The following is a 71,078-nucleotide window of genomic DNA, read 5'->3' on the forward strand; positions in this document are numbered from 1 at the left end:
TGCACGATTCTAGCCATTCTCCTTCGTCAGCAAGCTGTTTTCGCCCACAGAACTGCTGCTGACTGGATGTTTTTGGTTGTCGCTCCAGTCTCTGTGAACCCTAGATCAGGGTTCCACAACTAGCAGCCCACCTACCTAATTTGGCCCACAGGTGATTTAATTTGCCCTCCAAGTTTTCTGAAATCAAAAGCATGTTTTTAAAAAATATATTATTTAATTATTAGACGTTAAAATACTGTAAAAACATCAGCAAATCTGCCAAGGGAATTTAATTTTGAAAATCTGTTCCAAAGTATTCCCACGCTTAATAGAGTGATATGCGATCGTTTACAAATGGAATTAAGGTTTGAAATTATTATGTTTTTGCAAAATATGATATCTGTTTGTCACGCCCTGACCTTAGAGAGACGTTTTATTTCTTCTATTTTGGTTAGGTCAGGGTGTGATGTGGGGTGGGCATTCTATGTTGTGTATTTCTTTGTTTTGGCCGAGTATGGTTCCTAATCAGAGGCAGCTGTCTATCGTTGTCTCTGATTGAGAATCATACTTAGGCAGCCTTTTCCCACCTGTGTTTGTGGGTAGTTGTTTTCTGTTTTGTTATCTGTACCTGACAGAACTGTGCACTTTTGTTTTTCCGTATGTTATTTTGTTTGAGTGTTAGTTTCAGAATAAAATCATGAACACTTACCACGCTGCGCTTTGGTCCACTCCTTCTGACGAAACCCGTTACACTGTTTGGGATTCTTGCAGTCAATTTGCAGTCTACAATTTGCAGTCTTGTTTGAAATTATGTTATGGTCCTTTGACCATCCACTCATGGAAAAAAAATGAGCCCGCAGCTGAATCTATACTGAACAAAAATATAATCTATGGATTTCACATGACTGGGAATACAGATATGCATCTGTTGGTCAAAGATAATAATGGTCCTCACATTTGCATTCAAATTGCGATTGATTCAATTGAATTGTGTTAGTTGTCCACAGCTTATGCCTGCCCATACCATAACCTCACCGCCACCATGGGACACTCTGTTCACAATGTTGACATCAGCAAAACGCTTGCCCACACAACGCCATACACGTGGTCTGCGGTTGTGAGTCCCGTTGGACGTACTGCTAAATTCTCTAAAGAAACATTGGAAGCAGCTTATGGTAGAGAAATAAGCATTCAATTCTCTGGCAACAGCTTTGGGAAACATTCCTGCAGTCAGCATGGCAATTTCAAGCTTCCTCAAAAACGTGAGACATCTGTGGCATTGTGTTGTTTGACAAAACAGTGCATTTTAGAGTGGCCTTGTATTGTCCCAAGCACAAGGTGCACCTGTGTAATGATCATGCTGTTTAATCAGCTTCTTGATATGCCACACCTGTCAGGTGGATGGATTATCTTGGCAAAGGAGAAATGCTCACTAACAGGGATGTAAACAAATTTGTGCACAACATTTGAGAGAAAGAAGCTTTTTGTGCAAATGGAAATTTACTGGGATACTTTATTTCAGCTCATGAAACATAGGACAAACAATTTACATTTTGCGTTTATATTTTTTTCAGTGTAGGTTACCTCTTATGCATCTGGTAATTGCTTGTTGTAATGTAAACAGAAACGTCCATCAGATTGTGAACAATTAGCTCTTTCATTGTTTTTGCAAGCAATTCAATCAGTACATGCCAGTCCACAGTCTTACTGTAATAATTTAAATGAGTAAGTACAGAAAATGTCAAAGTAATCACAGAAAAAGAGTTAGATATTTGAGTAAATTTACAGTATCTGTCAAAATGTTGGGAAATCTACTCATTCAAGAGTTTATTTCTTCTATTTTCTACATTGTAGAATAATAGTGAAGACATCAAAACTATGAAATATCAGATATGGAATCATGTAGTAACCATAAAAGTGTTAACCTCTCTGGGGTATGTGGGACGATTTCGTCCCACCTACGTAACAGCTACTGGAATTCCAGTGGCGCGATTTTTGAATCGTTAGAAATACTATAACTTCAATTTCTCAAACATATGACTATTTCACAGCTATTTAAAGACAAGAATCTCGTTAATCTAACCCCACTGTCCGATTTCAAAAAGGCTTTACAACGAAAGCAAAACATTAGATTATGTCAGCAGAGTGCCCAGCCAGAAAAAATCTGACACCCATTTTTCAAGCTAGCATATCATGTCACATAAACCCAAACCACAGCTAAATGCAGCACTAACCTTTGATGATCTTCATCAGATGACACACCTAGGACATTGTGTTATACAATACATGCATGTCTGTTCAATCAAGTTCATATTTATATCAAAAACCAGCTTTTTACATTAGCATGTGACGTTCAGAAAAAGCATAACCACCGCAAACTTCCGGGGAATTTACTAACAGTTTGCTAAATTACTCACGATAAACGTTCACAAAAAGCATAACAATTATTTTAAGAATTATAGATACATTACCCCTCTATGCACTCGATATGTCCGATTTTAAAATAGCTTTTCGGATGAAGCACATTTTGCAATAATCTAAGTACATAGCCCGGCATTACAGGGCTAGCTATTTAGACACCCGGCAAGATTAGCCTTCATCAAAATCACATTTCCTATAAGAAAAATGTTCTTACCTTGCTTGTTCTTCATCAGAATACACTGCCAGGACTTCTACTTCAATAACAAATGTTGGTTTGGTCCCAAATAATCCATCGTTATATCCAAACAGCGACGTTTTGTTCGTGAGTTCTAGAATGCTTTTTCACGGTCCCGCGCATGGCGCGTTGGCTTGTCAAAAATGTCTAAATATTCCATTACCGTACTTCGAAGCATGTCAACCGCTGTTTAAAACCAATTTTTATGCCATTCAAATCGTAGATTAGTGATAATATTCCGACCGGGAGTATGCATTGAGCCTAAACAGCCGAATAAAATTTCTCCTCAGAAGCGACTCATGCACGCGCATCATTCAAAGGTCCTCGGAGCATCCACTTACAAAAGGCGATAATATGTTTCAACCTGAGGCTCCCTCGTAAACCTTCAGGGTTTTCGCGGGCTCTGAGAGCCTATTGGAGCCCTGGGAATTGTCACGTTACAGCTAAGATCCTTACTTTTCAATAAAAAGATGCAAGACGCACGACTCCTTGTCAGACAGGGTACTTCCTGCTTGAAACCTTGTCAGGTTTTTGCCTGCCATAGGAGTTCTGTTATACTCACAGACACCATTCAAACAGTTTTAGAAAATTCAGAATGTTTTCTATCCAAACCTGAACAATAATATGCATATTCTAGCTTCTGAGTTGGTGTAGGAGGCAGTTAAAAATGGGAACATATTTTTTCCAAAATTCTCAATACTGCCCCCTATACCAAACAGGTTAAACAAATCAAAATATATGTGTATTCTTCAAAGTAATCACCATTTTCCTTGACGACAGCTGTGCACACTCTTGGTATTCTCTCAGCCAGCTTCATGAGATAGTCACGTGGAATGCATTTCAATTATACAGGTGTGCCAAGTTAAACGTTTTTAACTTGTGGAATTTCTTTCCTTCTTAATGCAATCAGTTGTGTTGTGACAAGGTAGGGGTGGTATACAGAGGATAGCCCTATTTGATAAAAGACATAGTCCATATTATGGCAAGAACAGCTCAAATAAGCAAAGAGAAACTACAGTCCATCATTACTTTAAGACATGAAGTTCAGTCAATCTGGAAAATTTCAAGAATTTTGAAAGTTTCTTCAAGTGCAGTCGCAAAAACCATTAAGCACTAATGATGAAACTGGCTCTCATGAGGATCGCCACAGGAATGGAAGACCTCTGCTGCAGAGGATAAGTTCATTAGAGTTAACTGCACCTCAGATTGCCGCCCAAATAAATGCTTCACAGAGTTCAAGTAACAGACACATCTCAACATCAACTGTTCAGAGGAGACTGTATGAACCAGGTATTCATGGTCAAATTGCTGAAAAAGAAACCACTACTAAAAGACACCAATATGAAGAAGAAACTTGCTTGGGCCAAGAAACACAAGCAATGGACATTAGACCGGTGGAAATCTGTTTTTTGGTCTGATGAGTCCAAGTTTGAGATTTTTGCTTCCAACCGCTGTGTCTTTGTGAGACGCAGAGTAGGTGAACGGATGATCTCCGCATGTTTGGTTCCCACTGTGAAGCATGGAGGAGGAGGTGTGATGGTGTGGGGGTGCTTTTCTGTCTGTGATTTATTTAGAATTCATGGCACACTTAACCAGCATGGCTACCACAGCATTCTGCAGCGATATGCCATCCCATTTACTTTGTGCTTAGTGGGACTATCATTTGTTTTTCAACATGACAATGACCCAAAACACACCTCCAGGCTGTGTAAGGGTTATTTGACCAAGGAGAGTGATGGAGTACTGCATCAGATGATCTTGCCTCCACAATCACCCGACTTCAACCCAGTTGAGATGGTTTAGGATAAGTTGGACCGCAGAGAGAAGGAAAAGCAGCCAACAAGTGCTCAGCATATATGGAAACTTCTTCAAGACTGTTGGAAAAGCATTCCTCATGAAGCTGGTTGAGAGAATGCCAAGAGTGTGCAAAGCTGTCATCAAGGCAAAGGGTGGCTACTTTGAAGAATCTAAAATCTAAAATATATTTTGATTTGTTTAACACTTCTTTGGTTACTACATGATTCCATGTTACTTCATAGTTTTGATGTCTTCACTATTATTATACAATGTAGAAAATATAAAAATAAAGAAAAACCCTTTAATAATGAGCAGCTGTGTCCAAACTTTTGACTGGTAGTGTATATGTTTCCACAATTGAGCTGACCATATTTACTGTAGATAAACCAAAAACTATTAGGCTGTGAAAAGGGAAACCCTGATATCAATCTATGTCATTGTAAATAAGATTTTATGAACCACATTTCTGTCTCCAGTTCTTTCAACTCATACAACGTGATAATGACAGTGTTATAATCATGCATGTTATACAGTATATAATGTGTTATTTTTTTCTTCATTTTCTTTTTCTTCTCCATTTCACTCATTACATCATGTACTTTGAAAGGAAAATATTATTCAATGAATCATTTGAAAATAGCAGGCATTCAATCAAACAATTGCTACTGAAATACACTACCAGTCAAACGTTTGGACACACCTGCTCAGGGTTTTTCTTTATTTTTACTATTATCTCAAATCAAATCAAATTGTATTGGTCACATACACATTGTTAGCAGATGTTAATGCGAGTGTAACGAAATGATTGTGCTTCTAGTTCCGACAGTGCAGTAATATCTAACAAGTAATCTAACCAAAAATGTCACAACTACCTTATACACACAAATGTAAAGGGATGGCATAAGAATATGTAAATATAAACATATTGATGAGCGATGTCCGTGCGACATAGGCACGATGCTATAGATGGTATAAAATACAGTATATACATATGAGATGAGTACTGTAGGATATGTAAACTTTATATAAAGTGACATTATTTAAAGTGACTAGTGATACATTTATTAAATCCATTTATTAAAGGGGCCAATGATTTGAGTCTGTATGTATGCAGCAGCCTCTCTATGTTAGTGATGGCTGTTTAAAACCTGTTTGGGCTAGGGGGCAGTATTTTCACAGCCGGGTGAAAAACGTACCCAAATTAAACGGCCTCCTACTCAGACTCAGAATGTAGGATATGCATGTTATTAGTAGATTTGGATAGAAAACACTCTGAAGTTTCTAAAACTGTTTGAATGATGTCTGTGAGTATAACAGAAGTCATATGGCAGGCAAAAACATGAGAAAAATCCGAACAGGAAGTTTGACCTCAGATGGCTGTAGTCATTTCAAATTATGTTCTATCTAAACTACAGTGTCTGTGATGTCATATTGCACTTCCTAAGGCTTCCACTAGATGTCAACAGTCATTAAAACCTCGTTTGAGGCTTCCAGAATGCAATTTGATTGAATAAGACCCGGAACAGTATGTGGTCAACCTGGGGTCATTGCCTTACCTCGTGCGCCCTCACGAAGGATTAGCCATTTTTCTTTTTCTTTTGTAATGAATCTGCTATTGTCCGGTTGGAATATTATCGCAATTCTACGATTATAACACGCTAAAGATTGATTGTGAACATAGTTTGACATGTTACTACAAATGCTGAGGGAACTTTATAACTTTTCGTCGACGGTGGAAAGATGCATTTTGGAATGGGGATCTGGATGCGCCATCAAAACAGATTTATTTCGACATAAATTATGGACTTTATCGAACAAATGAACATTTCTTGTGGAAGTGGGAGACCTTCCGAGTGCATTCAGCTGAAGATCAGCAAAGGTAAGATAATATTTTTAACATATTTCAGCGTTTTGGGGATGCCGTGGCTAACTGAATAGCATGGTGCGCAGTACTCAGAATATTGAACAATGTGCTTTCTCCGTAAAGTTATTTTGAAATCTGACAAAGCGTTTGCATAAAGGAATAGTTAATCTATACTTCTTTAATTAATTGTTATATATTTGTCAACGTTTATAATGAGTATTTCTGTAAATTATGGTGCCTAATCACCGGATATTTTGGGGTGAATACATTTTCTGAACGTCACGCGCCATTGTAAAATGTTTTTTTTGGATATAAATATGAACTTGATGGAACAAAAAAATGCATGTATTGTCTAACATAATGTCCTAGGAGTGTCATCTGATGAAGATCGTCAAAGGTTAGTGCATAATTTTAGCTGGTTTTGTGCTTTTGGATGGCTACCCTTGCATTGAAAATGGCTGTCCTTGCTAAGAAAATGGCTGTGTTGTTGTTTTTTGCTGTGGTTGTATCCTAACATAATCTAATGTTTTGCTTTCGCTGTAAAGCCTTTTTGAAATCGGACAACGTGGTTGGATTCAGGAGAGGTTTATCTTTCAAATGGTGTAAAATAGTCGTATGTTTGAGAAATTTCAATTATTTGATTTTTTATGATTTGAATATCGCGCCCTGCTGTTCCATTGGCTGTTGGCTAAGGGTTCCGCTGGCGGAACAGGGTTTCGCTAGCGGAACGTCTGTCCACAACAGGTTTTAACAGTCTGATGGCCTTGAGATAGAAGATGTTTTTCCAGTCTCTCGGTCCCAGCTTTGATGCACCTGTACTGACCTCGCCTTCTGGATGATAGTGGGGTGAACAGGCAATGGCTCGGGTGGTTGATGTCCTTGATGATCTTTTTGGCCTTCCTGTGACATCAGGTGCTGTAGGTGTCCTGGAGGGCGGGTAGTTTGCCACCCTCTGGAGAGCCTTGCGGTTGCGGGCGGAGAAGTCACCGTACCAGGCAGTGATACAGCCCAATAGGATGCTTTCAATTGTGCATCTGTAAAAGTTTATGAGGGTTTTAGGTGCCAAGCCAAATTTCTTTAGCCTCCTAAGGTTGAAGAGGCGCTGTTGCGGCTTCTCCACCACACTGTCTGTGTAGGTGGTCCATTTCAGTTTGTCAGTGATGCGTACGCCAAGAAACCTGAAGCTTTTTACCTTCTCCACTGCTGTCCGTCGATGTGGATAGGGGGTGCACCTTCTGCTGTTTCCTAAAGTCCACGATTATCTCCTTTGTTTTGTTGACGTTGAGTGAGTGGTTGTTTTCCTGGCACCACACTTCCAGAGCCCTCATCTCACCGCTCATGCTGTAAAACAGTCCAGTTCAAAATGAATGGCACAAATCCATATATGGCAATAGTCAATTTGCATATAGGCCTACTGCAGCCCTGATTGGTTATGGCGCGCCGGTCCATGCAGAGTATGGGCCTGAGTCGTGCCTGTCAATGCAATAGAATCTCCAATGAGTTCTGCCTACAACAAAATCCCTTGCTTTGTTCGTTTTGCATACTAAGTCTTGCATAGTTTGTTTTATTTTGATATGTTGCATTGAATTTTGATAGTATTGCATTGATTTGATTACAATTCCCACAGTAAAGGGATATGTTGATGGTGTTAACTAACGGGGAAAATTCTAGAACTTCGTGCTTCTCTGCTTAGCTTGATATTTCTTCTGTGGAACAGTCCCTGGGGAGCTGCACATGCATAGCTTAAAGGGGACATTGGGAGGGATTACCTCCACGTGTCCAATAAGAAACCCTTGTTTTCGTTTTCTGTTGCAAAACGCTTCGCTGCAGTCAGGTACATGCCATACACCTGCTACAATGTAAAACGTTTTGCTACGGTGTGTACTAATGAATACAACCCAGCTCCTTATGGTTGTTAGGTCTAGTAATTGATTATCACATCTCCCTCCTGATCACATGTTCTACTCCTCCAGTACAGTCAGAGAAAGCTATTCTAACTCTGACTTGTACTAGACTAGGGAGTAGAGGTCGACATGTTCAATTTGGTTTAAATAATGCAAAAACAAAGTGTTGGAGAAGAAAGTAAAAGTGCAATATGTGCCATGTAAAAAAGCTAACGTTTAAGTTCCTTGCTCAGAACATGAGAACATATGAAAGCTGGTGGTTCCTTTTAACATGAGTCTTAAATATTCCCAGGTAAGAAGTTTTAGGTTGTAGTTATTATAGGAATTATAGGACTATTTCTCTCTATACCATTTGTATTTCTTATACCTTTGACTATTGGATGTTCTTATAGGCACTTTAGTATTGCCAGTGTAACAGTATAGCTTCCGTCCCTCTCCTCGCTCCTACCTGGGCTCAAACCAGGAACACATCAACAACAGCCACTCTCGAAGCAGCGTTACCCATGCAGAGCAAGGGAAACAACTACTCCAAGTCTCAGAGCGAGTGACGTTTGAAACGCTATTAGCGCGCACCCGGCTAACTAGCTAGCCATTTCACATCGGTTACACCAGCCTAATCTTGGGAGTTGGCAGGCTTGAAGTCATAAACAGCGCAATGCATTGCGAAGGGCTGCTAGCAAAACGCATGAAAATGCTTTTTTGAATGAATGCTTACGAGCCTGCTGCTTCGTCCGAAGACAAGGCTTACGGCCTTGTCTTCGGACAGTAAGTTGGTGGTTGTAGACATCCCTCTAGTGGTGTGGGGGCTGTGCTTTGGCAAAGTGGGTGGGGTTATATCCTTCCTGTTTGGCCCTGTCCGGGGGTATCATCGGATGGGGCCACAGTGTCTTCTGATCCCTCCTGTCTCAGCCTCCAGTATTTATGCTGCAGTAGTTTATGTGCCGGGGGGCTAGGGTCAGTCTGTTACATCTGGAGTATTCTCTTGTCTTATCCGGTGTCCTGTGTGAATTTAAATATGCTCTCTCTAATTCTCTCTTTCTTTCTTTCTCTCGGAGGACCTGAGCCCTAGGACCATGCCTCGGGACTACCTGGCATGATGACTCCTTGCTGTCCCCAGTCCACCTGGCCATGCTGCTGCTCCAGTTTCAACTGTTCTGCCTGCGGCTACGGAACCCTGACCTGATCACCGGACGTGCTTGTTGCACCCTCGACAACTACAATGATTATTATTATTTGACCATGCTGGTCATTTATGAACATTTTAACATCTTGACCATGTTCTGTTATAATATCCACCCGGCACAGCCAGAAGAGGACTGGCCACCCCTCTTAGCCTGGTTCCTCTCTAGGTTTCTTCCTAGGTTTTTGGCCTTTCTAGGGAGTTTTTCCTAGGGAGTTTTTCCTAGCCACCGTGCTTCTCTCACATGCATTGCTTGCTGTTTGGGGTTTTAGGCTGGGTTTCTGTACAGCACTTTGAGATTTCAGCTGATATACGAAGGGCTATATAAATAAATTTGATTTGATTTGATTTTGATTTTGCTGCTGCCTACCATCGCTCAGTCAGACTGCTCTATCAAATCATAGACTTAATTATAATATAATAAACACACAGAAATACGAGCCTTAGGTCATTAATATGGTCGAATCCAGAAACTATCATCTCAAAAACAAAACGTTTTTCCTGTCAGTGAAATACGGAACTGTTCCGTATTTTATCTAACGGGTCTAAATATTCCTGTTACATTGCACAACCTTCAATGTTATGTCATAATTACGTAAAATTTTGGCAAATTAGTTCGCAACGAGCCAGGCAGCCCAAATTGTTGCATATACCCTGACTCTGCGTGCAATGAACGGAAGAGAAGTGACACAATTTCACCTGGTTAATATTGCCTGCTAACCTAGATTTCTTTTAGCTAAATATGCAGGTTTAAAAATATATACTTCTGTGTATTGATTTTAAGAAAGGCATTGATGTTTATGGTTAGGTACAGTCGTGCAACGATTGTGTTTTTTCGCAAATGCGCTTTTGTTAAATCATCCCCCGTTTGGCGAAGTTGGCTGTCTTTGTTAGGAAGAAATAGTCTTCACACAGTTCGCAACTAGCCAGGCAGCCCAAACTGCTGCATATACCCTGACTCTGTTGCAGAGGTGACACATTTTCCCTAGTTAAAATAAATTCATGTTAGCAGGCAATATTAACTAAATATGCAGGTTTAAAAATATATACTTGTGTATTGATTTTAAGAAATACTTTTTTTGCGAATGCGCACCGTATCGATTATATGCAACGCAGGACAGGCTAGATAAACTAGTAATATCATCAACCATGTGTAGTTAACTAGTGATTATGATTGATTGATTGTTTTTTATAAGATAAGATTAATGCTAGCTAGCAACTTACCTTGGCTTCTTACTGCATTCGCGTAACAGGCAGGCTCCTCATGGAGTGCAATGTAAAGCAGGTGGTTAGAGCGTTGGACTAGTTAACCCTAAGGTTGCAAGATTGAATCCCCAAGCTGACAAGGTAAAAATCTGTCGTTCTGCCCCTGAACAAGGCAGTTAACCCACCGTTCCTAGGCCGTCATTGAAAATAAGAATGTGTTCTTAACTGACTTGCCTAGTTTATTTAAAAAATAAAGAAATAAAAAATAATATATATTTTTTAAAAAAAATAATCGGTGGCCAAAAATACCGATTTCCGATTGTTATGAAAACTTGAAATCGGCCCCAATTAATCGGCCATTCCGATTAATCGGTCGACTTCTACTAGGGAGTATACTAGGCTAGTCAGTATACACACAGTAATGAGGAGATGGAAAGCCCTGGGGTAAATCTCAATTGTATTTCCTTGATTCCTCCATTTTGAGAAGGAGGCAAGGAAAGATGACGCGAGGAGTCAAGGAATTACAATTGAGATGCACTCCTTGCATGCATTCAGTCTGAAAGAAGAAGGCATGTCCTCCTTGACGTCGTCGCCCTCTGGTGGCGTTGGTGTTTACTGTCAGTCTCACAGCTCACCACTAGTCTCTCAGCATCATCCCTTTTCGTTGGGAGAAAGCTATGATTCTCCTAGGTCAGACTAGCCTTCGAGGCATTGGCTGTGTCTGAAAAGACAACAAATTCACTATATTGGGTACTACTCTTGACCAGAGCCATATGGGCCCTGGTCAAAAGTAATGCACTATATATGGGAATAGGGTGCCATTTGGGACGCAGGGTTTGACTCACATTTAATATACTCAAATGTTTTCATTCAATTAACTGAATGCAACGTACACTGATAGCATCAGTCGGATACTTCACAATCATCCTCATCATATGCTTCTCAGCAACACATTCCTCTTCAGTGTGTTTAGCTCTAAGCCTGGCTTCCCTAATGCCTTGTTACTGTAAGTCCCTCATTACTGGGTCTATTAGCCAGAGAAGAGCTCTTTAAGAGCCTCCCTTCTTCTCTGGGGCGAGGGAGAAATACACAGGAAGCTGAACTAATGTCTACATCTCAGATCTAGAGGGACCTAGACCAGTGGAGGCTGCTGAGGGAAGGACGGCTCATAATAATGGCTGGAACAGAGCAAATGGAATGGCATCAAACAAATAGAAACCAACAGAAATCAATGGGGGCCTAGTTACTCATATCTAGAGGTAGAGGGAGCGAAACAACCAAACTGAGATGAGATAGAAGTGGTGGTTAGGAGGATGTCCTGGATGCAGTGGTAGGTGTGGTACATGCCCAAGTCATCTCTCTCTCATCTAGATGTCACTGGGATATAAATAGCAATATAAAAATAATACATGTTATTCTTACCTACTTGTTTTATCTCGCATTTTCTTATTTCTTCCCGTTACCTTTTCGGAGCCGGGACGTGCACTTTTACACAGCGCATGCCACTTCATCTAGCTAGCGAAAATGATTTTCTCACAAATCCCACGCCCCATACCACATTTGGTAGTATGTCATGAATTCAAGCCTTCACCCTCATGCCCCCATTGGCGATGTTCTGGAATGTTCCCTTGCATTTAAAGAGTAGGTTATTGTCGCACTCCCGTGCTTAGACGTTGCATGCATCAACCAATGGTTGTGTGCACGTCATAGACTTACGGATTGCTATAACGTACAGTGCATTCAGACTTTTTACACATTTTGTTAAGTTACAGCCTTATTCTAAAATTGATTAAATTGTTATTTTCCCTCAATCTACACTCAACACCCCATAATGACAAAGTAAAAACAGTTTTATTAAAAACATTTTTTTTTATGTATTACTAATAAAAAACAGAAATATCACATTTACATAAGTATTCAGACCCTTTACTCAGTACTTTGTTGAAGCACCTTTGGCAGTGATTACAGCCTCGAGTCTTCTTGGGTATACATGTTTTTGGGGAGTTTCTCACATTCTTCTCTGCAGATCTTCCCCAACTCCGTCACCTTGAATGGGGTGCATCACTGCACAGCTATTTTCAGGTCTCTTCAGAGATGTTCGATCGGTTCAAGTCTGGGCTCTGGCTGTGTGCTTAGGGTCGTTGTCCTGTTGGAAGGTGACCTTCGTCCCAGTCTGAGGTCCTTAGCGCTCTGGAGCAGGTTTTCATCAAGGATCTCTCTGTACTTTGCTCCTTTCATCTTTCGCTTGATCATGACTAGTCTCCCAGTCCCTGCCGCTGAAAAATATCCCCACAGCATCATGCTGCCACCACCATACTTCACCGTAGAGATGGTGCCAGGTTTCCTCTAGATGTGACACTTGGCATTCAGGCCAACAAGTTCAATCTTGGTTTCATCAGACCAGAGAATCTTGTTTCTCATGGCCTGAGAGTCCTTTAGGTGCCTTTTGGCAAACTCCAAGCGGGCTGTCATATGCCTTTTACTGAGGAGTGGCTTCTGTCTGGCCACTCTACCACAAAGGCCTGATTAGTGAAGTACTGCAGAGATGGTTGTCCTTCTGGAAGGTTCTCCCATCTCCACAGAGAAACTCTGGAGCTCTGTCAGAGTGACCATCAGGTTCTTGGTCACCTCCCTGACCAAGGCTCTTCTCCCCTGATTGTTCAGTTTAAATACAAATACAAATAGAACCGACAATGATTCCTTGTTCTACATGTCGGCGAGGCATGTTAACACATACTGCATATCTAAACGTTCCAAAACTTTGTGTTCTGGTTCAGCCCCCAGTGGCAGACATAGGTTGCATTCCTGTGCCTACACCACCTGGGGTCCAGCAAAATGAAGGCAGTTATACCATTTTAAAAACATAACTATACGTTCACAACAGATTTCACAACATATTAAGTGTGGGCTGTGCCCTCAGGCCACTACTCTACTACTGTACCACATATCCATGTATGAAATGTATGCATTCACTACTGTAAGTAAGAGCGTCTGCTAAATGACGTAAATGTATATATCCACAACACAAAATCAATGTGTACGTGTGTCTAGTGCGTATGTTATTGTGTGTGCATGCATGTGTCTGTGTTTATTCATGGCAACGTTCAACAACTGAACATGGCCTAAATGTGTGGAGAAGTGGTGGAAGCTCACCGAGGGAATGTTTTGACGGGGACGCATCTTCCGAAGGAACAAACACTTTGTTGCCTCCCATCAGAGAGCATGCCTCCTATAGATCTGACTGCACCAACGCAAAGGTCATTTCCATCTTGATACACTGTTCTTTAAAAACATTAATAAATAACAAATTATACAAAACGTTTTAGCTGTTAATAGGCTGTATTGATACAATACCGGTCATTCTGATTAATTCTGTATGGACTGTTGCAATACTGGAGTCTGACCAGTTGGTGACGTCTTGTGTTTGTCTTGCTCTTGGGACATGGTGTGATATCCATACACAACTACCAAATACTGTCTGGGAGAGGACTAGCTAGCTAATGGATTTCGATTGGTTAATAACAACATAATATGGAACATCGGTTGGAAGGCTGCAGTTAAATACATGAACATATTAATGCAATCAGAAATGTGGATTAATCAGGGAATGTTAGGAAATATAGGACAATGGGATCTCACCTAATGGAATGAACCAGTTTGATCATATGAAGCGAGTTGTTTGGAAAGCTACGACGAATCGAATGGACTGTCTTTCCAGAAAGAAATGCACGCGAGTTTAATGAACACATTGTACGAATAAGAGGGCACTGGACATATTATTACATTACAGAGGGATAACTGGCCTCGGTCGCTGCGTCTCAGATTCTAGCTTGCGAATGCACTTGAGTGGCAGGCTAATTATTTAGCTTCAGCTGGACCCCTGTCGCGTCAGCGTCGACCGACGAGAACGCGTTGTGTCCGGTCACAGAGCGTACGTGATGTCGCGGATGGCATTCGGCCTCTATCAGAATTAACTAGCTAGTTGGTAACCAGCCATCATTCGCTTATCAAAAAACAAGTTTTCTCTACACAAGTGAGTGCTGCAGTAATAACCGTCATTTTGTTGGCAACAGCAAGTGTTTCATTTACATCAAAACAATATTTGTTTATAGAGCTTGAAATGATGGTAAGCCAGCCTTATGGTTATGGCTAACTAGTTAGCAAACTAGCTAACTTGATGTAAGGCGCTAACTTGTTAGCTAGTCAGCTAGCAAACATCACTGCATGTTATCCTGGATGTCTATAACATCAGCTAGCTAGTCGCTTGTCTGCTTGGGATAGTTTATCAGAAACATTTCCTTGCATCGTTCACTGACATGCCACCAGCTAGCCCTGGCAAAGTAGCTAACTAACTTTGCATTGCTAACTAGCAATACACAGGCTCCAGCTTCTAGCCACAATGGCAAGCTAGTGGTGTAGTGTTGCGGTGCAACGTCCAGTCAGGTCAGATGCCATTCTGTTTACAGCGGATAGCCTTCTCTCAAACAAGCTAGATAACAAACTGGACACTTAGCTAGGTAATCTGCACCAATGCATGTATTGAACGAGACGGTTTGAATTGTGCAATATCAATGTTGCAGTTAGCCAACTTCTTGGAACAGTTCATTGGACCACATTGAGCGTTTAGCCAAGTTCTAACACACAGACAAAAATGTAATATTGGTCTTCCAAGAGAGCCACACCTGTAAACGAGCATTAAGGATTCTGTAACTAAATTTAGCTCGCAGGAGATGGAAACCAATTTACTGAGGATAATGCGAGTAGTTGTCAAGCTGACGTAAATTGGCTTGGCAGTGTCAACATAATAAAGTAGAAGAATATATTTTCAAACGTTATTTAGATTTGAATGATATTTGTCGGGATACTAGTTTGAATTGCATTTGTGTCATTCGTTTTGGATGCTTACTAGCTGATGTGTCTCAGAAAATAGAATAGGAGCTGTTTACATATAAATCATACAGTGAACCGAGCATCACAGTCACTAGTAAATAATTGATGAAGTTATTGGGACAGCTATCACGTCAAATTAAAGTTTGTCACATGCCCCGAATACAACAGGTGTGGACCTTACAGTGAAATGCTTACTTACAGGCCCTAACCAACAGTGCAATTTTTAAGTAAAAAAAATTATTAGATGAACAATAGATAAGTAAAGAAATAAAAACAACAGTAAAAAAGACGTGGAAACCCAACACCAAGCCTTATACCTTTAAAAAAAAAATATATATATTTGTATTAATTTTTTCATGTTGCTAGTGTTGATTGCTATGTAATGACACTTTGTCTTAAGACTGAATGAACAAAGTAGATATTGCACAGTCAGTGGTGTCTGAATTTCATGCATCTTGCATGAAGGTGGCACCCACCTTAAAGGTGTCCCCCACCCACCAGCTATTTCTAATATTTTCCTGTGGCACTAGATAGTTCTAACACTGTATCAATTTGCCGGGGTCCCCATTTCAACTGTCTACTGTAAGGTACTTGGAGATTGCCTGTGAAAACATGAGGAAGATGCTCAGAGCGCTCTCTGAACGGAATAAGCTCCCCACTAGCTGATGTGAGGAGTTGAAACGTAGCGGGCAGCAGCACTGTGGTACTCTGCGAAATAAATTTGAAGAACAAAGGAGATGGTCACCCTGCTGTGACATAATTGGACCGCAGGAGAGGACACGGACGCACTCGAGCCGTCTGCAGCCATGAGTCTCCGCACCCCCACCTCAACACTGGACAGGTAGGACTGACTGCTGGTGATGGTGCGAATGATTGGCAACATACCACACACAGCTCCTCGTGGCTTATCGCTTAATTAGCCTATTGCTTCTACCATTACAAATTGAAGGCCTAGTTGTAAGCTTGTGCATCTCTGTTGGATGTTGTGTTAAATTGGGATCCCCTCAGCTTAGCCTTCTGTACAGGGCTATTCTCAGCTGGGAGGCAGCTTTATCACCTTTATGTGACGTCCTTTATGGCTCACTGCCCATTATTCTGTGTGCGTGCCTGTCTGTCTGTCTGTCTGGGAATCTTTGTCCCAAAGTCGGGAAGGCAGGCGACAAGTTTAGGTCCAAAATAAGCCTATAGAAACGCAGCTTATTTTGGACATATTTTAGCGAGAGTGAAACCTCTAGCTTAGCTTCTTCCTCAATGGTTTAACACACACCAAGCCCCTCCCCCTGCCTCACGCCAACAATTTATTTTGTTATTTTTTATTTTACCTTTATTTAACTAGGCAAGTCAGTTAAGAACAAATTCTTCAATGTTGAGACATCTTCCGCTATTTGCATTTGAGGTTTGGTCCAACAGAGTAGGTCATATGGACCCCAAAACACATTGAGACATTATTTTGCTGTAATAGAGGATAAATGAACTCTTCCATTTTAAGTCTCAACTCCTCAAATTGCCCACAGAACAGACACTAATAAAACGAGAGTATCAATTAACATTGATTCTGGATAACGAATACTCTGCATTGGGTTACCACGTACAGCTAGCAGCATTTTAGCCAAATACTGTTATACTAGCTGTCTAGTCTGTGTTTTTATAGATGTGCAATAAGCCTAAAGCACAATTACATAAGGAATTGGCAACTCCTTCTCATTCTGAGGAATAAGGTAGGCCACTTGATTTCAACATCTGAACAAGGTGGACAGGCTAGCATGCTGTTCAAACAGTTGGAGAGGTTAAACTATTTTGATAAAAATCATTAAATTATTATTGGGTCTTATTGTTGTGGAAGGCTTATATTTAGCTTAGGTATAACTTCACAAACCCTGAATTCATTAGATTATTGGTGACTGTTTGAAATGCAATGTATTTGACCTCTAATTGTACAGCAACACTTATTTAGAGAGAACATTAAAAAATATATATTGTGAATCGCCCATAAGTTTGAAATAAGGCCACATCTCCCAGCCCTATCTCATGTCTGTCAGTGTTTCTCCAATTTAAGTCTTCTGCTTTATCCTAAACTGATTTTCTTTCCTTTTCTCTCTTGGTCCCTTTCTGTATTCTCTGTTCCCTCTCTTTCTGACGCTTCGCTTTCAGCCCTTTTGCTGCTTGGTGAGTTTTCTGCTCAGTTTGTTGAACTTCGTAGAAACTAAGCACAGATTACAATACGGCACTTTACTTCCAGCAGTCTCTCCTCACATGATCTCTCCTCCAAGCCCTGGCACTCTGTCCCTCTATCTACCCCCTGGTGTCCTCTCTTCTCCTTCCACCCACCTACAGCTCTGGCTCAATAAACCTTTCCTCAATTGCTCACATCCTCTCTCCTCGCCTCCTCCTCAAAATGTATTGGAGAAGAAGGTCTGAGTGGAGAGGGATCTTGGACCTTCTCCAATATGGTTGAGAAGGAGGCAAGGAGATAGGATCCAGGCAAAGGAGACTTGAGATGCAGCCTCTGTGTCCCTGCCCTATACCACTCCTCTTTACTCTCTCCTCCTACTACCTCACTCCATCTCATCTTGTCTATCGCTCCTTTCTCTCTCTTTCTATCCTCACACCCTCCTTCTCCTACCTCCTGCAGACATCCCTCTCCTTCTTTCCTCACGCCCTCCGTCCTCCTGCCAGACATCCCTCTCCTTCTTTCCTCACGCCCGCCGTCCTCCTGCAGACATCCCTCTCCTTCTTTCCTCACGCCCTCCTTCCACAGTGTAGCCTATGTGCGTCTCACATGCTCTGGGGAGACGTTTCCCCTATGTACTCATCTAGGATCAGCTTCCCCTCCTCCAGTATTAACCTTAACCATTGGTGGGGGAAATGCTGAACGGACCCAAGATCAAGCGTCTAGGGGCGACTTCACCCTACTCTGTCTCACGTTCCTCATGTCCTGCTTATCCCTCCAGGCTAAGCAGCCTGACGATAGGAGACTCGGAGCGCAACACCTCCAGCGGCCAGCAGAGGGAGCCTCTAGCTGACATCCCCCCTGAGAACACAGGTACATTGGGTTTGTAGTAGCCGCACAGGCCACCTGATCTCACAAGCTTACATGAATGTTTCATGCATCCGTCTGGTAATTATGAGGCTAGGTTTGTAGCACAGATGTGGCATATCCAAACCTATATGTACAAACTACCTCGACTAACCTCTACCCCTGCACTTTGACTCGGTACCGGTACCTCCTGTATATAGACTTGTTATGTACTTGTTACTTTGTATTTTTTACTTTAGTTTATTTAGTAAATATTTTCATAACTCTATTTCTTGAACTGCTTTGTTGGTTAAGGGCTTGTAAGTAAGCATTTCACGGTAAGGTCTACACCTGTTGTATTCGGCGCATGTGACAAATAAAATTTGATTTGAAAATGTGATTTCATATAGCAGTTTAGTACTGGTTCATGGTATGCCCAACTGACTTGAATGTCTTAATCTCTCTCGCTCCCTCTCTCTCCCTCTTCATCTCTCTACTTCTCTGTCTATTTCTTTCCCTCTTTATCGCTCTCTTCAACTCCCTTTGTCTATCTCCATCTCCCTCTCGCATTGCTCACCTCCCCCTCTTCCTCTCTCCCTCTCTCTCCCCCTCCCTCTCTCAGGTCCAGGTCTGGTTCAGAGATGTGTGGTGGTACAGAAAGACCAGCTGGGGTTTGGCTTCACCGTGTGTGGCGAGAGGATCAAGCTGGTGCAGAATGTCCGACCAGGTCAGACACACACCCACACAGTAACTGACTCCATTTCTACACGTCTTATATGATGGTTCTGGCATGTTTCTCACCTGTCTCTTCATGCAGGTGGTGCAGCGGTCAAGGCAGGGGTCCACGAGGGAGACAGAATCATAAAGGTTACTCCTCATTTCAAACTTAAACTAAAAACCATCTCTGTCTAGGTCATCAGAGACTCAATACAATCAGCAGACTTAGTCTGCCTTCTCTCTTTCTTACTCTCTCCTTCTCTCTCTTTTTCTCAGGTGAACGGCTCGCTGGTCTCGTCCATGTCTCACCAGGAGGTGGTGAAGCTCATCAAGTGTGAGTGTCACTGGTATCTGTAACGATGATGGTTAAGGTTATGATGACTTTAGGTCTATGCTGTCAGTAAAATGTCGTTGCCAACAGCTGTTTATTAAATTATCTTTCTTGCTCTTTTTTTCCTTTCTCTCTTTTTTCCTTTCTCTTTCTTTATTTTTCTTTCTCTCTCTTTCTCACTTTCTTTCGTTCTTTCTTTCCTTTTCTTTCTTTCCTTTTCTTTCTTTCTCCTTTCCTTCTTTCTCTCTCTTTCTATTTTTCTTTCCAGCTGGGCCGTATGTTGCCCTGACACTTCAAGGACCGCCCCCTTCAGCAGCCGCCCTCGTCCTACAACCCCTCCCCGCTGACCTCTTACCCAATCAGAGGACGTCACTGGGGGGTGAAGCCCCGCCACCACCACCTCCACCCCTGCCCCCCGGACTTACCAGCACCCCGTCCCAAAGAATCAACAAACCACTACAGGTGAGCACCACACCTGGGTCTGTATTCATAAAGCGTCTCAGACAATGAGTACTGATCTAGGATCAGTTATACCTTTTGGATCATAAGGAATAAGATTATATGGACAAGGGGGACCTGATCTTAGATCAGTACTCCTATTCTCAGACACTTTATAAATACTGTTCCTGGACCAATGTCTTACAAACACTGACTGGTATACCAGCTTGACCATAATACTGACCAGATGTTCAAACCAATGTGGTATAACTTGGGTCAACAAGTTATACGTTTCTTTTCCCTCTCCTCTTCTGTCATTGTGTTAGAACCTAGATGTACAGAAACACGCCACTCAGATCCTCAGGAACATGTTGGAACAGGGAGAGGCTGAGCTCCAGGTAACAGTCATAGGGTGCGCTCGTTTTCAGGGGTGCGCTTGGGCGGGGTCTGGTTTTTCCCGCCCTTGGAAAATTCCTTTGGGGCGGGGCCTTGCTGATCGTGACAATATAAACAAGGAAGTGAAAATTCAAAAAGAAAAAATGTAAGTCACAGGGTTTCAAGTCTGTTAAACGATTCCCAGAATCAGTAGAGAATTATTAGGAAATCTGTAATTCTCCAACCAAGATTTTTGGAAAACCTGGGACTATGGAGAAATGTTGCAAACCCGTACAATCAAATCCACTTAGAATGGACACTGATCTGGAATATAGACACACCTGTTCTATATGTTGCATTTCTAGCTGTAAAGTTGTGGCCCACTGAATATGCAATGGTAAGGACACTGCTTATGAGAGTATCTATTTAGTTTGACCAATCATCCTTGACCATTATCAGTGCCTCTGATAATGTCACTCTGACCAATCCCGCAGGACTTGATGGAGGAGCTGTCACGGAACCCCTCCCCATCACTGGAGGAGCGAATCGAAAGTGCCAAGAGGCGCACCCAACAAGTGCGGGTTAAAATCAAGCAAGATCTGGTGAGATGCCTGTGTGCATGACAACAGACCCCTAACAACGCTTAACTAGATCTCTCATTTCCCCACTAGATACTATATATTAGATTGTCATTACCTTAGTTTGTAACGTCTTTGTTATTTCTTTGTCTCTCAAGGATGGAACTCGCCCCGAAGCTGTGTCCAACTATGTAATAGCAGGAGATGGTTTGTATAGGATTTGTTTGTCTATGATTCTCTGAGTTGTGTGCGTTTTTATGATACAAATGCACTGGTGTAAAGTACTTAAGTAAAACAATTTAAATAAATCAAGTACTACTTAAGTAGCTTTTTTGGGTATCTGTACTTAACTAATCATATTTTGGACTACTTTTACTTCACTACATTTCTAAAGAGAATAATGTACTTTTTACTCCATACATTTTCCCTGACACCCATAAGAAGTCGTTACATTTTGAATGCTTAGCAGGACAGGAAAATCGTGCAATTCACGCACTTATCAAGAGAACATCCCGGGTCATCCCTACTGCCTCTTATCTGGCGGACTCACTAAACACAAATGCTTTGTTTGTAAATTATGTCTAAGTGTTGGAGCCCATGCTATCAGTAAAAAAAAAATGAAACAAGAAAATTGTGCCCTCTGGTTTGCGTAATATAAGGAAAGTTAAACGATTTATACTTTAACTTTTCATACTGAAGTATATTTTTGCAATTACATTTATTTTTTATATTTAAGTATATTTTAAACCAAATCATTTTACTCAAGTAGTATTTTACTGGGTAACTTTTACTTTAGTCATTTTCTATCAGGATCAGTGTCCAAGGTGTCCAAGGTGTATTTACTTTTACTCAAGTATGACAATTGGGTACTCTTCCCACCACTGTACAAATGTATATACTTTCTTCATTTATCGGCAGCTCGGCTGTCGGTGGACTCAAGTGAAGGAGACTTTGAGGTAAGTAATGTTAGCACCAGATGCACCAGACCTTTATGAATGACTGATTAGAGAGAGAGAGAGAGGGGGGGGGGGGGCAAGATGGTCCGTCTCACCCCTCCACCCCCTTCTCCCCCAGACCTGTGAGAGCCCCCACTCCTCCCCCTCCTTCTTCAGGACCCCCCTACGCTGGAGACAGGGCTCCGACACACACACCTTCTCTGACTCGGTGATACCAACACACACACACACACTCTTCCACTCACAAGCACACACACACATTCTGATTCAGTGAGAAGATTTGCACACATGCACTGCATATATACCCTCTAGTCTGAGTCAGTGATGTGAACAATGTCTCCTACACACACACACACACACACACACACACACACACACACACACACACACACGCCAAAGGTTTTATTTTCCTAATCCTGACCTCTGTGACATGTCTCTTGGCAGGCTGGGAAGACTCAGATCATTGGCCCTGAGGAAGAGGAGGAAGAGGACGACAGCTATGCACTCAATGAGGTGAGACCGTCTTGATCAGCAAACATCACTTACCTCATCTACGTAACCTGCATCTCACATCTGTGGAACTATATGAATCTCCCTCTCTCTCTCTATGTCTCTCTCCCTCTCTTTCCCTATTTCAGATGGACGGTCCATTTCAGGACATAGAGCTTCTCAAGTCGCGACCGGCCCATATGACGGTGTTCATGAGATATGTCTTCAGCCAGCTACTGGATCCCAACCCACTGGTCAGTACTATGACCCTAAGGACCGCTATTGACTGTTGTTCCACCTCTTACATGGGAACTAATCTGGTGTGTGTGTCGTCTCTCTACAACAGCTGTTCTACCTGTCGGTGGAGGCCTACCTGGGCTCCAGCCCTAAAGACGCCCGTGCCCTCGCGCCTCAGATCTGCTCCCACTTCCTGGACCCTGACGCTGTGCGTCTCTCATTGGTTTATTCAGTTCATTAATTCAGTGAATTAGTCTTAATCAATTAGACCGGACCATTTAATAATCTTGCAAGATTTTAAAGTACTCTTGTAGTAACGGTTGTAGTAACGATTCCTTAATTTTTTTATTTGATTTTCAGCCGTTAAAAATCAGAGTACGAGAAGAGTACCTGACTGATATAGGTAAGATCCAACTCAACATACTGACGTTACTTTGAGGGTTTTATTTTGAGTTAACCTTTTATTTAACCAGCCAAGTCAATTAAGAACAAATTCTTATTTGCAATGATGGCCTGGCAAGAAGCAAAAGGCCTCCTGTGGGGACGGGGGTTACAATAAAAAACAACAATGTAAGACAAAACAGACAACACAGACAGAAGACTGGCAACAGCACAAATACAACCGCAAACAAACTGTGTGTGTGGGCAGGTGTGTGAAGTAAAACAACATGCTTCCTTACAGAAGGCAACGCAAACTAGTGACATGGGGTGACAACTATAAACAGCTACATGTCTCAACAACCTGTTCATCTATTTGCCCTTTGACCTCCTCCAGTGACACCAGGTCCTGGGGTTTTAGGTTGGCTGGGAGGGAATTCCACGACCGGGGGCCTGAGTAATGAAATTACCTTTTTCCATGCTCTGTAAACGTTTTTGGGACTGTTGGCATAAAACAAGATTAAGATCAGAGCTTGTTTTAATTTCGAGTTAGAAGAGAGGATAGATAAAATGAGCAATGTTTGAGCCTGCGTGTTGCTAGTGATGTCCACCCGACAGCACTGTAGAGATTGGTGACAAAACTAAGGCTGCATGATACACAGTCAAGAGCCTTCAGTATAGAGCTTGAGGATTGCACATGAACAGTATCACCATAGTCCAACACGGAGAGAAAAGCACAACTAATCAACTATTTTCTGGCGGCAAAGGAAAAACAAGCTCAACTTCTCATCCACCCAAACTCCCAGTTATTTGTACGTTTTGACATGCTCTATAGAATGTCCTTCCAAGGTACTAATTACATGGGTTTCAGAGTATTTACTCTTGGAAAATACCATGCATTTTGTTTTACAGGAATTCAGAACAAGCTTCAAATCTTCCAGATTCTGTTGAATGATGTTTTAAAGCCGTTTGAGCTTTGTCAAAAGCTAAAGGGAAATTGCTGCCACTTAATAAGTAAACAGTGTCACCTGCATAAAAATGTACACCTTTAGTCTCAATGTCTCCCAATGTTGTTGATCTAGATAATAAACCACAGGGGACCTAAAATGGATCCTTGAGGAACACCTGATTGCAGCTCTATGATGTCAGACTTACAACCATCTGCCTTAACACACTGGGTTCGATTTGACTGGTAGTTTGCAAACCCCTCCAGCGCATGACCAGTAATGGTAGTTGTGTAAAGTGGTCAGTCTTAACTCTGTCAGTACAGGGTTGTGATTCCAGTTCAGTCTGTAGTAAGTCTTACTGTGAGGTGTTGTGTCCTGTCTCAGAGAGTCGTCTCCATGCCCAGGAGGACATCAGGGGACCTCTTTCTGAGCTCCAACAGCAGGTGCTGCCTGACATTCAGGACCAAATACAGGACTACAGGTAAAGTACAGTCTATGGGACAAGCTGAATCATCTAGAGGGGTGTCTGTGTTTGACACTGTGTGTGTATATGAAACCCATTGGTGTGTGCATTGAGGCTTGTGCTAAATGCAGATAATGGCCGTGTGTATGTTATTGTGTTTGTTAGAGTTGGGCGATATGGACAAAAACCAGATTGTGATAAATTGCCTTAATAGATCGATTTAACTTTAGAACATTCATGTGCACCACAGGTTTTAAATGATCCTTTAAACTACTACAACTGTCCCATTAACAATCACCCATAGTATCAAACTTATTTCACACTTCTCTGTTATCGGCTACTTATCGTAATGAAAGGGAAGGTGGGGATACCTAGTCAGTTGTACAACTGAACACATTCAACTGAAATGTATCTTCCGCATTTAACCCAACCCCTCTGAATCAGAGTGGTGCGGGGGGGGGGGCTGCCTTAATCGACATCCACGTCATCGGCGCCTGGGGAACAGTGGGTTAACTGGCAGAACGACGTAATTTTAACTTGTCAGCTCGGGAACGATATCAGCATAATGCCTGCGACGAGTGGATCGGTCGGTTTGGATCATTTTCAGTTTATCGTCCCAGCTGTAGTTTGTGTGTATTGAAGGTTGTGTGTGTGACCTTTTGAACTTGTGTGGTATGATGCGTGTGTTTGTGTAGGAACAAGCAGATGATGGGTCTGGGCTCTCTGTTTGGAGAGGGAGACCTACAGCAGCTGGATGGAGACCCAGCCAAGGAGAAACAGGTGGTGGATAGACAGGTCACTGCTCTCTGGGAGATACTGTAAGTTGGAACGTCTCGCTATGATACATCATGTTTATCCCATGTGACCTTATCAGGAAAAACTCTGGGCCCCTATATATGCAATGCATTCTAAGGGAGATACAGGAAATAGGACTGCTAAGATGGCAACAAATAACACACATTGTTACCTTTGTGCTTTGCTGCGATGGTTCAGTGTTAGCGTAGCAAAACAGTAGCTACGGTAGGACAGTGACCGAGCCAGCTGACAGTAGAGGGAGCTCAACTAGCCTCAACATCTCACCGTACCAAAGGTCAGAGTGTGATCACTGATCACTCGGGAGGCTCTGCAGGTAACCTCGAGCCGCAGCCGCCCTACCCACATGATGTTTGTTACACGCCTACTCACTCCTATCACATGACTCACTGCTAGGTAGATACAAAACAGGTCGCAAGGATTCATTTTTTTTTGCACCTTGTTCAATAGGACCGAGCCACTTTGGAACTAAGCCAGAGACCTTGTTAAAAGAGAGGTTGTTGTTTTTGTGCAGAAGAGTGCGAGAGTGAAGAAGCTAACAGTTGTTTTTTTGTGTTGCAGCTCGAAGCACGAAGACGACAGAAGGTAATAAAAGCATAATAATGCTTGTTTGTTTGTGTAAACGTACCCTTCTCCATTCTGTTTTTTCTCTTCCTCTCTTTGTCTCCCACTTTCTTTCTGTCTCTCTTTCCCCCGTTTCTTTCTCTTTCCCGTGACCTTTTTGACACTCGCTCGCTCCCCCCCCCCTCTCTCTCGCCCTCACACTGCCTCTCTTTCCTTCCCCCTCCCTCCTCAGTTCTCCTCTAGCCTCTGCGGTGCTGCTGTACCTCCGTCACTCCGGCATTAAGCTGAGGGACTCCAGGGTGTTTCCAGGACTCAGCACTGAGAAGGAGAAGTGGCTCGCCTTTTTCCCCAAGACCAAGAAGGTAGGAGCTGGAGTCAAAGGTCGAATACTGTGTTCTGGGTCATATTCAGTAGGCACTTGTCCAATAGGAAACGTTTGCTTGAATTTTTAACTATGCAACAAAAAAAAACGTTCTCAATGTCCAAGTTGTGCTTGAAATGATTGTTTTACATCACAGAGCTTTACTATTGTTTACTTCTACAGCTGAGCAGTGCAAAGAAAGAGAAGGATGGAGAGGACAGGAAGAGAAACCCCATCCTGAAGTATATCGGCAAGCCCAGGAGCACCTCCCAGTCCAGTAACTACACACACACTCACACACTGAGACAGACACACAGACGGACACACACACACACACACACACATTCTGTTTTCATAATTCCCGTTACCTCATCCTTCGTTTTGACCCTCGTTGATAATTGTTTTGTCTCATGTTTTCTTTTGGTTCACTTTGATTTCCCAGCGTTCCATGTCCCCTTGTCGCCCACTGAAGGTATGTCATTCATTTATTTGTATTTATTATTTTGAATATCTTATTTTATCTTATATTTTTTTCAGTGTTTTCTCAGCTTATTTTAGAACATGATCATATATAATAATAAATGCCATTTAGCAAAAACTTTTTTTTTTTATCCAAAGAGACTTGATGTACTGTTATTGGTTTCACTTTGGGGTTTTAGGCTGGGTATCAGTAAAGCACTCTAACAACTGCTGATTTATAAAATGGGCTTTATAAAATACATTTGATTAATGTTTTGTGTGTGTGTCCCCTGTCTCGTCTTCTCTCAGTGCGTCCTGGCAGTGTGAGGAACATCATCCAGCAGTTTGAGAACCACCCAGAGATCCCCGGGGAGGAGGGGGCCGAGGGAGACCTCCAGAGACTGTCCTCCAGCAGCTTGGGAGAGGACAGTATGGACAGGTATCAGAGAGAGAGAGTGTGTCAGGTCTATTGTGCACAATTGTTTGTGTGTCAAGATTGTACGTGTTTCTCTCTTTCTCTTTTCCTTTCTCGCTGTCTCTCAGCCCTATGGTGTCGGTGCGTCTGGCTCGTAGTGAGTCTCTAAAGGCGCAGGGGGAGGGGCGTCGGCGGGGCGGGGCTTCAGGAGTGGAGACAGTCCCTCGTTCCCGTAGCGACGTGGACATAGAGGACTGTGGGGAGGAGATAGATGGGCCGGGCCTGAGACCCCTACACCACAGCGCCGCCTCCTCAGCCACCAGTAGCTCAGCACGGTGAGACTACACACACACACACACACACACACACATCTGAAACCACAGACAGACACTGTTTCGGAAACACACTGTAGGATCCACATGCTCCTGACGGGGGGTTGAGCAGCAGCATTGTAGCACAGAATAAAGAAAACAGAATAGAACCAGATCTGATTGGTTTTTCCTCCTCAGATCCTTGGAGAACCCCACGCCTCCATACACCCCTCGGTCGTCTAGACGACAGTAAGTCATCACTACAACCTACTGAGGTCTTCAACTTTGATGGACCTGGAAGTATATTAAAACATCTCTCTCACTCTGTGTGTGTGCTTCTGCGCGTGTGTAGGTTTGAGGAATCCCCGGTGGCCCTGCTCCCTGACGCCCCAGCCCTAGAGGACGACGTGGTGGACAGTCACAACTGGCAGGAGACGGTGGCCCCTCAGGTCCTGGCTACTCTCTGTCCCCGAGAGGTGGACCGACAGGCCGTCATCTACGGTAAACAACCACTGCTTGACCTTTGGGTAGCAGCAGAGGAATGTGCAAGGATACATTCAGGCCTAGAGGAACACGTGACAACTTTATACATTTACAACTGGGCCTATATCCTGTCTAAACATAGCCACTGTCTATCTGACTGGAACTAACAACTTCTATTCTGTTATTTTCAGAAGGAAATATTAGATTGTTATATTTACATTTTTCTCTCTGTCTCCCCCCCTCCTCAGAGTTGTTGACGACAGAGGCGTCTCACCTGCGTACTCTCAGGGTCTTGGATCAGGTGTTCTTCCAGAAGATGAGGTGTGTTCTGAGCTCTGACGAGCTGGCCTGCATCTTCCCCAACCTGCCCCAGGTCTACCAACTACATGGTCAGTGTGTGTCAGTGTGTGTGTGTCAGTGTGTGTGTGTGCGTGCGTGCGTGCGTGCGTGTATGTTTCTCAGTTCTGTCAATAGGTATTCAGGCAATGTGGATTTGAAGATCTGATAAGATTGTGTTGCATTAAAGAGGTTCTCTGTTTGTGGCATCGCTGTGTAAATATAATATGTTTTAATGGATTTAGTTGCTGCATGATAGAGAAGCACTGTTTTAGCGTTGCCTTTGATTTGGTAGTCAGTCTCATTGACGTTAAGCTCAATGTTATTGTGTTTGATCAATGTTTTTATCGTCTGATCAACGTTGTTCCACCGTTGTTATTGCGTTGCAGTGAGCCTGTGTGAAGCCATGAAGAAGAAAAGGGAATCTCCCATCGTTCGGGGCATCGGTGACATCATGCTGGCCAGGGTGAGTTGAACTAGCTAATCACGTCATCCTGGTCCCGTGTGGCTCAGTTGGTACAGCATGGTGCTTGCAACGCCAGGGTTGTGGGTTCTGTTCCCAGGGGGACCAGTACGAAAACAGTATGAAAATGTATGAACCCACTACTGGATAAGAGTGTCTGCTAAATGACTAAAATGTAAGAAATGTAATCTCTCCATCCCTCCCTCAGTCTTTGTTTTACTATCCCTTCAAATCAAATGTTATTGGTCGCGGATGTACATATTTAACAGTGTTAGCATGTTCATCAGTGAGATGGAGTGTTACATTGTTAGCGGTCAGTTTGAGGGCTCAGCTGTTGATAACACCTGTCCAATAGTTTTCAATCATATGCTTATTGAGTGAACAAAACATTAGGAACACCTTCCTAATATTGAGTTGTACCCCCCCCCCCCTTGCCCTCAGAACAGCCTCAATTGTTGGTCAGGGCATGGACTCTACAAGGTGATAAAAGCGTTCCACAGGGATGCTGGCCCATGTTGACTCCAATGCTTCCCACAGTTGTGTCAAGTTGGCCGCATGTTCTTTGTGTGGTGGATCATTCTTGATACACACGGGAAACTGTTGAGTGTGAAAAACCCAGCAGCGTTGCAGTTCTTGACACATCTGGTGCGCCTGTCACCTACTACCATACCCAGTTCAAAGTGCTTAAATAGTTTGTGTTGCCCATTCACCCTCTGAATGGTACACATACACAATCCATGTCTACTTGTATACTGGAGCCTCAGAATGGAATGAGTTACCTCTGCCCATAAAAACAACATCCTCTCTGGGCAGCTTTAAAAATAAAGTCAAAATATGTTTGATGTCCTCTGTGCCCATATGAATAACCCCTATGATGTAACTGGAATGATGAGATAGATGTTCTTCTTCTATGTTTTTGTTTTATTATTTCACTGCCATACTGTGTTGGATCTTGTCCAGCCATCTTGTCTCAAGAGGACCACAATGGACATAAGTCCCAGACTTTATAGTGTGTTATCCTCCATGATTTTATTCATGTGCATGTATGGCTTTTTCAAGTTTTATGTCTGCTTGTTTTTTAAAATGGTCGAATTAGTAAACTAAACTAAAACCCATGTCTCAATTGTCAAAAAGGCTTAACAATCCTTCTTTAACCTCTTACATCTGCTCCAATATCCAATGATGGGCGTGGCGCGAAATACAAATTCCTCTAAAATCCGAAAACTTCCATTTTTCAAACATATGACTATTTTACAGCATTTTAAAGACAAGACACTCGTTAATCTAACCACACTGTCCGATTTCAAAAAGGCTTTACAGCGAAAGCAAAACATTAGATTATGTCAGCAGAGTACCCAGCCAGAAATAATCAGACACCCATTTTTCAAGCTAGCATATAATGTCACAAAAACCCAGAAGACAGCTAAATGCAGCACTAACCTTTGATGATCTTCATCAGATGACACACCTAGGACATTATGTTATACAATACATGCATGTTTTGTTCAATCAAGTTCATATTTATATCAAAAACCAGCTTTTTACATTAGCATGTGACGTTCAGAACTAGCATACCCCCCGCAAACTTCCAGGGAATTTACTAACAATTTACTAAATTACTCACGATAAACGTTCACAAAAAGCATAAGAATTATAGATACAGAACTCCTCTATGCACTCGATATGTCCGATTTTAAAATAGCTTTTTGGTGAAAGCACATTTTGCAATATTCTAAGTACATAGCCCAGCCATCACGGGCTAGCTATTTAGACACCCGGCAAGTTTAGCCTTCACCAAAATCAGATTTACTATAAGAAAAATGGTCTTACCTTTCCTGTTCTTCGTCAGAATGCACTCCCAGGACTTCTACTTCAATAACAAATGTTGGTTTGGTCCCAAATAATCCATCGTTATATCCAAACAGCGGTGTTTTGTTCGTGCGTTCTAGACACTATTCGAATGGTAAAGAAGGGTCGCGCGCATGGCACATTTCGTGACAAAAAAATTCTAAATATTCCATTACCGTACTTCGAAGCATGTCAACCACTGTTTAAAATCAATTTTTATGCAATTTATCTCGTAACAAAGCGATAATATTCCGACCGGGAATCTGCGTTTCGGTAAAAAGAGGGAAAAACAGAAAGGCGGGGGCGGCCAGTGCACACGCCTAAGCCTTTTGTCTGCTGATAGACCACTTAGCAAAAGCGCTCGTGTGTTTCAGCCAGGGCTTTGAATTACGTCATTCAAGTTTTTCCCGGGCTCTGAGAGCCCATTGGAGCCGTAGGAAGTGTCACGTAACAGCAGAGATCCTTTGTAATGAATAGAGATGACAAAGAAGGGCAAGAAATGGTCAGACAGGGTACTTCCTGTACAGAATCTTCTCACGTTTTGGCCTGCCAAATGAGTTCTGTTATACTCACAGACACCATTCAAACAGTTTTAGGAACTTTGGAGTGTTTTCTATCCAAAGCTAATAATTATATGCATATTCTAGTTTCTGGGCAGGACTAATAATCAGATTAAATCGGGTACGTTTTTATCCAGCCGTGAAAATACTGCCCCCTAGCCATAAGAGGTTAACCTATCTCCCCTTCATTTACACTGATTGAAGTGAATTTAACAAGTGACTTCAATAAGGGATCATAGATTTCACCTGGTCAGTCTGTCATGGACAGAGCAGGTGTCCTTAATGTTTTGTCCACTCAGTGTATATTGTGTAGTGTTGTGTTTTGACTGGGATATCGGTGTGTGTTAGTTTGAGGGCGTGGCGGGGGAGGAGTTTCAGGAGCAGGCGTCCCACCTGTGCAGCCAGCAGTCTCAGGCTCTGGAACTCATTAAGAACAAGCAGCGCAAAGACCTCCGCTTCACACACATCATCCAGGTAACACACACCCATCACCCAGGTAACACACACGCATCACCCAGGTAACACACACACGCATCACCCAGGTAACACACACACACGCATCACCCAGGTAACACACACACACGCATCACCCAGGTAACACACACACACGCATCACCCAGGTAACACACACACACGCATCACCCAGGTAACACACACACACGCATCACCCAGGTAACACACACACACGCATCACCCAGGTAACACACACACACGCATCACCCAGGTAACACACACACACGCATCACCCAGGTAACACACACACACGCATCATCCAGGTAACACACACACACACACACACATCATCCAGGTAACACACATACATTCAGTCACAATGGCTTTTCCATGAATTGATTTGATTGTTTGATGGATGGTATTGTCAGGAGTGTGAGGCCAGTCCTCACTGTAGGAGGCTGCAGCTGAAGGACCTGCTGGTGTCTGAGACACAGAGACTCACCAAGTACCCTCTGTTACTGGACAACATCATCAAACACACAGAGGGTACGTAGGATCCATCATCTGCCTCCATATCACTCTCTTTCACTCTCGCTCTCTCTTTAACTCTATCACACACTCATACTCACCAAGTACCCTCTGTTACTGGACAACATCATCAAACACACAGAGGGTACGTAGGATCCATCATCCGCCTCCATATCACTCTCTTTCACTCTCACTCGCTCGCTCTCTCTCTTTCACTATCACTCTCTCGATATCACACACTCATACTCACCAAGTACCCTCTGTTACTGGACAAACACACTGATAGTCTGACAGTTTAGCACCAGTGGTCTTCTTTAGGTTACTGTTTGATATGTTAGTCTTAGTAGTTAGGTGATATGTTAGTCTTAGTAGTTAGGTGATATGTTAGTCTTAGTAGTTAGGTGATATGTTAGTCTTAGTAGTTAGGTGATATGTTAGTCTTAGTAGTTAGGTGATATGTTAGTCTTAGTAGTTAGGTGATATGTTAGTCTTAGTAGTTAGGTGATATGTTAGTCTTAGTAGTTAGGTGATATGTTAGTCTTAGTAGTTAGGTGATATGTTAGTCTTAGTAGTTAGGTGATATGTTAGTCTTAGTAGTTAGGTGATATGTTAGTCTTAGTAGTTAGGTGATATGCTAGTCTTAGTAGTTAGGCGAGTATGTTAGTCTTAGTAGTTAGGCGAGTATGTTAGTCTTAGTAGTTAGGCGATATGTTAGTCTTAGTAGTTAGGCGATATGTTAGTCTTGGTGGTTAGGCGAGTAGGTTAGTCTTGGTGGTTAGGCGAGTAGGTTAGTCTTGGTGGTTAGGCGAGTAGGTTAGTCTTGGTGGTTAGGCGAGTAGGTTAGTCTTGGTGGTTATGCGAGTAGGTTAGTCTTGGTAGTTAGGCGAGTAGGTTAGTCTTAGTAGTTAGGCGAGTAGGTTAGTCTTAGTAGTTAGGCGAGTAGGTTAGTCTTAGTAGTTAGGCGAGTAGGTTAGTCTTAGTAGTTAGGCGAGTAGGTTAGTCTTAGTAGTTAGGCGAGTAGGTTAGGTGAGTAGGTTAGTCTTAGCAGTTAGGCGAGTAGGTTAGTCTTAGCAGTTAGGCGAGTAGGTTAGTCTAAGCAGTTAGGCGAGTAGGGTAGTCTAAGCAGTTAGGCGAGTAGGTTAGTCTAAGCAGTTAGGCGAGTAGGTTAGTCTAAGTAGTTAGGCGAGTAGGTTATTCTTAGTAGTTAGGTGATATGTTAGCCTTAGTAGTTAGGCGAGTAGGTTAGTCTTTAGTAGTTAGGCGATATGTTATTCTTAGTAGTTAGGCGAGTATGTTAGTCTTAGTAGTTAGGCGAGTAGGTTAGTCTTAGTAGTTAGGCGAGTAGGTTAGTCTTAGTAGTTAGGCGAGTAGGTTAGCCTTAGTAGTTAGGCGAGTAGGTTCGCCTTAGTAGTGTTGTAAAAGTAGCTACTGCTTTGAACTAACTGGTCTTATTTGATGTTGTGATGTCACTGGGTGTAACGTCTTCTTACAGCTGGCTCCACAGACCTCCCGCCTCTCCAACGGGCACAGGCCTGCTGCCGCGGGATTCTGCAGGCCGTCAATGAAGTCGTCAGGGAGACTGAACACCGGCAACGGCTCCACCAATACCAGCGCAGGCTGGACCCCACGCCACAGTTCAAGGTACCTCCTTTCCCTCCTCTTCAGAGTTTTTAGTATTTACCACCTCTTCAAAGTTAGTATTTTCCTCCTTTTCAAAGTTAGTCTCTTCCTCCAACACATAGTATAACAGCGCTGTTCTGATGATGTCCTCTGTCCTGTCAGAGTCTGGACCTGACCAGTAAGACAATGATCCATGAGGGTCCTCTCACCTGGAAAGTCAATAAAGACAAAACTTTAGGTAAGACCCACAACACTCCACAGATAGTTTCTGTTGGCTACTCTGTCCAGAGCTAAAAGGAATCAGCTGCGAGAGACCCCGGGAGACACTGTCCCAGACATGTATTCCATATTGGAGTCACTGTTCTGATTCTGCTGTAATGTTGCTTCATTCACGAGATAATACACTGGGAGTTGAATCATTTGTGCCTTGTTGACTTTTTGGGTGACTTTCTTTGACTTGATTACTTTTGCCTCTCCCAGAGATCCAGGCCCTACTGCTGTCAGACCTGCAGGTTGTTAGGTCTAGTGTTCAGTGTTCTGTAAGGGTTCTAACCATGTGGTTCTGGTTCTCCTTCGTCTCTCAGAGATCCAGGCCCTGCTGCTGTCAGACCTGCTGGTTCTGCTCCAGAGAGGTCCAGACGACCGGCTGCTGCTGCGCTGCCCGTCCCGCTGGCTGGGGGGAGGAGGAGGGGGTAGCGGAGACACCAAGGCCTCTTTCAGCCCCGTGGTCCAGCTAGACTCCCTCCTGGTGCGCTCTGTGGCCACAGGTTAGAGGTCAGGGGTTATGGGACAATGTGTGGAGTGGCCAATGGTTGTGTATAGATGAATCAGTGATATGGGTTAGATTTAGACAACAGTTTAATGCTGTAACAACAATGTAATAACATAAAATGGGATCTCAATCATTTTGCAAGATAATTATAAGATAATGGATTTATTATCCCTATGATGATGATGATGATGCTGGTTTGATTGTGTCGGATTCCCTCCTCAGACAACAAGGCCCTGTACGTCATCAGCACCACAGAGAGAAAGATCTATGAACTGGTAGCGGGGACGTCCTCAGAGAAAAACATGTGAGCACATCTACATCATCCATATCTATACCAGGAATATAGATTAGTTTACAGATAATATACATGATAGAGGTTCATCAGGATTTTAACCTGCAGCATTTTACTCATCACATGGGAAAGCTTTGGTGGATGTTTTGAGTGCCATTTAATTTTTTTTCACAGCTGGAAGGACCAACTTGAAAAGACCATCTCATTGGTTGCTGGCTCCTCACCTTCGACCAATAACAGATCCACACCTATTTTGTGAGTAATCCTTACACTGGCCCATTTCTATCAATTAACATTGAAGACCTGTAGACTCTGATAGCATTGCAGACCATTCGCTATAGTTGTCCTAAGCAGTTCTGATTCCATCTCATTGATCTCTCTCTCTCTTCTGTCTTCTCACTCTTTCCTCGCCCTCTCTCTCCCCTTTATCTCTCTCTCAGCTCCCCAAGTCTTGGCAACGCTTCCCCTGTCTCAACTGGCAGCCATGTCTATCAATCAGGTGAGACAAATTGTGTTAGTAAGGAAATGTATGTTTTTGGAGTGGATTATAGTGAGTACAGATAGAGAATATTACTGTACAGAAATAAATATTTATATCATTCCCCTACTCTGCTCTGTCGTTCATCACATTGATGATCGTTAATCTCCCTAGACGACTCGATGACGGAGCAGGTGGTTTTCATGGAGACGGACTCCCCTAACGATGAGGACAACGAGCTCGCACCCACCACACCGACGGACCAATCAGGGGCTTTCCTCTGCGGTGAGGGGCGGGACTACGTCAAGAGACGAATTGGATTAGCAGAGGCAGCTCTTGAAGACGGTGAGAAAGCAAGAGACTTGACTTGAACACATTAAAATATTATTTTGTATAAGTATGTACTACCGTTACCAGAATGTGTTTGGTTGAGAATCAACCTTCCACTTATTCAATACCACTTTTCTGCCTTTTCAGTGGAGACGCTAAGGCAGCTGATTTTCCGCGACCTGGAAGAAGATGGGTGGAGTCACGGCTCAGATGGCACGCCCACAAACGAGGCAGTCAATGAGAGGAGCCCGTTCAATGACCAACAGAGGCCCCCGTCCTCTGAGACTCTCCTTAGCGTCAGTCCCAGCCAATGGGAGGCTGAGCACGCAGAAGCCCCGCCCTCGGAGGTGGAGTCCCCCAGTGTGCATGTTGTGAGGAAAGGTAACGAGGACAGACGATTTAGACAGTAACCTAATATTGTTGTCCATTTTCATTAAATTACTGCTTGTTTCTTTGTGGAGCCACGTTGGTGTCTAATATGATCAAATGAAGTCAGACTCTACCGAATGACTTCTGAATGTTTGATAATACACACTCCTCCTTTACCATCTGCGTGTTACACACTCCTCCTTTAGCTTCTGCATGGTCACACTCCTCTGTTAGATTCAACTGATCTGGTTTTCAGATCTCTTTCTTTCTGTCACACTCTGATACAATATCACCTCCCTCCACTTACACTCACTCTTTCACTCCATCTGTCCTCTTATGCACAGCTGTGGTTGCGGGCTCCCCTTCTATCCCTGATGACATCACTGAAGATGTCACCCTCCACTCTGACCAATCACCTGAGCCGAGAGGCGAGGCCAGTGTACGGGGTAATGCTCCAGTCGTCAGTCTAGTTGCCCTCTTCAAACCTTCATTAATATCTTCCATTAGGTCCAAGTCTGTCTGAGGTTTGTGACTACTACACCAGGGTCGTGTCCAGAGAACTATTTTGAAACGCAGATCGTATGGTTCTTCCTGAATTTGTCCAATAAGAACACTCACTTTCCTTTTTCCATTTTCAAAACGTTTTCCAAGTCATACCTACTGAACACAACCCTCTAGCTGCATACTATAAGATTTCACAGTTGTAGTGTCAATTTAACATGGAGACTCTTTGCAACTCTGTAAACCCACTGTGCTGCAGGAAACGTGTTCTACCTGGTGATGCCTACAGGGCAGGGAGAGGGACTGCTGGACGAGAGTCACACAGATGAGGTCAACGACCCCCCCACCCCGACCACCACTGAACTTCCTGATCTGGAACAGGAAGTGATGTCATCGCCCGTACAGACTCACGAAAAAGAAGGGCAGGTCGCTTCCATCATGTCTGCGGACAATCAATCGGAGAGGGAAAATCTGAGTTGGGAGGAAGGGCGGAGTCGATCACAAAAGAGCCTCCAGAGCCATGTAATCAAAAACGTGGATGATATTTTCCACACCATCGAGGAGTTGATGAGAAAGCTGCACCAGCTGAGGGTAAGGCGTTTTAACACACACACACACACACACACACACACACACACACACACACACACACACACACACACACACACTTGGATGTTATTTCCATGCTAATCTTTACTTGTTGTTTTCTCCCGTCATAACCCCCTCAGGACATAGAGACAGCTCATCACCAGCTCCTGAAAACCCTGAGAGATCCGCCTGTCAATCCAGAGTCTGGTGACCTCTTTCGTATCCAGGCAACCGTCGTCAGGACACCGTTTCTGGACCGGGACCCGGGGGACGGTGAGTTCAGGGGTTAGATAGAGGAGGTCAGGGTCTGGATTCCACCTTTTCATAAAGGCATTTCTTAAACCTTGAAATTCAATATGGACCTTTCTGGTTGTTGGTTTTGTGTTTGTCTGTGTTTACATCAGCTCTGTTATTGACATCTCTCTCTCTCTCCTTCCAGGAAAGGAGGCGAGCCCAGCAGAGCCAGCCAAGCTGAAGATCCTCTCCACTGGATTCTAGCGTTGTCATTTCAGCGAGGACTTAACAGACTTACCCCCACCCTGCCGTAGACATACGCACACACAATGATGGACTGCTACCCCAGCCTTTATCCCCTAACCCCCTCTCACACCCCTCACCATCAGCCCAATCCCAGCACGCACTGCTCATGGGAGCAGAATCCAGGAAGTACCGGGATGTGGTTGGCGTTGCCCTGGGACACCAGGAATTGATGCAGGACTGATGCCCCCGCCCCCTGACACCCAAGGGACTGCCCCCAGTATGGGGTTAGGGTGAACTCTGACCTCTGCGGAGCAGGAAGGAGTCCTGGGATGAGAGGATGGACAGATGAAGGGGGGAAACGGAGAGAAGCAGTGATGAAACAGTTGTGTGAAGAAGCAAAGAGAGTACAAGAAGTGAGAGGAATCTAAATTGAGTAATGTCAAGGATGAAATGTTGAATGGAATGAATAAGGTTGGCTACATTGGAAGGAAAAGTTGGTATACTTTGAAATGAACACAGGGTTCAAGGGAGAGAGTTGAGAAGTGACTGATGTTTTGACAAAATAACAACTGGACAACTGAAGGAACCCAGCACTTTACCCACAATGCATCTTCTGTCATGTAGCCATACGCCAAAGCTGATTGGCTTGGTGAGGGATAGGACACTGGACAGATCACCGGCTCCATTGTGAGTCAAAGCTGCACCTAGTTTGAGCCAAGATGGTAGTTCTTTACCGCTGGTTGCTTTACAGTCATCCTGCCAAGGAGGCCGATCGAAGGACTGTGTCTATATATCTATATATTGAGGTTTATTGCACTGGGCCAAAAGGAAGGAAGGAGTAAAGAGATCACAACGTGCACAGTCCTCATTCACCCATAATATCATTCATTAATGTTATGCATATGTTTCATAATCACTCACGAGAGGAGAGAAATGTGATGAAGGAAGAGGTGGGTTGTTGTTGTTAAGGGATAACCAAGATGGCGGTCGGTCAGTCATTCTGACGTATGGTCCTGCGTGTATGTACAGCTGCTCATCTACGGGATGGGTTGTCTGTAGCGACCACATATTCCCGGTGACCTCAGTAACGCGCCGTGGTAACAGTACTACCGCACTGTTCTCTACTGAATGGCTGTCGTCTCGTCTACAGCACCACTCCCAGACATACAGCGATGACCACTAAGAATGGCTGTCGTCTCGTCTACAGCACCACTCCCAGACATACAGCGATGACCACTACGAAAAAGGATACATGTTCAATGAATGCACAGATGTCTGTCTATCATGTCGTCATCATTTCCTAAAGAACGCTCTACTGTATTGTGTGTAATACTGTGAATCCCCGCCTCTGTACTACTATACCATGACTAGTGTTTGCTGTACTGCCACGACAAAACATGAAGGGATGTTACTTCATAGGTTTGAACTGAAAGACACCTTTTGCACAGAGGACTTGTATACATTGGGAGAGGAAGTCTGTTAACCCTCGAAGTGTGTGGTCAGCGTACGATATGTCTGTGTGACACTACAGTGTGTGTGTGTGTGGTCAGCGTACGATATGTCTGTGACACTACAGTGTGTGTGTGGTCAGTGTACGATATGTCTGTGTGACACTACAGTGTGTGTGTGTGGTCAGTGTAAGATATGTCTGTGACACTACAGTGTGTGTGTGTGTGGTCAGCGTACGATATGTCTGTGACACTACAGTGTGTGTGTGTGTGTGTGTGGTCAGCGTACGATATGTCTGTGACACTACAGTGTGTGTGTGGTCAGCGTACGATATGTCTGTGACACTGTGTGTGTGGTCAGCGTACGATATGTCTGTGTGACACTACAGTGTGTGTGTGTGGGGTCAGCGTACGATATGTCTGTGACACTACAGTGTGTGTGTGTGTGTGGTCAGCGTACGATATGTCTGTGACACTACAGTGTGTGTGTGTGGTCAGCGTACGATATGTCTGTGTGACACTACAGTGTGTGTGTGTGTGGGGTCAGCGTACGATATGTCTGTGTGACACTACAGTGTGTGTGTGTGTGGGGTCAGTGCACGATATGTCTGTGACACTACAGTGTGTGTGTGGTCAGTGTACGATATGTCTGTGTGACACTACAGTGTGTGTGTGTGGTCAGTGTACGATATGTCTGTGACACTACAGTGTGTGTGTGTGTGGTCAGTGTACGATATGTCTGTGACACTACAGTGTGTGTGTGGGGTCAGTGTACGATATGTCTGTGACACTACAGTGTGTGTGGGGTCAGTGTACGATATGTCTGTGACACTACAGTGTGTGTGGGGTCAGTGTACGATATGTCTGTGACACTACAGTGTGTGTGTTGGGATCTCCAGAGGGGATGCAGATTTTTCGTTTACCTCGGCATGGTGGACGATTCCAGACTCTTACTTTCATTCTCTGTCTCGTAGCGCGACATTCCTTTACCCACGCTTTTGAGTAACTGCTTTTTCTTCTGGTCTTTTGTCTGTTTTCCCTCCATTTCTGTCTTGAGTTCTGTAACCACCTCTCTCGTATAGAGGTTAGAACTGATGCTTCCTCCCTTTGCCAAACCGCTGCACAACAAACTACGGTATGCATACACACGTCTTCAATGATGCTTTTCTCTTTTTCTAATCTCCTTCACTTATGTAATATAGAAATCACAATCTTGGTTTTTTTCTTCCTGTAAAGCATTTAGTCCTTTCTTTTGATTTTATTTTTGTAGATACGAAGAAAAAGTGTACATTTTATTTTTCTCTCACGTTTTAATAAACGGTGAGATTGTTAGCTTGCGAAGAAGGAAAATGAAGTCTTGTTGCAGATTCATGTGGTATGTGACATTAAAAAGAACTGTTTGGGGGAAAAAAAGGATTGAGTCCTAACTCGCCCACCTTGGTTGATATGAGAAGGAAACTAACTCTACCTTGAGTATTTACAGATCCTAATCAAATGAAGCTACCAGTAAGCATATTTATTCACACATTATATATCCACTATTGAGTACAGAAATATCGGGCCAATTTCTCTCTCAAGGGCCCGACAAATGTATTGTCTTTTAGGGCCTCCCGTATCATTGAAGTTGACCACTTGGAGGAGAGCTGTGGAGGTGACAGTGAGCAGCCTCAATTGGTTTGACCTGGGAAAACTTGCCCCGAACGGCCTACTGTATTCGCCTTATAGGAAAGGAGCCAAGCATGACAATGCCCCTGTGCACAAAGCGAGGTCCATACAGAAATGGTTTGTCAAAACTGGTGTAGAAGAACATGACTGGCCTGCACAACGCCCTGACCTCAACCCCATCGAACACCTTTGGGATAAATTGGAAAGTAATCGCCCAACATCAGTGCTCGACCTCACTAATGCTCTTGTGGCTGAATGGAAGCAAGTCCCCACAGCAATGTGCCAACATCTAGTGGAACGCCTTCCCAGAAGAGTGGAGGTTGTTATAGCAGCAAAGGGGGGACCAACTCCATATTAATGCCCATGATTTTTGAATGAGATGTTCAACGAGCAGGTGTCCACATACTTTTGGTCATGTAGTGTATGAGGGGAGGAACTACAGACTTTCTCCAATTTAAATGTTTTTATATATTTTTTAACCTTTTATTTAACAAGGCAAGTCAGTTAAGAATACATTGTTATTTATGATGATGGCCTACCCCAGCCAAACCCTGACGACGCTGGGCCAATTGTCCTAGGGGACTACCAATCACAGCCGGATGTGATACAGCCTGGATTCAAACCAGGGACTGTAGTGACGCCTCTCGCACTGAGATGCAGCGACTTAGACCACTGCACCGCTCGGGAGCAGTGGTCTAAGGTCACATGCGTTTTGAAAAGGAGGTGAGGTGAGGTGAGCGAAAAACAATTGAGATTCACATGATGGTGTTGGAAGAGGATATATTTGACCCTTTATGGGGACTTGTGCATGGGTGGTAGGTTTCTGTTGAGTAGGCCTAACGCACTTTCCAGTCGAGCAGACAGTGCATGTCAGAGTAAAGTGTGTCTAAACGTGATGTTGTGTTTTATAATGCGGCACAGGTGTTGCACTACAACTGAGGCACGAGAAATCGCGTTCAGTGCACCTGCCGCGCGGGGCCACGCTCTCACTGGAGCTGTTGAGCCATAGAAATCAACATTTATTTGATGAATTACATTCCTTTGGGTTGGGCCCTATCTATCTATATGTCTTTCCAAATTCATATTCGGTTACATCCAAGAGCTCGGACATTGAATTAGTTCATGAGTGTAGGGTTTTGGGTCATAGGCCTAATTCTGGAGCGCAGAATACGTGGAATAGGCCAACATCTGTTAGGTTTGCTAAATTGAGGGGCATCCACGGGTCGGATGCAGCTTTAAATGAAACGGACAGTTTGGGGAGGATTAGGTCTAAGCGTCTGTAGTAAAACTCATTGGACAAACTGCAGTTCTGTGATTGTCCTTCATAAGAGGTGAAATGGGAGCAAGGATTATGCCCTGCACTCGGCTCGTCTTGCAGCGAAAGTGAAGGTGAGAATGAACAGAACCGAGAGCGAGAGAGAGAGAGAGAGAGCAGAGAGCGAGAGAGCAGAGAGCGAGAGAGACAAGGAGGCGGAGCGTCGTTGTTGAGGACTCCAGAGAGTGGAGGGAGGCCGGCCATTGATTTTACGGTTGGAAAGCAAAGAGCAAGAGGGTTTTGAATGAATGAAAAACGAATCGAATCCGTATCCTAGTTATCCAGAAAGAGTGAGAGGGTAACCGTTTCCATAACTAGGACACAGAAACCAAATTAAAACTGTGGCTGAAGGGACCTTGCAGCGGATTTTCGCCCTTTGGATAGGGGAGCGAGCGTTTGTCCCAAACCCGGCGGCGGTGTTTTGCCTTAAACGGAACCATAGAACAAAAGCGCAATATATTTTGACTTCTCATAACTGCAAAATGGAATTGATATAATTTACCTGATCTAACATACACTTGGATTTTCTCTATGATTTTATTCTGTGATTATTAATGCAACACAAAAGCATTGCGTATCATGTGGCGCGTTTAACTGTCTTGCGCACCCCTCTCGGTGATGAATGTCCGTATTCACACGCGCAGCGGGGCTCCCAGCGAAGAACAGATTCAGAAACCGAGAATGGGATGCGTCTCATGTCTTTGTATAGCCTGGATGATTTTCAGTTGAGAAAAGGATATCGTATTTGAAGAGCGATTAAGTTACAAACCCTTCGTCCCTGGAAGGTGCAGTTGGGAAGGAAACTGAATGTGGATATGTGTACATCCCAGCCGCCTGATTTGAATCACTGTTTGGGATTTTCTTTGTGTCGAGATTTTTTGGCTACAATTCCCTTTTTACCAATTTGGGTTGCACATTTGAAAATAAAGGTAAGCTTTCTGAACTGCTCGGAGTGTTCTTTTTTGGTAAATTGAATGAAAATATGTTTTCTTTCTCCTGCCAGGTTTGTCATTCAATGCCTCTAAAGCACTCAGAGACCGTTAATTTTTTTCCAATTCAAGTCCTTGAATTGTTGGCTGGTTGTTTATCCTTAATGAATAAGTGGCATTGATGGAAAGGACAATCGGACAACCTTTTTGCATATTTAGTTATAACATCATCCGTCGACACTGGCGCATTACCTGTAAAACAATCTGGCTTGATTTGCGGTTCAGTCTGAAAAAGTAATGTCAGATTTGAATCTCATGATGAGTTTGGGTTGCATGTCTCCAGGCAACAAAATTAAGTATTCCACCCAAATTGCACTTTTACGTACGTGTGCCAAATATGCGCACATGTATAAAACTGGTTTAGAATAGTTGATGAATGCAGCATGCTGTGGTTTTCCACAGCCTAGTCCCCTAAAATCTGTATCGACAACCCGCATCTCCGTGCTGCTGCATGGGCGTGAGACTTGATACTTAATTTCAAGTCGAGGTTTGACATGTCGCCTCGCATTAACCTTTACCGAGAAACGTAATATTTTGGGTAAACACCAATAATAGGTTTACAGTAAAATAGGCTAATCTCACCCGTTCGTAATTCCTGCGTGTCTGAGTTGCATGCGGCTCATTGTGTCAACCAGAGGAATGAGCCGGTGCGTAAAGGATAGGCCCCACGAAGCCTGTGGCTCGATTCATTTAGTTATTCTGTGCTGAGGCGCGGCAACGCCCCAGATCCCGGCTACCTCACCGAGGCTTTCGTCTAGGCCTGTGGAAGGGATGGGAGCCGCAGGCATTCAGACACAGCAGTGCCACCTGGGACTGTAGAACTTTTAAAGCCTATTACACACAAAAACAGCTGGTTTGTTTGGTTGACCTAACTGCTGGGTTGGGTCACTTAGTTGGGTTGTTTTCTTTAAGAAACTGCTGGGTTATTAAGATATGACCCAGCAGGTCAGATCAGAAGATTGGAGGCGTAATTTAGTAGGGGCGTGGCTTTCAGATAGTTATTTTTAGCCACCCATGAGACTAAATGTCATTCCTGTTCATCTGTTCTGTTGCATAGTTATCATATGCTAAGGTTGAACATTTTACATTTTTAATGATGCTTACAGAAGTGTATGAATTCCTTAAAAGCCTATTGTTGGGATACAATAAGGTGGTGTACCTTATTATAATGTGTAAAAATTAATAATAATAAAGTCTGCATTTGCACTATGTAAACTTAACATGATGAACGGGAATGGCATTTACTCTCATGGGTGACCAATAAGAACTAGCTGAAAGACACACCCCTAATAAGCCACACTTCCTGAACAGAACCTAAGGGTTATATTAAAAAGACCCAGCTGCTAGGTCAACCCAGCGTGAGAGTAAAAATACACAACTGAAGGTCAAATTAACCCATGTTTGGGTAATCCCAACGCAACCCAGCTGGCTGGCTCAAAGTAACATGTTCTGTCTACTATTTAACCAGCCCTCAGCTACCAAATAACCCACATTTGGTTGTTTTTAGCCCATAAAACAATGTTGAAGTATTTTGAAGTCACAGGTGGTATCTGTTGCGTTTTCAGATGGAACACTCAGAGCATTTGTGTGTTGCCTAAATCAGGGACCTACAGTTAAATGGTTGCAGAGGGCTGGAACACACACACACACACACACACAGCCTACCACACACAGAGCCTACAACGCACAATATTCCACACTCACTAGTCCCACAAACTAGTGGTTGGGTTCTAGACTTGTGTTGTTGCATTGTATTAATACGGCAGGTAGCCTAGTGGTTAGAGCGTTGGACTAGTAACCGAAAGGTTGCAAGATCGAATCCCTGAGCTGACAAGGTAAAAATCATTCGTTCTGCCCCTGAACAAGGCAGTTAACCCACTGGTCCTAGGCCGTCATTGAAAATAAGAATTTGTTCTTAACTGACTTGCCTAGTTAAATAAAGGTAAAATGAACTAACAGGTGTTTGGGGTTAAATGGGTCAGAGGAAATGGAGAATAATAGTGCATGTAATATCCTCAATAGGTGACCACACACACCCATCACCACACACACCCACACGCACCCATCACCACCCGCACCCATCACCACACGCACCCATGACCACACGCACCCATCACCACCCATGACCACACACACCAATGACCACACACACCCATCACAATAATACCTTGCTGCTTAGGAAGCAATGCCAGCCACTCTAATTAGGATGTGTGAGAGAGAGACACAGAGAGCGACTGGACAGTGTCTGTAGGCTTGTTTGAAGAGTTCAGTTCTGAGTTGGATGAATCATTGAATAAACCAAGCTAAAGGGGGTCATACTACTTTTAGACGAAAATCAGGTCAAGAATGAAGCCAGTTTGGCTTTTGGGAGAGAGAGCCCATAGTGGGGGAGGCCTGCGGAGGTAATCAACAGTAGTCCATTCTGACAAAGTGGAGGACATCAATGAAACAGTTCAGAGGGTGAACTCTGATTGAACTCTGTAATGGTGATCCAGACACCCGCAAGTTATAATAACCTTTACGGCTGACATTACTATTATTGTAATTTCCGGACTATTAAGCGCACCTGAATATAAGCCGCACCCACTGAATTTTTTTAATTTTGAACATAAATAAGCCGCACATGTCTATAAGCCGTAGGTGCCTACCGATACATTGAAACAAATGAACTTTACACAGGCTTTAAATAAACACGGCTTGTAACAAAAATAAATAGGCTTTAACGAAACACGGCTTGTAACAAAAATAAATAGGCTTTAATGAAACACGGCTTGTAACAAAATAAATAGGCTTTAACGAAACACGGCTTGTAACAAAAATAAATAGGCTTTAACGAAACACGGCTTGTAACAAAAATAAATAGGCTTTAACGAAACACGGCTTGTAACAAAAATAAATAGGCTTTAGCGAAACACGGCTTGTAACAAAAAATAAAAAATTAGCAGTAAGCTTTAGTTGTCTTTTTGCACTGAGTCAATTCCTCACGCTGCTGTTTCCAACGTCTTATCATCGACTCATTAAGACCAAGCTCCCGTGCAGCAGCTCTATTTCCTTTTCCAACAGCCAGATCAATCGCCTTCAACTTGAAAGCTGCATCATATGCATTTCTCCGTGTCTTTGCCATGATGAGGGTGACAAAATGACTACCGTAATCAGAATGATGGGAAGTTTGAGAGCGCTTGTTTTAATCTAAACAGTAAACCAAAAAGTTGTTTGACCTTAACCCGTTCGGCAATTTCATTGGTCTAATGAAAGCTTCATGCCGCCAAAAAACTGAGCACGTCACAGAATGTGTTTTTTTGGAGAAAAAATAATTGAAAGCGGGAAAAATCCATATATTAGCCGCGTCATTGTTTAAGCCGCGGGGTTCAAAGCGTGGGAAAAAAGTTGCGGCTTATAGTCCGTAATTTACGGTAACTTACACCCTCTGTTAGCAGTGTTAATAACCCAATGTATAGCTTCCTAGCATCATCCTGTTTCTAAAGCTGTGTGTTGTGATTAGTTTGATTAGACCTATGATTCCTGCCAGGCTCGTGTAGCTCAGTTCTTCTCAAAACAACCCTGTTCCCCTGGGAGTGATACACGGCCACGTCTGTTTTTAGATGTGGGCTGCTGTCGCTTATAAGCGTTTCATTCTCCTTCAGCGATTTCATTCAATGTTTAAAACGCCTGGGCACACGGTTTATTTTTCTGGGTAGGTGTTTCTGCAAAAGGCCTCACTTTGTTCTCGTTGCTCTTTTAAATGGTTTGGTCGTAACTCACATCATGCCTCTTAGGCCTCTAAAAACCCTGTGTAGAATTCTAGCTAATGTCATTGGCATTTGTATGAATAGTGTGTGTGTGTGTGTGTGTGTGTGTGTGTGTGTGTGTGTGTGTGTGTGTGTGTGTGTGTGTGTGTTTTTAACCAGGGAGCTCATGTCTTACACTCACATGAAACCTATTATGTGGTCCCATAAACAGTTGAGTGAATTGGAGTGCGAGAGGGAGAACGACAGAAATAGAGTGCAAAGAGGTGGTTATTCACGACACATTATCACATTAGGAATCAGTGCCTCTCTGACCAGAGAGAGACATACTGGTCCAGCTAAAATGGCATTGGACATGGTCTTTGCAACACATTCTAGCGGAATGAAAAGAAAAATGTTTCTGATCGAGTGCTTTTAGACGGAGGCAAGGGAGAGAGAGGGTGGGTAGTTGATAGTCAGGTCACCATGGCAATAAGCCCCCCATCCCCTCACCCATCGCCTCTCATTCATCCCCATAGTAATAGCCAAGCTCTGTTGCCCCGGAGACCACAGGGGATGGTAGGGGAATGCAGTGTCTGTGTGTGTTTGTGTGTTTCTAGTGTGTGTGTGTGTGTGTGTGTGTGTGTGTGTGGTGCATGCACAATCGGGAATATGAAAGGCGGTAACAAGCTCCTGTCAGCTTAGTGAAACTAATTTGTTGCTGTTAAATGGTGTGTATTTTCCATCTGAACTACCGTATGAGGGGTAATATTGGGCTTGTACCCCAGTGGGATACAATAGAGGTTAAAACCTCTGAAGTCCTTCCACAACTTCATCATGAGGCTTCTTCAGCTGCTTCTAGAAAGGACTTTATTTGAACCCAACTCTTATTCTAACCCAGCTCCCAATGATGGAACATCCTTCCTTCCATGTGTGTCTTGTGAGAGCAGGCTGTGAAATAATCCTAATCGGATGAAAGCAAACTGACAACTCACTGTTTCATGACAATATCCCAGATAGACATGGCTGTTTGGAATCCTATTTAAAGAGCGCTACATCAAGGTTACATCCCTTTGAGCTCTGGTGTTTTCCACGACCTTCCCTTCAGTCCTGTTGTGACAGCCTGCCTATCTGATAGGGCTAATAACATGGTACTAGAATACATTACATAGTAATAAAATGTTCATATTATGCCTCCCAAGTCATAGACTGTTTCTCTGCTACCGCACTGCAAGTCTAGGACCAAAAGGCTCCTTAACAGCTTCTACCCCCAAACCATAAGACTGCTGAACACTTCATCATGATTACGTTGACTATTACATTGACCCCCAATTTGTGTTGTACACTGCTGCTACTCGCTGTTTATTATCTATGCATAGTCACTTCACCTCTACCTACATGAACAAATTACCTCTAACCTGTACCCCCACACACTGACTCAGTACCGGTACCCCCTGTATATAGCCTTGTTATTATGTTATTGTTACTTTTTATTCTTTTTTACTTTTAGTTTATTTGGTAAATCTTTTCTTAACTCTTCTTGAACTGCACTGTTGGTTAAGGGCTTGTTTACACCTGTTGTATTCGGCGCATGTGACAAATAAAGTTTGATTTGATTAATAAACAGTTTTATATCTCTTCCTCCCCCCTCTCCCCTCCTTCTCTCTCCCTTTGCTCTTCCTCTCCCTCCTGCCGTCAGGTCTGTCCTCCCCCTGTCCTCCGGCCTCCAAGATAGATTCCCTCAGGAGTAAGGTTGAGCTCCTCCGCCTGCCACTGGCCCTCTCCTCCAAGTCCATCAGCCACCGCAAGAGTCAGCTGGGCGGAGCCGGGGAGCGCGGCACGGGGGGAGGAGGGACCCACAGGGGCAAACCCCGCCCACCGGCCTCCGACATGGACAACGAGTCACAGTATTCAGGCTACTCCTATAAGTCCTCGCACTCCCGCAGCTCCAGGAAGCACAGGTGGGTAACACATACATGATATATACACTGAGTGTACAAAACATTAAGAACACCTGCCCTTTCCATGATATAGACTGACCAGGTGAAAACAATGATCCCTTATTGATGTCTCTTGTTAAATCCACTTGATCTACACTGATTGAAGGGGAGGAGACCGGTTAAAGGAGTTTTAAGCCTTGAGATAATTGAGACATGGATTGTGTATGTGTGCCATTCAGAGGGTGAGACAAAAGATTGACGTGCTTTTGAACGGGTAGGTGCCAGGTTTGTGTCAAAACTGCAACGCTGCTGGGTTTTCAAACTCAACAGTGTCCCGTGGTGAAAATGGTCCACCACCCAAAGGACATCCACCTAACTTGACACAACTGTGGGAAGCATTGGAGTCAACATGGGCCAGCATCCCTGTGGAACGCTTTCAACACCTTGTAGAGTCCACATCCCGAGGAATTGAGGCTGTTCTGAGGGCAAAGGGGGGAGCAACTCAATATTAGGAAGGTGTTCCTCATGTTTTGTGCACTCAGTGTATACTTATGCAGAACACACACAAACACACTCACTCTCTTGTAAATACACTTTAACTTGCGTGTGACCACATATCCTACGTTATAGAAGCTTTGAGTGTGTGTGATAGTTTGACGATGGGGTTTGGTTAACCTCTAGAACAGTGGTTCTTAACCTTGTTGGAGGTACTGACCCCCACCAGTTTCATATGCGCATTCACCGAACCCTTCTTAATTGGAAAAATAAAATTCAAAACATAGGTATATATTTTACTGGTGCACAAAATGAACCGTGCATCAACATCAGTGTTCAAAGAACAAAACCATTAAAACATGATTTTCACACAAAAACAAAAACATAATAATGAATATTTACTGCAAATCAGTGTGACTTCTGCTGTTGCCTTTCAGAGACCAGTTCAGAAATGCTTAAGGAAGTGTTCTCTTAGTTTTGCCGGTGCTAGACTAGAATTGCTCAACTTGGCATTGCAAATCATGCAGTTAGGACGCTGACTCTCATCACGTTCCGTTATACATGTGAATCCATATTGTACATATTCGTCCGACCACTTTCTTTTTTTGCTCGACATAGTTAGTATGAAGGGATTAAAATATTAAGAAAGAAATCACACGACGTACCATCGACAGTCACAATTCGACTACTGAGCGCGCCAAATTCCCTGCAGTACAGATAGGCCAAGCGATGTTGCGTGATCACCTGCAGCCAATGATGGCCAAGCGGGGCGTGTCATCACGAATCATATGAGTCGGGTGTGTGTCTTGACCTCCGCCGAACCCCTGAGACTGACTCACCGAACCCCTGGGGTTCGATCGAACCCAGGTTAAGAACCACTGCTCTAGAAAGTAGGACCTGTATTAGGGTTAACCCTTTGTCTCTGTGTGTGATGTTCAGGGATAGGCGGGACAGGCACCGCTCCAAAAGCAGAGACGGCAGTAGTCGTGGAGACAAGTCAGTCACCATCCAGGCCCCTGGAGAGCCTCTACTGGACACAGAGTCCACCCGTGGAGATGACAGGGTCAGAGTTCAGTCCTTTCCTACAATACATTTCCCATCACTACCCTGACCATCTATCTGTCTGTATCCTGTCATCCTCCACCTTTACTTGACTTTCTCTAATCTGTCTTTCTCTAATCTGTCTGTCTCTTTCTCATTATCCTCATTTGTTCAGGTAATATTTTCTCTCCCTATGACCTCCAAACATATGCTCAAATAATGTCTCTCTCCCCCCTACTCCAGGATGATAACTGGGGTGAGACCACCACCGTGCAGACTGGCACGTCAGAACACAGCGTCTCTAACGAGGACTTGACGCGCGTCTCCAAGGAGCTCGAGGAGTCCTCCCCGTTGGAATGCCGTCGTTTCCTTGGACCTGCGTTGGGCGCCGTCCTGGGCCTCTTCGCCCTGGTCACCCCCCTGGCCTTCCTGGCTCTGCCCCAGCTGCTGTGGCGTGAGTCCCTGGAGCCCTGCGGCACGCCCTGCGAGGGCCTCTACGTCTCACTGGCCTTCAAACTCCTGGTCCTCCTCATCTCCACCTGGGCCCTGTTCCTGCGCCCGCCGGGCGCCACCCTGCCCCGCCTCTACGTCTTCCGCTGCCTGCTGCTGGCGCTCGTCTTCCTCTTCGTGGCGTCCTACTGGCTGTTCTACGGCGTGCGCGTGCTGGAGCCCCGGGAGAGGGACTACAGGGGTATCGTCGGGTACGCAGCGTCGCTTGTGGACGCACTGCTCTTCATCCAATACCTGGCCCTGGTGCTGCTGGAGGTCAGACACCTGCAGCCTGCCTTCTGCCTCAAGATGGTGCGCACCACAGACGGGGCTAGTCGCTTCTACAACGTGGGACACCTCAGGTGGGTGTGTTTGTGACGTTTCATGAAGGTTGTTTGTGCGTGTGTAGTTTTTCATAAAGCATGGAATGTGAGTTTGTTCATGTGTGTGTTTTAGTGTGTTTGTGTGGTTTTCCTGTACCTGCAGGTACTATTTTTTGGGGGGTGTTAATTTGCATGTTTCATACCATAATCTCAGCTTTGGTGTTAGTTTCAGAGACCGTTATGATAACAACGTGGTTAGCCCCATCATCCAGTCAGCTGAACTGAAACCTGCATTACCTCATCGGCCTGTTTGTTGGGGCTATTTGCGTACGTGTGTCATTTGTATGGTGAGTGTTTAGGTTGCGTCAAGCTATTTGGGTAGCACTCATGAGTATGGTCCAATGGGAGAGGTTGTGTTTGCTCCAGTAGTTACATGCTTCCCACCCTAGTGGGTTTGGAGGGGCAGTGAAGCGCTGAAGCTGACAGGTGATCTATAATAGCTGCTGTACCACATCTGTCCTGTAGTCTGTGCTACAGGTGCCACTGTTGAAGGTAAAACGCTTGTCTGATGTTTGAATATGTTGCAGAAGGGATAAATACGACGATGCTACTGATGATAATGGTGGTAATGTTGATGATGTTGATCTGAGTGTTGACGATGATTACAACGTATTCCACTTGGGTCTCCCGAGTGGCGCAGCGGTCTAAGGCACTGCATCTCAGTGCTATAGGCGTCACTACAGACACCCTGGTTTGAATCCAGGCTGTATCACAGCCGGCCGTGATTGGGAGTCTCATAGGGTGGCGCACAGTTGTCGGGGTTTGGCCGGTGTAGGTCAAGCAAATAAGAATTTGTTATTAACTGACTTGCCTAGTTAAATGAATAAAACACATTTTGAAATGGTAATGGCAGGTTATTAAAGGTTCCCGTGTGTCTCTCTCTCCAGTATCCAGAGAGCAGCAGTGTGGGTGCTGGACCAGTACTACAGTGATTTCCCAGTCTACAACCCTGCTCTCCTCAACCTGCCCAAGTCCATCCTCTCTAAGAAGATTTCTGGCTTCAAAGTCTACACTCTGGGAGAAGGTAAAGACTCGACTCGATACTATCCTTTCTTCCTTCTCTCCTCTTCTCCTCTCATCCTTTTTCCCCTCAGTCACTTTTCACCCCTGTCTTTATTGTCTTCCAATAGTGATACCATTTCTTTCCTCAATGAATAGCACATTTTTATGTTGATTGCTTTTTTTCTTGATTGTGATTTATCTTCCAGAGAACAGCACCAATAACTCTACAGGTCAGTCCAGAGCGATGATCGCTGCGGCGGCGCGCAGGAGAGACAACTCCCACAATGAGTATTACTACGAGGAGGCAGAGATGGAGCGCAGGGTCCGCAAGCGCAAGGCCAGGTGAGGAGGGGAGACAAACGGAGCTTGTCAGACAGGGACGGCAATATTTAAAACCAGTCTAAAACGTCATATCCATAACACATGCCCTACCTCCTCCCAGGCTGGTGGTGGCGGTAGAGGAGGCTTTCACGCACATCAAGCGTCTCCAGGATGACGAGCCGGCCGCCTCGTCCCCCAAACACCCCCGCGAGGTGATGGACCCCCGGGAGGCGGCTCAGGCCATCTTCGCCCCCATGGCCCGGGCCATGCAGAAGTACCTGAGGACCACGCGCCAGCAGCCCTATCACAGCATGGAGAGCATTATCAACCACCTGCAGTTCTGTATCACGCACAACATGACCCCCATGGTGAGCCACTGCACCCTTAATATAGCCCCTATACTCTTAATATAGCCCCTACACCCTTAATATAGCCCCTACACCCTTAATATAGCCCCTACACCCTTAATATAACCCCTACACACTTAATATAACCCCTACACACTTACAACATGGCCCCTTAGATGCCTCTCAGGCAGTAAGATATGATTCATACACTCTTGATGTGATATCTGTACCCTTGACATGACCACTAAAAATAACAGCCGTACATGACCTAATATTCAACTTGAGGTATTCATGACCATAACAGGATTAGAATAAGCATGATTCACTTGGTGAATCATATCTAGCCTACTTAACATTCCCCTGAGAGAAAGTGATCCCATGGCTGTCGCCCCACTTTCAATATGACAAGATGCGTCACACTGTCTATCTCCTTCTCTCTTTGTGTTTCTCTCAGGCCTTTCTAGAGCGCTACCTCTCCCCAGGCCCTACCATGCAGTACCAACGGGAGAATGGTAGGGGGCGCCAGTGGACCCTGGTGAGCGAGGAGCCGGTGACGTCCGCCCTGCGCCCGGGTCTGGTTTTCTCCCTGCGCCGACTCGACTTCTCCTTGGTCGTCACTGTGGCGCCCCTCCCATTCCTCCACCTGGGGGAGGAGTTTATCGACCCCAAGAGCCACAAGTTCGTCATGAGGCTGCAGTCGGAGACCTCTGTGTAGAAATGGAGAGGAGACGAGAAATTAAAGGATAGAGATGGAAGAAGAGATGATACGAGTGAGGAAAAGAGAGACTATGTTTCAGATTTGCTCAAAGCCCAACTCTCAGCGTTGACCTCTGTGTGATAAGAGGGAGAGAAGACACAAATGTGAAGAAAGAGAGGAGAGAATGGTAGAGAGAATATGAGATGGGGAAAGGAACAGAGAGAGCGACACATTTTACATTTGACTCAGAGACCAACTCTCTCTGGGTCCTCTCTTACTGTTTTTGCCTGACCAATCAGACACTCCCATGAGCTGATCATTCCCACAATGCATCAGCTTCACCTAGACCTGAGCGTGTTGACACCATGTAGCTTCATACTGTTACCAAGACTGTGCAGAGTCCTAGGGAGTTATTACACGTACAAGACCTTAATACAGCTCATAGCTCTGTTAATAACGATGTAATAACCACTTTATGTGATTTAAATCCACCCCAAACCATTTACGATGATGACTGTTCAACGCAACTCAATGGCTGTGTTTTCTCAAAATCCCCGGATTTTGGTTAGAAAACCTCATGGTAGACTTTCTTGGTTCTACATTCCACAGCATATATACTTCCCATATATACGCACCCTATTCCCTATATAGTGCGCTACTTTTGCACCCTATTTCCTATGGGCCCTGGTCAAAAGTAGTGCACTATATAGGGAATGGAGTGCTATTTCAGACGCATCCTAGGTGTAGCACTGTCTAGACAGCTATCTCTTTTCACACCAAGCAGTGGAGATATATGTGGCGTCTGCCACCAAGGGCTGGAGGAGAGACCTCTGTGGCCGTCCTGTTTAATTAACAGTGTGTGTGTGTTACTTTGTTACAGTCGTTGGGACCTGTATGTTTCTCATTCCTTGGCAATAGCTGCACTAAATTCACAACCAGCCAATTGAAGTTGACATTACCATGTTACTCAGGGGCACAACTTTCACTGGGGACGGGGGGAACACCCCCCCCCCCACATTCTGAGATTGCATTGTCCTCCTCCCAGTTTTATCATTGGAATGTGATACAAAACGAGGCAAAGCTGAGCTTTAGGACCATGTGGACGCCTCTGAGCGGTCGGGTAGGACGTTTGGAGTGTTTATCAGACAAAAAAATAACATAATAATTAGGTCCTTCTAATACCTAATTTGCACCCCTGATGTTACTAACCAATAAGCTGATGGGCTGTTAAGCAGTATAGGCTCAACGAACAGATACATGTGAATAGGAACACTTACATGCATGAAAAATAACTAGAAAAGTCAAGTTTCAAGTAGAAACTGTAGTTGCAAATCAGCTACTACATCAACCAATGAGGTGATTGAAATATCACTGAATAGACCAATAAACGGACTGTTATTTTCATTGGACTAAATCTGCTTACTGTGGGTTCTTCAAGAGACAGCTGACGAATGTTTAGGTGAAACACTAACCGGCTGTTTTTTTCTCTAAGAAATGCAATGTTTTTGTGACGTTAATGGATAATATTATGTTGGACTTTTTATGTGTATTCCAGTGTTGGTTTTATAATGAAGGAGGAGGAACAGATACAAAAAAACAGAACCACTTGTCATGTCATGAGTTTTTTGAGTATTTTGTTTTTCGTGCCAAATCCCACTCCATTCCAGATTCAGGGGCGCGTCATAATAACATCTATTTCCTCCTGAAGTGTGCAATTTTTTACTACTTCCCACAAGTCTAAAAGCATTGGATTGGTGGAGGCATGGGCTCGAGGGAGTTTCCACCATATTTCATATACCAGTCATCAAATCAGTGAAGGGACGTGAACAAGTCAAGTGACAACTTCGAGGAAGGAGCGATAATTGGGACACAGCCATAGTGTACCACATGACTACTGTTCTGAACATGTGACCAAAACACAGAAGTACAAAATAATAAAAACACAGTTGTCACAGGAGGTTGGTGGCACCTTATTTGGGAGGACGGGCTCATAGTAATGGCTTAAATGGAATAGTATCGAACTCCTCAAACACATGGTTTCCGTATTTGATACCTTTCCATTCTCTCCATTACAGCTATTATTATGAGCCGTCCTCCCCTCAGCAGCTTCTTGTGTTGAGTGTGTGGTGTGACTAAGATGTGACTAATATGGAAACATTGTGCTTGATGATTTGTTCGATTCATAGGCTGAGGTGAATATCAGTAACAGTCCTAATAGGTCCTGCACACACAATGGTTCTTGTCCTTTTTGGCGGCTAACAGCTGCAGTACTCTCCTATGTTGTGTATAAATGTTTTTATCCTTTTTTTATATGTGTACCGTATGTTTATTAGACCTTCATTTTATTATGAACCCTGATGCATGTAGTTACATGACGTTTTGTAAAGTTATATTTTTGCTGCAATTCTTTTGTTTCATTTCATGTCGAAGTGACGTCCCTAACCTTTTTTTTAAGACCAATGTGATGTAAAGACATTTTGAAGTTGAAAAAATGTTTTAATATTGGATCATTTTAGGACAAAATTGTTACAGCCTTTTTAATAAATGATCTCTCTTGATATGATGCTATGTAGCGTTGTTTAATTCCCCCTAACCCCCCTCTCACTAGCTCTGTCTGTCTGTCTCTCTCTTTCTCTGCCTGTTTCTCTCTCGCTCTCGCTCTCTCTCTATCACAATGTATTGTATGTTCTTAGTGAGAGCAGAGTTGACCTCAACATTTTCTGGAACAGGAGGGATGTTTCACGTCAGGAGAGAGACCCTACAGACCACAAGCATCGTCATGGAAGCTGACCTTGTGCGTGGGTGTGCGTGGGCATGATTTATTTGCTGTTTAAACGTCAGTCAGTTCTGTAGAAAAAGGGGTGGGTGGAAACAAGAAGTGTTACGCCGGTCACGCAGAAGATACCCACTTCCTCTACTGAAACACTTCTCAATTTTGTCTTAAATATTGTATCAACTGCTTCCACTGGGCCGTCATCACGTCTCTGTAAACATTTTCAGTGGTGTAAACTTCTTAAGTAAAAATAGTTTTAAATACCACTTACTCCCTCACGACGCCAGGACAGCGGAGTCAATCACCACCTTCCGGAGACACCTGAAACCCCACCTCTTTAAGGAATACCTGGGATAGGATAAAGTAATCCTTCTAACCCCCCCCCCCTTAAAAGATTTAGATGCACTATTGTAAAGTGGTTGTTCCACTGGATATCATAAGGTGAATGCACCAATTTGTAAGTCGCTCTGGATAAGAGCGTCTGCTAAATGACTTAAATGTAAATGTAAGTTGTTTTTTGGGGTATCTGTACTTTTTCCTTAGTATTTATATTTGTGACAACTTTTACTTAGACTTCGCTACATTCCAAAATAAAATAATGAACTTTTTACTCCATACATTTTCCCTGACACCCAAAAGTACTCGTTACATTTTGAATGCTTAGCAGGATAGGAAAATGGTCCAATTCACACACTCATCCCTACTTTCTCTGATCTGGCGGACTCAATAAACACAAATGCTTTGTTTGTAAATTATGTCTGAGTTTTGGAGAGTGCCCCTGGCTATCTGTAAATAAAAACATAAAATAGTGCTCTCTGGTTTGCTTAATATAAGGAATTTGAAATTACTTTTACTTTGATACTTAAGTATATTGTCTTAAGCCATTTTCTATTAAGGTATCTTTACTGTTACTCAAGTATGATAACTGTGTGCTTTTTCCACCACTGAACCTTTTGCAGGTGCAAGTTGAACAGAAAATGACTGTGGTTAACTACTGTGAAAGGGGGGTGGGAGAGGAACGTTTCTGTCATACGCCTTGATAGGTTCATAACACGTGCCCTAGAGTTGTTCTCAAATGAGCACCTTTCTGTTTATGCTAGCCTAGTATTGGGATGATATTGATAATTATGTTCATAGTTAGAGTTCACGATAAGGAATAATTCAAAAGGAACTGTGTGTGTTAATGTTTTGGCTTGCACACAATACCCCACAATGACAAAGTGAAAACATGTTTTTAAATTTTTTGGCAAATGTATTAAACATGAAATACATAAGTATCTAATTTAAAGTTGAAGTCAGAAGTTTACATACACCTTAGCCAAATACATTTAAACTCAGTTTTTCACAATTCCTGACATTTAATCCTAGTATAAAGTACAGTCTTAGGTAAGTTAGGATCACCAATGTATTTTAAGAATGTGAAATGTCAGAATAATAGTAGAGAGAATCATTTATTTCAGCTTTTATTTCTTTCATCACATTCCCAGTGGGTCAGAAGTTTACATACACTGTAGTATTTGGTAGCATTGCCTTTAAATTGGGTCAAACGTTTCGGCTAGCCTTCCACAAGCTTCCCACAATAAGTTGGGTGAATTTTGGCCCATTCCTCCTGACAGAACTGGTGTAAATGAATCAGGTTTGTAGGCCTCCTTGCTCACACATGCTTTTTCAGTTCTGCCCACAACTGTTCTATAGGATTGAGGTCAGGGCTTTGTGATGGCCACTCCAATACCTTGACTTTGTTGTCCTTAAGCCATTTTGCCACAACTTTGGAAGTATGCTTGGGGTCATTGTCCATTTGGAAGACCCATTTGTGACCAAGCTTTAACTTCCTGACTGATGTCTTGATGTTGCTTCAATATATCCACATCATTTTCCTTCCTCATGAGGCCAACTATTTTGTGAAGTGCACCAGTGTCATGTCCTGACCATAGTAAGTTGTTATTTTCTATGGTAGAGTGGTCAGGGCGTGACAGGGGGTGTATGTCTGTTTTTGTATTTCTATGTTTAGTTTCTAGTTTTTGTATTTCTAGATTAGTTTTGTTTGGCATGACCTACAATTAGAGGCAGCTGGTTGTCGTTGTCTCAAATTGAAGGCCATATTTAAGTTGATGTTTCTGTCACTGGTGTTTGTGGGTGATTATTTTGTGAGTAGTGTATGGCTGTGTCACGGCTTTCTTATTTTGTATTCCCAGTTTATTGTTTATTGCATTTAGTGTCACTATTGAATAAAAGATGTGGAACTATGATCACTCTGCGTATTGGTCCGATCCTTCCGAAAGCTCTGACAACCAGTCCCTCCTGCAGCAAAGCACCCCCACAACATGATGCTGCCACCCCGTGCTTCACGGTTGGGATGGTGTTCTTCGGCTTGCAAGCCTCCCCCTTTTTCCTCCAAACATAACGATGGTCATTATGGCCAAACAGTTCTATTTTTTATTCATCAGACCACTGGACATTTCTCCAAAAAGTACAATATTTGTCCCCATGTGCAGTTGCAAACTGTTGTTGGGCTTTTTTATGGCGGTTTTGGAGCAGTGGCTTCTTCCTTGATGAGCGGCCTTTCAGGTTATGTCGATATAGGACTCGTTTTACTGTGGATATAGATACTTTTGTACCTGTTTCCTCTAGCATCTTCACAAGGTCCTTTGCTGTTGTTCTGGGATTGATTTGCACTTTTCGCACCAAAGTACGTTCATCTCTAGGAGACAGAACGCGTCCCCTTCCTGAGTGGTATGGCGGCTGCGTGGTCCCATGGTGTTTATACTTGCATACTATTGTTTGTACAGATGAACGTGGTACCTTCAGGCATTTGGAAATTGCTTCCAAAGATAAACCAGACTTCTGGAAGTCTCCAATAATTGTTCTGAGGTCTTAGCTGATTTCTTTTGATTTTCCCATGTCAAGCAAAGAGGCAGTGAGTTTGAAGGTAGGCCTTGAAATACATCCATAGGTACATCTCCAATTGACGCAAATGATGTCAATTAGCCTATCAGAAGCTTCTAAAACCATGACATAATTTTCTGGAATTTTCCAAGCTGTTTAAAGGCACAGTCAACTTAGTGTATGTAAACTTTTGACCCACTGGAATTGTGATACAGCCAATTATAAGTGAAATAATCTGTCTGTAAACAATTGTTGGAAAATGTACTTGTGTCATGCACAAAGTAGATGTCCTAACCGACTTGCCAAAACTGTAGTTTGTTATTTACAATAAATTTGTGGAGTGGTTGATAAACAAGTTTTAATGACTCCAACCTAAGTGTATGTAAACTTCCGACTTCAACTGTACATAAGTATTCACACCCATGAAACAATACTTTGTAGAAGCACCTTTGCTGGCGATTACAGCTGTGAGTATTTTGGGATTAGTCTCTAAGAGCTTTGCCCAGTTGAAATGTACAGTATTTGCCCATTATTCTTTTTTAAATTCTTCAAGCTATTTCAAGTTGATTGTTGATCATTGCTATACAGACATTTTTAAGTCTTGCCATAGATTTTCAAAGCCGATTTAGGCAACAATGTCATCTTTGTAAGCAACTCCACTGTAAATTTATTTTTATATAAAAAAACTCCTTAGTCCTTGCAGATGACAAGCATACCCATAACATGATGCAGCCACCACCATGCTTGAAAATATGAATAGTGGTACTCAGTGATGTGTTGTGTTGGATTTGTCCCAAACATAATGCTTCCTATTCAGGACAAAAAGTTAATTTATTTGCCAAAGTTTTTGCAGTATTACTTAAGTGCCTTGTGCAAACAGGATGCATGTTTTCGAATATTTGTATTCTGTACAGGCTTCCTTCTTTTCACTGTCATTTAGGTTAGTATTGTGGAGTAACTACAATGTTGTTGATCCATCCTGAGTTTTCTTATATCACAACCATTAAACTCTGTAACAGTTTTAAATCCCCATTGGCCTCATGGTGAAATCCCTGAGCAGTTTCCTTCCTCTCCGGCAACTGACTTAGGAAGGACGCCTGTATCTTTGTCATGACCGGTTGTATAGATACCCCATCCAAAGCCTAATTAGTAACTTCACCATGCTCAAAGGGATATTCAGTGGCTGCTTTTTATTTTGTTTTATTTTTAACACATCTACCAATTGGTGCCCTTCTTTGTGAGGCACTGAAAAACCTCCCTGGTCTTTGTGCTTGAATCTGTGCTTGAAATTCACTACTCGATTGAGGGAGCTTACAGATAATTGTATGTGTGGGGTATAGAGATGGAGTAGTCATTCAAAAATCATGTTAACCACTATTACTGAACACAGAATAAGTCTATGCAACTTATTATGCAATTTGTTAAGCACATTTTTACTCCTAAAATTATTTAGGCTTGGCATAACAAAGTTGAATACTTATTGACTTAAGAATAAAAAAAAATACAAAAATGTTCTACAAACAAAATTCCACTTTGACAAGATGGGGTATTGTGTGTTGATCAGTGACACAAAATGTCAATTTAATCCATTTTAAATTCAGGCTGTAACACAACAAAATGTGGAAAAAGTAAAGTGGTGTGAACGCATTCTGGAGGTGCTGTAAATAGCAGAAATAGGAAGTTGACGCTATAAGTAAGACGCTATGTCAGAGAGGAACAGGCTTCATTTTAAAAGTCCTGTTGAAGATGATACGTGTAGAACTTTTAGTTCTCTCTCTCCTAACAGTCTTATCAGGTAGGCTGCTTGCTGTACTTTTCCATTTTGCTTGGTAGTGTTGAAGGCCACTCTAAATGTCTGTCGTTGTTGATATTGTCTGTCATCTTTGAGAAATTAGCTACAAGAGGCAGGATTGGGGTGAATTCCATTTCAGTCTAGGATGTCAATTGAAATTATATTACTGGAATTTAAAGAAAATCTTTGAATTGGACTTTTAAATTATCTTCTGAATTTAAATGGGATTGACCTCAAACCCTGACGAGGGCACTTGCCATGATATCATCCTTATCACTTTAAGAAATCTAATGGTGTGCAGTGGTGTAAAGTACTTAATTAAGTAAAAATACTTTAAAGTACTACTTAAGTAGTTTTTTTGGGTATCTGTACTGTACTTTACTATTTATATTTTTGACAACTTTAACTTTTAACCCACGACATTCCTAATGAAAAATGAAATCATTTTTACTCCATACATTTTCCCTGACACCCAAAAGTACTATTACATTTAAAATGCTTAGCAGGACAGAACCTTATTCCAATTCACACACTTATCAAGAGAACATCCCCATCTACTGCCTCTGTAGTATATTTTTGCAATTACATTAACTTTTTGTACTAAAGTATATTTAAAACCAAATACTTTTAGACTTTTACTCAAGTAGAATTTAACTGGGTGACTTTATAGTTTTTCTCAATCGCATTTAACGTACTGTATCTATAGCAGAACAGCAATGATCAACTGATCAAATACATGTATAGAACTTCTGATCAGTTTCTTGCCTTTGTACCTGACTTGCATATCTTAGACCACCTTTTCCAAAATATTAAATACAAATGTCATAACTGAATACACAATTCATTGTTCACAGAACATAAACACATTGTTTTCATCAGAAGAGAAACGTGTGCAATTTTGTTCACTGTTTCCATCAGTCAGTAAATACTACAGCACGGCATTGTAAATCATTCCATCAGTGTCAAACCATGTACAATATATGGAAATATCTAGGCATGAAGAGATGCAGAGACTCAAGTTGGGTTACCTATATGTAACTTTGGGTTACTCCTAAGTCTCCAACATTGTGACCTTCCATTATAGAGCTTTGCTTTGGTGTGGATTGAGGCCTATATATTCAGTTGTGTTGCTCCATTCTATTCACCTTTCATTTCTATTGTGGATTGTGTTTCCGTATGCCAATGGAAAGTCTACAAAACTATGAGAAAACCAACCTTTGTTTTGAAAACATGGAATTGAATTGTGATGATACCGATGCATGAATCCTGCACACAATGTTCTTATTTTAATACTTGATTTGATGTGTATGAAATTGTTTGGGATCTATGCATAAAATGGAGAGCAATTTCCCATAATTTTGCATCTTTGGATAGTTATACTTCCAATTTTGAACATCTTGATTTAGTGACTGCAATTTTTTTTTTGATCTTATGGGATTTTTAAAACATACTGTTTTGTCTGCTTGGATTCAAGAGATAAGTATGGTTGCGTTAATATTTTTGCAGGGAGTTGTGTTTTCTTTTGATGAATGTATTTGCAATTTTGACAGTATAATATATACTGCTCAAAAAAATAAAGGGAACACTTAAACAACACATCCTAGATCTGAATGAAAGAAATAATCTTATTAAATACTTTTTTCTTTACATAGTTGAATGTGCTGACAACAAAATCACACAAAAATAATCAATGGAAATCCAATTTATCAACCCATGGAGGTCTGGATTTGGAGTCACACTCAAAATTAAAGTGGAAAACCACACTACAGGCTGATCCAACTTTGATGTAATGTCCTTAAAACAAGTCAAAATGAGGCTCAGTAGTGTGTGTTGCCTCCACGTGCCTGTATGACCTCCCTACAACGCCTGGGCATGCTCCTGATGAGGTGGCGGATGGTCTCCTGAGGGATCTCCTCCCAGACCTGGACAAAAGCATCCGCCAACTCCTGGACAGTCTGTGGTGCAACGTGGTGTTGGTGGATGGAGCGAAACATGATGTCCCAGATGTGCTCAATTGGATTCAGGTCTGGGGAACGGGCGGGCCAGTCCATAGCATCAATGCCTTCCTCTTGCAGGAACTGCTGACACACTCCAGCCACATGAGGTCTAGCATTGTCTTGCATTAGGAGGAACCCAGGGCCACCCGCACCAGCATATGGTCTCACAAGGGGTCTGAGGATCTCATCTCGGTACCTAATGGCAGTCAGGCTACCTCTGGTGAGCACATGGAGGGCTGTGCGGCCCCCCAAAGAAATGCCACCCCACACCATGACCGACCCACCGCCAAACCGGTCATGCTGGAGGATGTTGCAGGCAGCGGAACGTTCTCCACGGCGTCTCCAGACTCTGTCACGTCTGTCACGTGCTCAGTGTGAACCTGCTTTCATCTGTGAAGAGCACAGGGCACCAGTGGCGAATTTGCCAATCTTGGTGTTCTCTGGCAAATGCCAAACGTCCTGCACGGTGTTGGGCTGTAAGCACAAGCCCCACCTGTGGACGTCGGGCCCTCATACCACCCTCATGGAGTCTGTTTCTGACCGTTTGAGCAGACACATGCACATTTGTGGCCTGCTGGAGGTCATTTTGCAGGGCTCTGGCAGTGCTTCTCCTGCTCCTCCTTGCACAAAGGCTGAGGTAGCGGTCCTGCTGCTGGGTTGTTGCCCTCCTACGGCCTCCTCCACGTCTCCTGATGTACTGGCCTGTCTCCTGGTAGCGCCTCCATGCTCTGGACGCTACGCTGACAGACACAGCAAACCTTCTTGCTACAGCTCACATTGATGTGCCATCCTGGATGAGCTGCACTACCTAAGCCACTTGTGTGGGTTGTAGACTCCGTCTCATGCTACCACTAGAGTGAAAGCACCGCCAGCATTCAAAAGTGACCAAAACATCAGCCAGGAAGCATAGGAACTGAGAAGTGGTCTGTGGTCCCCACCTGCAGAACCACTCCTTTATTGGGGGTGTCTTGCTAATTGCCTATAATTTCCACCTGTTGTCTATTCCATTTGCACAACAGCATGTGCAATTTATTGTCAATTAGTGCTGCTTCCTAAGTGGACAGTTTGATTTCACAGAAGTGTGATTGACTTGGAGTTACATTGTGTTGTTTAAGTGTTCCCTTTATTTTTTTGAGCAGTGTAGTTTGGATGAATGCATTTAGGTTTTGTGAACAAATACATTTTGAAAATGTGTTTCCTGTTTTTCAAAAGGCCACAGAGTTCTGTGTCTTGACAACATTGTTCTAGCTTTTATACAATGTGTTTAAAGTTAAGATACCAAACCTCCATTTGATATGTATTGCGAAAGTCTCACCACATGATCGAAACAGAAAAAGGAAACTCAGAGAAAGTTCCAGATTTAAAAAACATGGTCATGTGAATGATGTCATATGTGTCCTAAATCTATACTAATCTAATTCAATTAATGGACAGTTATCATAAAACATTCTATGCAGTTTTTTCTGCTGAATAATCATTAATTTAGCTAATAATGTATATAGTAATTTATGTTGATACCATCAGAATATTGGTGATGATGATGATTATTATTTTATATCCAAAGAGAAACATATACTGTTATATTACTGTTATATAAATGATGTGTTTCATCTTGTTATTCCTGTAATAATTACCACCACCATCAGAACAGACGTTCTATTACAGTAACAGATTGGTTGTTATGTTTCAGTGGTGATGGGAGATACCATTGGTTACCTGGGAGAGTCTGTCACCTTATCCTCTGGAGCCAATCCATCCTGGCACATCACCAAGATAACATGGTCCATATACAACAACGACACCTGGATCGCAACATTCAAGGGCAAAAATAGCCACACAGAATGGTTCGGGCAGTTTAAGAGTCGACTGAGTCTCAACACCTCGTCTGGTGACTTGGAGATCAGAGATGTTCAGAGAGGGGATGAACTGGTTTACTCTGTTCTCCTCACACACAGTCAGGGGGAGCAGCAGATCAGTAAGGTATCGCTCACAGTGACAGGTAACGGTCTCAATCACAACTGTACCCTGTTTTAAAGGTGCACTCTGTAAGATCTATACAAGATTTGCCTCTAGGGGTGCAAAGTGAGCAAAAATGTCAAGGGTCCCCAAAAATGTAACTCATTAGACATAAATCACCCTCCACAGTTTGGGAATTTTACAAGACCTTCCTTTGTTTCTCTTCAAATGTCCAGAGCGTCTCGTTGAGCCTAGTGTTCGAAAGGTCTTCAGCATTTTGAAGGACGGACACTGTGTGATGGCTCTTCAGTGCTCCTCTTCGGTGAAGGACACCAGCTTTTCTTGGGAACCAGAGGCTTCCTTTGACGGCTCCTTCTGGAGGGGGAGTCCCAACGCCAACGTCTCTGTTGTCTGGACGTCTTACAGTCCCAACAGAAATGTCACCTTCATCTGTACTGCCAGCAACGGGCTCACTAACGCCTCTAAGGTTGTGAGGGAGACATGCCAAGGTACAGTCATTTCTAGGGCCAGGATTTATTTTTGTAACACATGACTTGACCAGGAAAAACTGGTGTATTCATCAACCTTTGGGCGGGGAATTCTTACGCCAGTGTAACGGCTGTCGGGAGAAAGAGTAGACCAAGGCGCAGCGGAGTTAGTGTTCATCATGATTATAATGGACGAAAGAACACTATACACAAAACCGAGAAAACTGACAGCCAAACAGTACTGTCAGGTGCAATACGTAACAGAAACAATTACCCACAAAACCCCAACGGAAAAACAGGCACTTATGTGTGACTCCCAATCAGCAACAACCAACAACAGCTGTGCCTGATTGGAAGCCACATGGCCAAAATCAATGAAACAGACAACATAGAAAATGAACATAGAACGCCCACCCAATGTAACACCTTGGCCTAACCAAAATAAAGAACAAAAAACCCCTCTCTATGGCCAGGGCGTTACTGCCAGCCAGCTATGCAGTGAGACAGGAAGGAATTATTGTAGATGCTGGTCAAGCTTGCGGTTGAATTTTTTAACAAAGTGGGTCCTTATTTGTGTTCTTACCTTGCTACCATACTATTTGTTCTCTCCCTATGTCTTCAGATGAACAGCCAAAGCCTGACGTGGTGGTGGAGGGGGAGAACCGCATCCCCGGGATCATAAAGTTGCTCTTAGGATTTCTGTTCGGATGTCTTTTAACATATATTTTCAGAGGTGAGTGGGAATTAAATGACAACACATTTTAATTTCTATCAAATTTCACAGTGCCTTGTGTATACAAATATTCTCCCTTAATTTAAATTCAAGCTGAAATGAAGACGCAATATTTTGTGTACTAGGTGCAAATTTAGAAGATATCACTCACTGACTGCCTTGTTTTATGTCTATCATAGAGTCCCTCACATGCTTATCAACCAGGTTCAACAAGTAAGTAGCTTTTCTTCAGAATCTACTTTGCACTGGGCACAGACATCAATCAGTTGTCAACTAATGTGAATTCAACATGAAATCAACCCCCAAAAATCTGCATGTTATTGGATTTAGGTGGGAAAAGATAAAATTCCCTTACAAGGATTTTTTGCAAACCCAATCACTTTTCCACGTTGATTCAATCTCCTCAAACATATTGTATTGGTTGAATTGACATGGAAACAATGTTGATTCAACCAGTGTTTGACCAGTGGGTATGTACATCACATGTCTATACCAAGGTGTGTTGGTCTTTTTGGGCATTTTTACAGGAGTCAAAGCATCAACAAGTTGTGTCCTACACTTTCGGGAGTTGAAAAAAACTCCAGCCTACCTATAGAGAGGAGCTGAACATCGTAGCCTGATGAAGAGCATCTTCCCTGACTGACATTTCTCCCTGGCTGTACCATCTACAGTGCCTTGCAAAAGTATTCACCCATCTTGGTGTTTTTCCTATATTGTTACATTACAACTTGTAATTTAAATTGATTTTTATTTGAATTTCATGTAATGGACAGACATTATAGTCCAAATTGGTGAGGTGAAATGAAAAAAAGAACTTGTTTCAAAAAATGGAAAATGGAAAAGTGGAGCGTGCATATGTATTCACCCCCTTTGCTATGAAGCCTCTAAATAAGATCTGGTGCAATCAATTACCTTCAGAAGTCACATAATTAGTTAAATAAAGGCCACCTGTGTGCAATCTAAGTGTCACATGATCTGTCACATGATCTCAGTATATGCAACTTTTCAGGAAAGGTAGGAACCAATCTGCACAGGCAGTTAGGAAAGCAAAGGCTAGTTTTTTCAGACAGAAATTTGCATCCTGTAGCATAAACTCCAAAAAGTTCTGCGACACTGTAAAGTCCATGGAGAATAAGAGCACCTCCTCCCTGCTGCCTACTGCACTGAGACTAGGAAACACTGTCACCACCGATAAATCTACGATAATCGAGAATTTCAATAAGCTTTATTCTATGGCTGGCTCCAGGTCATCTATAAGCCTTTGCTAGGTAAAGCCCCACCTTATCTCAGCTCACTGGTCACAATAGCAGCACCCACCTGTAGCATGCGCTCCAGCAGGTATATTTCACTGGTCACCCCCAAAACCAACTCCTGCTTTGGCCGCCTTTTCTTCCAGTTCTCTGCTGCCAATGACTGGAACAAATTGCAAAAATCACTGAAGCTGGAGACTCATATCTCCCTCACTAACTTTAAGCATCAGCTGTCAGAGCAGCTTACAGATCATTGCACCTGTACATAGCCCATCTGTAAATAGCCCACCCAACTACCTCATCCCCATATTATTTTTTCATTGTTGCTACTTTGTACCCCAATATTTCTACTTGCACATTCATCTTCTGCTCATCTATCACTCCAGTGTTTAATTGCTAAATTGTAATTATTTCGCCACTATGGCCTATTTATTGCCTTACGGCCTTAATCTTACTGCGTTTGCACACACTGTATATGGACTTTTCTATTGTGTACATTTCTATTGTGTACAGACTGTACATTTGTTTATTCCATGTGGAACTCTGTGTTGTTTGTGTCGCACTGTTTTGCTTTATCTTGGCCAGGTCTCGGTTAATGAAAACTTGTTCTCAACTGGCCTACCTGGTTAAATAAAGGTAAAATAAATAAAAAAGTTGGATGGGTTCCGCTGGTGTACAACAATCTTTGAGTCATACCACAGATTCTCGATTGGATTGAGGTCTGGGCTTTGACTAGGCCATTCATTCCAAGAAGCCAATCGCCAAAGAAGCCAATCACCTTGTTGAAGCCAATCGCCCAAGAATCTGCCAGATCCTTTTGTTTTTGTGTTTGTTTTTTAAAGGGACTTTGAGGTTCTTAAATGAAAGTGCTATATAAAATACATATATTATTGTTATTCACACACCTGAAAAATACATTTTTTATTTCTGTTGTAATTCATGTTTTTCTATCACTAGAAGGTAGCCTTTCTAAAATACTGCACTTTTATCTTTACTGTGAATCATTGTATGATCTATGCGTTATGATTGCTACAAATCGTTGTATTTATTAGGATGTTCTCTCCTTTTTCTCAATATGTAAAGATGGTATTATTGTATTAAGGTCTATTCAATATCTGATTTCACACAACAACAAAAGGTAGTTTGTGAGCATATGCTTGATGTGAATGTGGCCTATGTGATTTCTACAAAGCATGTCTGTGGATTGTAAAACGTTTTACTGTACAATAGACACATCTAAACTAAAATACATACAAACATAAATAACTTGTTTTCAAACAGAAACATCGGTAATCTTTAAGAATATCATTTTGAATTGCCATTAGTTGTTATTACACAAATACAAACAGTTAATGCAACAATAGAATGCAATAAAACCTAGCAAAAAGTTATGTAACTCTGAATATCTTGTAAATAACAAGTTGTACCACACAATGATCATGAACAGACGAAGGTTGCAGCTCTGAACAAGTAAGAAAATCAAAACAGAAATTTGCAGGTTGTGATGAAATTAAACTGTAACATCTATCACAGAAGGTACACATGTAGGATGCAGAGGATGCAGAGGGTTCTATATCTATAGAACCCCAGCTTATGACCACATCCTGTTCAGCTCACAGTACTCCCTGGTAGGAAGAAGAGGGGTCTTCGGGCTGGCGTCCAAATGTGATCTTGTCATACAGAGTCTGCGGCTAAATGTTAAAAGCAAACAAGAACAAACTGTTTCAGCATTATGAAATGTAGACAATTTCCAAGTAGACTACATAGTCTCCCTTTCACACAGAGACTGTTTTATTTTATTTATGTTCAAAGATATCAGGTACGACCATTCATATCTCACTCTCACCATGTTCAGTATTGGGACAGCCAGATCTTCTACGGTCTCATAGATGGACATTACTTGACTGTTTGATCTTGTCTGGAATAAAAACAGCAAAAGGTACTTAAACCCATAAACAAAATGGATGAACATTGCACAAAAACATAAAAATACTGCCTAAAAAATACACAGAAATCAGCAATTACAGTACACAGTATAGTGTAATACAGTGCACATGCATGGGTTGTTCCACGAAAGAGTGCCTGGACATCAGAGACAGTCTCCATAGTTACCAGTTGATACATACAGTTGAAGTCGGAAGTTTGCATACACCTTAGCCAAATACATTTAAACTCAGTTTTTCACAATTCCTGAAATGTAATCCTAATAAGAATTACCTGTCTTAGGTCAGTTAGGCTCACCACTTTATTTTAACTTCTCTAGGGCAGGGGGCAGTATTTTGACGTCCGGATGAAAGGTGTGCCTGTACTAAACTGCCTGCTACTCAGGCTCAGAAGGTAGGATATGCATTAGTAGATTTGGATAGAAAACACTCTGAAGTTTCTAAAACTGTTTGAATGATGTCTGTGAGTATAACAGAACTCATATGGCAGTCCAAAACCTGAGAAAAATCCAACCAGGAAGTGTGGAATTCTGAGGTCTGTAGTTTTTCAACTGATTGCCTATCAAACATACAGTGACTTAGGGTTCATTTTGCACTTCCTAAGGCTTCCACTAGATAGCCACAGTCTTTAGAACGTTGTTTCATGCTTCTACTGTGAGTAGAAAGAGAACAAGAGGTCATGGAAGTTGATGACTGAGAAAATGACACAAGCTCAGTGGCGCACGTTCACATCAGAGTTAGCTGTGTTCCTGTTCTTTTCTGAAAACAAAGGACTTGTCCAGTTGGAATATTATGGAAGATTTATGATAAAAACATCCTAAAGATTGATTCTATACATCGTTTGACATGTTTCTACGAACTGTAGTATAACTTTTTTGACGTTTCGGCTGAACTAACTGCGCGAGGACAGTGCATTTGGAGTACTCGACCGAAAGTGCGAACAAAAAGGAGGTATTTGGAGATATATATGGACTTTATCGAAACAAATGAACATTTATTGGGGAACTGGGATACCTGGGAGTGCATTCTGATGAAGATCATCAAAGGTAAGTGAATATTTATAATGTTATTTCAGAGCTTTGTTGACACCACAAAATGGCGGGTTTGGTTTCATGTTTGAGCGCCGTACTCAGATTATTGCAAAGTGTGCTTTCGCTGTAAAGTTTTTTTGAAATCTGACACAGCAGTTGCATTAAGGAGAAGTGTATCTATTATTCTTTGAATAACAGTTTAATATTTTATCAATGTTTATGATGAGTATTTCTGTAAATTGATGTGCTCATTCACCGGAAGTTTTGGGAGGCAAAACATTTCTGAACATTACACGCCAATGTAAAATGTGGTTTTTGGATATAAATATGAACTTTATCGAGCAAAACATACATGTATTGTGTACCATGAAGTCCTATGAGTGCCATCTGATGAAGATCATCAAAGGTTAGTGAATAATTTTAGCTGTATTTCTGGTTTTTGTGACGCCTCTCCTTGCTTGGAAAATGGCTGTGTGGTTATTCTTGTCGATGTGCTGTCCTAACATAATCTAATGCTATGCTTTCGCCGTATAGCCTTTTTGAAATCGGACAATGTCGTTGGATTAACGAGAAGTTTATCTTTAAAATGGTGTAAAATAGTAGTATGTTTGAGAAATTTGAATTATGAGATTTTTGTTGTTTTGAACTTGGAGCCCTGCTATTTCACTGGCTGTTGGGGAGTGTGTCCCGCAGGTGGGACGCTAGCGTCCCACATACCCCAGAGAGGTTTAAGAATGTGAAATGTCAGAATAATAGTAGAGAGAAGTATTTATTTAATCTTTTATTTCTTTCATCACATTCCCTGTGGGTCAGAAGTTTATGTGCACTCAATTAGTATTTGGTAGAATTGCCTTTAAATTGTTTAACCTCTCTAGGGCAGGTGGCACCAAATCGTCCCACCTACGTAACAGCCAGTTGAATCCTGTGGCGCGATTTTCAAATACCTT

The 71,078-nt window shown here is 42.8% G+C and overlaps 4 protein-coding genes across 9 annotated transcripts in view; 3 read left to right on the plus strand and 1 right to left on the minus strand.

Moving 5' to 3' along the window:
* The first annotated feature begins 13,989 nt into the window (after positions 1-13,989).
* LOC115194481 (rho guanine nucleotide exchange factor 11) lies at positions 13,990-38,256 on the plus strand. 4 transcript variants are annotated; one of them, XM_029754195.1, is made up of 42 exons: positions 13,990-14,619; positions 16,064-16,317; positions 18,428-18,519; positions 19,115-19,219; positions 19,310-19,359; positions 19,486-19,543; positions 19,809-20,002; positions 20,305-20,376; positions 20,848-20,955; positions 21,090-21,138; positions 21,850-21,887; positions 22,006-22,095; positions 22,332-22,400; positions 22,526-22,630; positions 22,723-22,821; positions 22,974-23,016; positions 24,323-24,419; positions 25,097-25,219; positions 25,776-25,799; positions 26,011-26,140; positions 26,323-26,416; positions 26,582-26,611; positions 26,908-27,037; positions 27,142-27,348; positions 27,523-27,573; positions 27,677-27,825; positions 28,056-28,196; positions 28,533-28,609; positions 31,363-31,488; positions 31,896-32,013; positions 33,488-33,636; positions 33,778-33,853; positions 34,200-34,382; positions 34,610-34,691; positions 34,854-34,934; positions 35,120-35,178; positions 35,332-35,502; positions 35,635-35,868; positions 36,201-36,302; positions 36,617-36,948; positions 37,086-37,218; positions 37,385-38,256. In XM_029754195.1, exons 2-42 carry the CDS (start codon positions 16,283-16,285, stop codon positions 37,441-37,443), a joined length of 4,365 nt encoding a protein of 1,454 aa, XP_029610055.1. In that variant the 5' UTR covers positions 13,990-14,619; positions 16,064-16,282; the 3' UTR covers positions 37,444-38,256. The 4 variants fall into 4 exon arrangements, with proteins under 4 accessions (XP_029610055.1, XP_029610058.1, XP_029610056.1 ...); XM_029754198.1 differs by lacking the exons at positions 13,990-14,619; positions 36,201-36,302 and having other exon boundaries at positions 14,719-16,317; XM_029754196.1 differs by lacking the exons at positions 13,990-14,619; positions 26,582-26,611 and having other exon boundaries at positions 14,719-16,317.
* Positions 38,257-42,043: 3,787 nt separating this feature from the next.
* LOC115194482 (vang-like protein 2) lies at positions 42,044-53,445 on the plus strand. The gene is made up of 8 exons (XM_029754199.1): positions 42,044-42,782; positions 48,267-48,528; positions 49,942-50,065; positions 50,287-50,894; positions 51,803-51,939; positions 52,124-52,259; positions 52,360-52,606; positions 53,040-53,445. Exons 2-8 carry the CDS (start codon positions 48,458-48,460, stop codon positions 53,298-53,300), a joined length of 1,584 nt encoding a protein of 527 aa, XP_029610059.1. The 5' UTR covers positions 42,044-42,782; positions 48,267-48,457; the 3' UTR covers positions 53,301-53,445.
* A 7,163-nt stretch (positions 53,446-60,608) lies between these two features.
* Positions 60,609-66,590, plus strand: LOC115194483 (uncharacterized). The gene is made up of 6 exons (XM_029754200.1): positions 60,609-60,736; positions 64,421-64,729; positions 64,923-65,195; positions 65,797-65,907; positions 66,087-66,120; positions 66,435-66,590. Exons 1-6 carry the CDS (start codon positions 60,688-60,690, stop codon positions 66,511-66,513), a joined length of 855 nt encoding a protein of 284 aa, XP_029610060.1. The 5' UTR covers positions 60,609-60,687; the 3' UTR covers positions 66,514-66,590.
* Positions 66,591-68,063: 1,473 nt separating this feature from the next.
* The window catches only part of LOC115194484 (SLAM family member 5), a 12,218-nt gene continuing 9,203 nt past the window's right edge, over positions 68,064-71,078 (minus strand). For all 3 annotated transcript variants that reach the window (XM_029754201.1, XM_029754203.1, XM_029754202.1), the window contains exons 6-7: positions 69,004-69,075; positions 68,064-68,848 (exon numbers count right to left, since the gene is read on the minus strand). In XM_029754201.1, the coding sequence (XP_029610061.1) occupies positions 68,771-68,848; positions 69,004-69,075 (150 nt within the window). In that variant the 3' untranslated portion in view covers positions 68,064-68,770. The remainder of the gene's footprint in view (positions 68,849-69,003; positions 69,076-71,078) is intronic.

The sequence above is a fragment of the Salmo trutta genome, chromosome 5, assembly GCF_901001165.1.
Source record: "Salmo trutta chromosome 5, fSalTru1.1, whole genome shotgun sequence".
NCBI lineage: Eukaryota > Metazoa > Chordata > Actinopteri > Salmoniformes > Salmonidae > Salmo > Salmo trutta.

Excerpts from the sequence above, each read along its gene's own strand:
- LOC115194481 (XM_029754195.1), top strand. The coding sequence starts at position 16,283 with ATGAGTCTCCGCACCCCCACCTCAACACTGGACAG. Across the intron at positions 16,318-18,427 it reads CCCACCTCAACACTGGACAG|GCTAAGCAGCCTGACGATAG; the intron begins GTAGGACTGACT and ends TTATCCCTCCAG. Across the intron at positions 31,489-31,895 it reads GCTTCACACACATCATCCAG|GAGTGTGAGGCCAGTCCTCA; the intron begins GTAACACACACC and ends TGGTATTGTCAG.
- LOC115194482 (XM_029754199.1), top strand. The coding sequence starts at position 48,458 with ATGGACAACGAGTCACAGTATTCAGGCTACTCCTATAAGTCCTCGCAC. Across the intron at positions 48,529-49,941 it reads CGCAGCTCCAGGAAGCACAG|GGATAGGCGGGACAGGCACC; the intron begins GTGGGTAACACA and ends TGTGATGTTCAG. Across the intron at positions 51,940-52,123 it reads AGTCTACACTCTGGGAGAAG|AGAACAGCACCAATAACTCT; the intron begins GTAAAGACTCGA and ends TTTATCTTCCAG.
- LOC115194483 (XM_029754200.1), top strand. The coding sequence starts at position 60,688 with ATGATACGTGTAGAACTTTTAGTTCTCTCTCTCCTAACAGTCTTATCA. Across the intron at positions 60,737-64,420 it reads TCTCCTAACAGTCTTATCAG|TGGTGATGGGAGATACCATT; the intron begins GTAGGCTGCTTG and ends GTTATGTTTCAG. Across the intron at positions 65,908-66,086 it reads TTTAACATATATTTTCAGAG|AGTCCCTCACATGCTTATCA; the intron begins GTGAGTGGGAAT and ends TGTCTATCATAG.